The sequence below is a fragment of the Marmota flaviventris genome, chromosome 5 (assembly GCF_047511675.1).
Source record: "Marmota flaviventris isolate mMarFla1 chromosome 5, mMarFla1.hap1, whole genome shotgun sequence".
Lineage (NCBI taxonomy): Eukaryota > Metazoa > Chordata > Mammalia > Rodentia > Sciuridae > Marmota > Marmota flaviventris.
Genome location: NC_092502.1, coordinates 122,496,218 through 122,565,343, shown reverse-complemented (window position 1 = coordinate 122,565,343; position 69,126 = coordinate 122,496,218). Strand labels below are relative to the sequence as shown.

At 39.9% G+C, this 69,126-nt stretch overlaps 1 long non-coding RNA gene across 1 annotated transcript; it reads left to right on the top strand.

Moving 5' to 3' along the window:
* The first annotated feature begins 21,453 nt into the window (after nt 1-21,453).
* Nucleotides 21,454-32,636, top strand: LOC139705793 (uncharacterized). Its single transcript, XR_011707626.1, has 3 exons — nt 21,454-22,187; nt 26,153-26,298; nt 30,536-32,636. It is a non-coding gene; the product is annotated as an uncharacterized lncRNA (long non-coding RNA).
* The last annotated feature ends 36,490 nt before the right edge of the window (nt 32,637-69,126 follow it).

Here is a 69,126-nt window from a genome sequence, read left to right as displayed (position 1 = left end):
TGAGGCTGGCTTTGACCTTATTATCCTCCTGCCTCAGCCTCAAGCATGTGCCACCACGCCCGACTATAGGAGATCTTTATATGTATGGATATTAAACCTTTATCAGATATATGATTTACAAGTATTTTCTTCCATTCTGTGATGTCTTTTCACATTGTTGATGTTATCTTTTGGTGAACAAAATTTTACATTTTCATAGAGTTCAGTTTGACTATTTTTTCTTTTGATAACCATGATTTTAGTGCCGTATCCAAGAAATAATTGCTAAATCCAGGGTCAACAAAGCTTTCCACCTATTCTTCCTTCTTCTTCTCCTCCTCCTCCTCCTTCTCCTCCTCTTCTTCCTCCTCCTCCTCCTACTTCTTCTTCTTTTATTTTTTGGTACTGAGGATTAAACCCAGAGTTGCTTTACCATTGGGCCACATCTCCAGCCTTTTTTATTTTTATTTTTATTTTGAGACAGAGTCTCACCAAGTTGCTTAGGGCCTCAGTTGCTGAGGCTGGTGTTGAACTTATCCTCCTGCCTTAGCCTCCCTAATTGCTCCCCTCTACTTCCTTCTAAGAATTCTAAGTCTTATGTTTCAGTCTTCCATCCATTTTTAGTTAATTTTTAAATATGGTATGAGGTAAGAGCCCAAGTACGTTATTTTCCATGTGACTATCTAGTTGCTCAAGCACTATATGTTGAAAAGACTATTCTTTCCCTACTGAGTGGTCTTGGTGCCTTTGTTGAAAAGCAGTTAACCATAGATATATGGGATTCTTTCTGAGGTCGCAGTTCTGTTGCATTGATCTGTATGCCTGTGCTTATGCCAGTATCACTCATTTTGATTAGTTTAGCTTTGCAGTAAGTTTTGAAAACAGGAAGTGTAAGTACTCCAACTTTTTTTTTTTTAAATTGTTTTAGCTATTTGAGCTCTTTTGAGATTTTATATGAATTTTGGGGTGGACTTTTTTTACTTCTTTAAATGCATGACGGGCATTGTGAATTGTATTGGATGTACAGATTGCTTTGGGTAGTATTGACATCTTAACAATATTAAGTCTAAAATCATGCTATGTGCATATATAAATATACCACAGGGAATTTCATCTTTATGAATATGTAGAAAGAACCAATTAGAAATAAATAGATGAGTGAAAGAACATCAGTAAAAGAAGGAGGATGGAGGAAGGAGGAGAGGAAGGAAAAGAGGGCCAATGGGAACTTAAATTCCATGCATGTATGATTTTGTTGGGATGAACCCAACTACTATGTACAACTATAATGCTTTAATAAAAACTATATTAAGTCTTCTCATTCAGGAAACATAGGGTTCTTTTCATTCATTGGTAACTTCTTTAATTTCTTTCAGGATTTTTTTTTTTTTTTTTAATTTTCAGTGTATGTCTTTTGCCTCCTTGGTTGATATTTCAAAGTATTTTATTCTTTTTGATGCTATTGTAAATAGGATTGTTTTTCAAAGGACTTTTATGCAATCAGCTTTGTGGTTAAGTTGTTCTGTGAAACTTCAGCAGTTAGAAATAGCAGTGGGTGAGTAACAGAAAGGTATTTTAATTGTTACAGCTTTGTAAAAAATGTTCCAGGTCACTGCAAGAGGTAATAAACTTCTTGTCATTGAAAATGGCCGGTCATGGCTAGATGACCACCGAGGAAGCATGCATAGTAGGAACTCAGAGCCAAGCACAGGGGAGGGAGAAGGAAGACCTGAGAGGCAGAACAGAATGTACTTCAGAGCTACTTTTATCCCTGGATATGATTCTAAACCACAGAGTGATTAGGAAATAGGAAATGAGGGAGCTTCCCTAGAAGTTGTGTAGAAACAGCTGGTATAAACTGTGGTCAATGCAAATAACCAGGCCTAACCTTGACAATGGTACAAAGAATCTCTGCAGAAATGAGAATGGGTGGTGTAGAAACAACAGGTTCAAAGAGAAGGTCAATTGATGGTTCTTATGGAATCTAAAAAGAGGGGGCAGGAAAAATCTTTTCCACTGAAGGTCACAGAAGCACTTAAGATATCCAAGTGATCTATGTGATTAAACAATGACTGTCTACCCATTTGTCACCTATTCATCATATGGCTATCTTTGTTTCCATGGAGCATGTTTTGGATGGCTCTCGCCTCTTCGGGTGAAAGCTAAACAGACATTGAGGGGCATAAAGAGAGATTTCAGGGCTGGTGTGTTGAAACATGCTTGCAGTCCCAACTACTTGGGAAGCCGAGGTGGGAGGATCACTTGAGCCTATGTGTTAGAGTCCAGCCTGGACAACATGTCAAGACCAGAGAGAGAGAGAGAGAGAGAGAGAGAGAGAGAGAGAGAGAGGGAGGTGGGGAGGAAAAGGAGGGGGAGAAGAGAGATGAAGAGAGGGATTCCAGAACGTACACAGAGGAAGAGAGACTGACAATGGAGAGAATGGGAGAGACATGAAGAAATAAGAAGAAAGTCACATGTGAAAAAATGTAGATTATATTTTGTAAGCAATTATATATATATGACCTATAAAAGACTGAAAGAACATGCACCAAAAATTAGACTATCCTGGATATTCTTTTAAACTTTCTATACTTTCTAAATTCTTTATGATGAATTTGCATTTGTTAATATTCATCAAAGTTAACCAAGTATTTTTTTTTCTTAAATGTTGAATGAGGAGTGTGGCTTCTTAGCTTTATAGTAATATGCTACTATTTAAAGAAGAGACAGAGCCTAGGATGTACATACCTAACAAGTCCTTGATATTTCACAAAGTTCTCAAACCGGGAAGAAATCTGTTTTTCTAATTTTGACCCTTAAAAGTACCCTAGTAGTGTTTTTTTAAAAAAATTGGTTAAATGTTTTAAATTGTTATAAAATTTTACCAACAGGAGGATAGATGTTCTTGAAATCATGATAAAAAAAAAAAACAACTCACTGGTTTCTGTGTATCATAAATTCTACCTAATTCCAAGGGCCTAGTGTTAATGCTGGGTTTTCAGATGTATGACAGGCTGTTAGCAATGCTTTGGGTCTTCAGAGTGTCTCAGATTTTACACCAATGTGGGCCCCTCTTTTAGAGCTTCATAAAGTGGCTCTGCCCTGAGGTTCTGTTGAGTTCCTTGGGAAAGCCCTCAACTGCATCAGTTACTAGGCCCATTTTTTCCAAGTTATCTAGAGGTCAGCTTGATACTTGTTCTGCTTAAGTTGTGACCCTTTTGTGGAAAGGCCAGGTTGATGTAAGGGCAGGTTGGGTAATGCAATTTTAAGAGTCCAATCCAGATGATTTGAGAGGCTTTCTTTTGTTTATTCTATTCTGTGGTTCCTTGGTGACTGAACCTACCCTAGAGTTATCCATGAAGTCTGGATTTATTTGGGGCAACTATAGAGGATACACGACTTTCTTGGATTATTCCTTGGAATAGAGCTGAGTGCCTCCAAAGAAGGTACATTTTTTCATTCATCCATTTACTCAGCTTCTACCATAGACTAGTAAAAGTGTGAGAACAAAAGTGGTAGAATCTCTGTCCCTAAAAGCAATATGACATGCCCTAGTGGGAAGAAAAATGTCTAATTTATCATTAAAACACTGGGAACATTATGGCAGGATAGGGAGGAATCACTTAAATAATGGCTTCCTGTGCATTTTCCTAATTTAAATTTCTCTTTTCTCCTGCAGAATTATCCTGGATGCTGTGGGACAATGGAGAAATGGTATTCTCAGGGCCACCCAGAGTGGTCTATTCATGAGAAGGTGAGGCCTTTCCACCTTGAGGGCGGGTGCGTGCTTTCACTGCACCCTGATGCCTCCGTGTGACAACATTGCCACCCACTGGTGATGGAAAGCCTCTGTGGGGCCTTGACCTGGGCTTTGAGCCAGGATGGTGCCTGTGCTGCTAGGTAGGATTAAGAGCCAGTCTGGAACTCTCTGTCCAGGCAGGAACAAGTTGAAGGTTGTTGATAAAGTTGGCCACCACTGAATCACAATTAGCCTTATGTGACTCTTATCACATCACGCAACATGCAGCACACACACATGGGGCAATAGAAAAATGCTAGGGGGGCTGGGGATGTGGCTCAAGCAGTAGCGCGCTTGCCTGGCATGCGTGCAGCCCGGGTTCAATCCTCAGCACCATATACAAAGATGTTGTGTCCGCCGAAAAACTAAAAAATAAATTTTAAAAATTCTCTCTCTCTCTTAAAAAAAAAATAAATAAAATAAAAATGCTAGGGACACAGACTCTGGGATTTGACTGCCAGGGGTAGAATCCTGGCACTGCCACTTACCCACTAGCTGTGAGATCTCAGTTAAATTGCTTAACCTTTCTATGCCTGTTCTTCTCTTGTCAAATGGGAGAAGAATATTGTCTACCTCACAGAGCCGTCCAGACGGCTAAGTGAGTTCATTCACACCAAGTGTTGAGAGCAATGCCTGGCACTGAGTATGTGTTCCAAGTGTGTTAATTAATTTGCTTATCCACATTTCTACTTTGATATAGATGGGCACCTGTCTCTTTTTTGTCACTAAAGAGATGCTCTCAGCAGGCTGTCGTGACTTGGTGAACTGAAGCAGTTTGCTATTTCACATTTTCTTCTCCATTCCCTCAGTGTGCATTCTCTTATAAATTGTCAGTCATGGGGGAAGAAGAGAAAGAGTTTTTTGTTTCAACATTTTAAAGGAAAATAACTCCAAACTTCCTGCAGTTACCAACTGAGAGAAGAAAGAGGCAAAACAACTTTGGTGACGTGGCGTGGGAAAGAAGGGATTTCAATCCGAGTGGAGGAGAGTCTTGCAACATTATTATCTCAGGAGTAATATCTGGCCAACACAGGCCTTTCTCTGTAACCAGATTTATCATGCGATACTTGTTGTGTGTTTCTTTGAATCTCTGCATCCCTGTGTTCCTGGGGGTGCTCTTCTGACCTGTGGATGTTTTACCATTTTTAGTCTATCTCCTGCACAGATAGGGGCCTTGAAAATGGACTTTTCTGTTTTAGGAAGTTTGTCTGTGTTGTCCTTCAGTAATGATGCCTCAATATTAGTGTCTCTTTGAGAACTTTCTGGATTTTCTGACTTCTGGAATGCCTTTGTATAGAATGCACTTTAACTGTAATAACACCAATTCTTAAAAAGACTATCTTTAATTTACAGAACATTCCGAGTCGGGTAACTGTATTGGTTGCTCAACTTAGTCTGTATGTTCTACTCAAATGAGTTTTCTCAACCACTAAAATTTTGTCGAAATATTTTTGATGTTGAAGCATTGTGTCAGAATGTTCTTTGGCAATTAGGAGGTATACATCTTAAATTGATTGTGCTAGCCTAGCTGGCTTTTGGATACTGAAAAGTAAACTAAGTGGTGTTATGTCAACCGTCCTTTCTCCAATCTCCCTTTCTAACTTCTGAGTAGACTATATGACTCCACCTACCTCTTTTGCTTTTTAGAAGGGGCAAGAGTTGGAGTCACATATTTGCTATTTTAACTGGAGACTGTGGGGTTGGGGTGGTAGTGACAGGTGGGTACAGAAGCAGGGTTCATGTAGTTTGGAGCCAAGCAGACTCAGTGGAACATGACAGGTGCATATTGAAAACCTGGGAAGGAGATTTTAGGATTATTTTCTACAGATCCAAAACTAGTTCTGGTGAGTACAAACTGGAATAAATGAGACTTCTGAATAACCAGAGATGTTTAGAAACAGAAGGATATCTTGTGATCTAGTGTGTTCCTCTCCACTACCCCGGTTAACAGGTTCTGGCCAAATGTATCTTGGGAAAGTTCTCAAAGAGACACTAATATTGAGTAGCAAGTGGACCCTTAAGTTTCCATGCATGATTAATGAGAACATCAATGTACCTAATGAACATGGGTGGAGAGCCAAATGGTGAATCACCTATCATTGCAGGAACAATGACTGTTGGGCTGGGAAAGAATTGGAGAAAGAGGTCTTCCTTGGATGTAGTAAAGGGCATCCTCCTGGGCCCTCCCCTGTGCTGCTTATAAAACTGTCCCTAGTGCCTTGGTCTTCTGGAAATAATTTTACAAAACCAAGTATAAGTTAGGTGGCTGGCCCAACTGCCCAAATTTGAACAAGTCTATATCATTCTATGATTCTTGAGCTTTGCCTTGTCCATGAAGCTCTATTATAGCTGTGTTCTGTCAGAGGGACTTCTATGGTGTTCTCACTATGTGAATTCTCTTTTCTCCCTCTCATCAGTGAAGCATTTTCAGATTGGACAGGATTTCTTCCTTCTTTAAATTTTCTTTAAAATTTCACTGATCTCCTAAAGTGTGCTTTCTGTCTACAGTCACAGACTGACAGTAGTTCCTTGAAGACTGTATTATGGGTTCCTAAAGATGCTTACAAGCAACTGAAATGGAATTTCTTCTCATGACATTGGGATAATTTCTGGGTACCCAACTTGGTTTCATTGTTGCTTGATAAAAGGCATAGAATAAAATCCAACCTGCCCTTCATGCGACCTCACTAGGATTCACACTAGAGTTTATACTCACTGTAGAAAAATGAGTTTGACACATAACCCAGAGATGGGAGCACAGTTGTGGAGAGTTGGCTATACAAATGGAGGGGAAGAGCTAAAGTTTCCGACAATGATAGAAAGGTTCTACAGTGGGGAAGAGTGAATTCTTTTAACATGTTAAGAAAAATGTCAAATGACTGAGGAAGAAATAATTCTCAGACTGAAACACAGAAGAAGAATGAAAATTTTCTACTTTATTTTCTGCGGTTAGCCTAACTGGTAAAGACAACACACACACACACACACACACACACACACACACACACACACACAAAGGCACCTATTGGCCAATTCAATCTGAAAACACAAAATTCTAAGTTGTAAATTAACTTGTACTGGATCAAATTCATTTGGGTTAAAAGAACAATATAACATGGCCAAATGGAGCTTATTCCAGAACTAAAGATACTTTGATTTTAGGGTATCCATTAATAAAATATATCATACCAGAGGGACAAAGCACGATGAGATGAGCAAAGACCGTAAAAGCATTTTATACTATTTGGTATCTGTTCCTAAAAAGCTGTTTTTGGCAATAGATTATATTCTTTAATATGATTAAGTATATTTATTTCAAACTAATTGCAAACATCATACCTAATAGTGAAACAATGTAGAAAGAAAGGTATATGACACATTTGAACTGATATTATAAGATAAGCAAAGAAGAAGTGGGATATGATAATCACGAAGCAAGATCAAAGCAATCATAACTTAGTAATCGCTAATTTTTATAGGTGACTTATGTTCCAGTCACTTTCCTAACGATTTCATCTTAGGCCATTTATTTGTCTGAACAACTTTATGAAGTTGGTAAATGAAGAAATTGAAGCAAAGAAGGATTTAATGACTTTTTTTTGGAAGTTTCACAGTTATTAAGTGGTAGAGTGGGGCTAGAAACCAGTTCATCTGACCTGCAGCCAGGATTCTCACCCACTATGTAGCACTTCCCCTCCTCATTTGAACAATTTACAGTAGTTCACCCTTATCCAGTTTTAGCTCCCCACAGTACACAGCAGTCTGAAAATATCAAATAAAAAATTCCAGAAATACATAATTTTTAGGTTTTAAATTATACCCCATTTCCAGTAGTATTACAATTTTTTTTATAGTTCCATTCTGTCCCACATGGGTAATGGATCGTCCCTTGGGCCAGTGTCTCCATGCTCTATATTCTACCTACTTATCTGTCACTTAGAAGCCAGTTTGCTTATGAGGTTGACTGTCACTGTATTTCAGTGCTTGTTTTCAAATAATGGTTTTTTTTAACTTAATAATGTAAATTTTATATTATTAAGTGTTATTTTACCTAATAGTGGCCCCAAAGGGCAAGAGTACTGGTGCTGCCACTTCAGATATGCCAAAGAGGAGCCATCAAGTGCTACATTTAAGTGAAAAGGTGAAAGTATTCTAAGATATTTGAGAGAGAGAGAGGGAGAAAGAGATAGTGTGTTCATGTGAGAAGGATAGACCACATTCATGTAACTTTAATTAAAGTATATGGCCATAATTGTTCCATGTTATTATCATTTACCGTTGGTAATCTCTTGCTGTGTCTAATCCTTCAAATGAAACTTTACTCTAGATATCTATGTACAGGAAGAAACAGTACAGGTAGGGTTTGGTATTGTCTGTGGTTTCAGCAACCCGTTGGGGTCTTAGAATGAATCCCCTAAGGATCAGGAGATTCATGGTAATTACCCATCAGGCAGCACAAGGGAGTCAACAAAAGAATTAATACAATATGATTAAAACAATTAACAAAGTTGGAATTTAAAAGTAAGTATAAAAGTACACAGTCTACATTAAATAATATAAGGATAAAAATAACCCATTGCAATGAAAATACAAAATACATAGGAATATACCCCTCTAAAATATTCATAATTCAAGTGAAGAAAAATATGTGACTTTATTGCAAGATATATAAGAATAGAATTTATGAAAATATATACTATTTTCCTAGTTAGGAAGGCTAAATAGTATAAGAAAAAATTAATTATTACCATATCCATTTATGTTTAATATTTTAACTTCAATCAAATTTCCTATAATTTGGGAAGAAGTTGAGGTCAGGAAGATATTAGCTTTTATTTGTAGCAATATGTGGACAAGGGTATGTTTCAAAGAAGAAAAAAGAATATAGTCAAGTATTTGATTATCAGTACTCAAAAAAAAAAAAAATCTCTGGAAGGATACCAAAAACTGGTTACATTGGTTTTCTTCCAGATAGGGGAGCTGGGTGGCTAGAAAGAGGGGAGTGGGTGAAGTTTTAGATCTTGAAAGTGTGAGATTACATTACCATTTCAAAAGCACAAAGAAACAGAGAAAGGAGATTCAAAACATAGGTAAGAATATCCAACGTAATTGAAAAAAACAATATTGAAGAAGATTTCTTCTAGTAAACAGTACATTATAAAACTGTAATAATTAAAATAAGGGGGTTCAGCCTAAAAACTAGAGAGGTTACGAGAGCAGCATGAAGCTCAGAAAAGTGTGTGGCAGTCACGTGGAAGGTGGAAGCTGGCAGCTGGGCTGGCTTTTGAGCCAAGGGCAGAGGGCAGAGTTTGACTTAAAAGGCATCTTAGAGTACAGAAGAATGGAGGCTGAGAGGGAAAGTGATGATACTCTGAAGTCAATGAGCTTCCCAGCAGAATTAACTTTTTTTTTTTTTTAGATGTTGACCGACCCTTATTTACTTACATAGCGGTGCTAAGAATAGAACCCAGTGCCTTATACAGCTAGGCAAGCACGCTGCCACTGAGCCACAACCCCAGCCCAGATTAGTTACCTTCTGATGAGATTTTTCCTTCTCAGGCTAATTTTTCCCCTTCCAAGTAAAAGTGGGTGCTCTGCCATTAATTCATTGTGGAGGAGGAGGCAGCTTGAAGGGTGGGCTATTCTCCTGTCCATACGACCTTAGGTGAGTCACTTATAATAATCCCTAGCACTTACTCGGTGATTACTCTGGGCTAGGCACAGTTCCAAGGACCTTGTATGCATTACTTCATCAATCCTCAGAGGATTGTTAGAACCCTCTTTATAACCACCCTATATCCTTATAACTGGGCAATTACTGCGCACTGGGTGCAGATCCAGGTGCTTTGTATTTATCAATTAATTTAGTCTATTGCAATCCTCTGTAGTGTCGTCATCTTAACTTACAAGGGGAGGAAAGCAAAGAGCAGAGATGTTAAACAGCTGGCTCCCCCAGTAAGTGACAGTTCCAAGGCCATACAGTTCAGGGCACTGTAAATCCCCCTTTGTAAAGAGTGAGGGAGTTGGATTATATTCTCACTACCTTCCAATTTTAAAAGTACTACTATTCTAAGGCAAAGCACCTCCAGGAGCCATCCTAAGATTGGTTTCTGCTGTGGCTACCTGAAACCAAATACCTATGCACCCATCCCAACTCTTCTTTTATTCAGTGGTCCCTGCAAGACAGTCTACTTATAGCCCAAACTCTAGGGTAACATTGTGTAACCAGAAGGATGCAAGTGCCATTTTGGGTGAATTTCAGGTGCCCCTCTCACAGTTTTTTTAAAAAATGAGATTAAAAAATAAATTTAAAAAGCAGACTGTGTCCTGTTCACCATGGTGAACAAAAGATCAAAGATGCAGTCTGGTAAAGTTGGTGAAACCATGACCAAAGTATAGAATGCCAAGGTTGGAAGAATTCTTTTTACTTTTTTCTTTTTTTAAACCAACTGCTGTTTTCATGTGACCTTGTTTACTTGGAGAAACATCATCTTGTCGCTGTGCAGAACAGACTAAGTAGGAGAATGATAAAGAGCCCACCCACGGAAGCTTCTGTGCTGGCAAGCCAAGTCCTCACCTTGCAGGTCCCTGTTCTCATCACCTTACATCCACTGGTCATATTCCAGTGTCACCTTAACTCTCATCCTCAAATGCTGAGGCTATTCATTGCTCCAAAGGCAGGCTGTGATAGTGAGCCCAGGCCTGTTGGTAGAGCTCCCAGCAGAGGGAAGCCCAGACCATGGGGGCCACAGCTGGCCCAGCTTGAGCAAATGATAGAGGGAATTGGGCTCTCAGCTGAGAACTCTAGCAGCCTCACCTTTTTTCCCTTCTCATTCTAAATGTCAAGAAGAGACCGATGTGGTAGGCTGGTAGAATCCAGAGGTATAGCTTGGTATGAAGGGGAGTATGAGGGGGATTGAGGGTCAGAAGCCCAAGTTAGCATGGCAGCTTTGCCCCTTGTTCTTTGTGGTTTGGGCAAGTCATGTAACATCAGATGGACCAAAAATGGAACCTATCTTTGAGGCTATGGTAAGGATTAAATGAGGCAATAGTAATGAAGAATTCAGCACAGTATATGGGAGCCCAGCACATGGGAGCTGCTTAATAAACCAGAGTAGTTGTTCTTCTAATTATGAGTCCTGGTTAATACTCTTGGCCTGATCTGTTTCTCTTTGGGAATTACTCCCCAGCCCTAGTATGAAGCATGAGTTGCCATGGATCCATCTTACTGGTGAGAAGCAGGGAAGAATACAGTCCTTTGTTAGTTGAGGGAATACAAGGCTTTATATACTATATTCATTCTTGTAGTGCTAGACAGTTATGTCAACCTCACAATTAGAAAAAAAAATTTAACTCTGCTAGAAACAGTTGACACCTAATACTGCAACATCTCTATCCCCAGATGATGATTATAAAGGATTTAAACAATTCTGTGATAAATTGAGACAAACACAACATTACCCATGCAATATTCTGGCTGGGAATGCAAACTCCAATTTGAATAACAAGGAAGTCTCAGATAAACTCAAAAAGAAGAACTTGATATTTAACAGAAGAGAGAGACTATAATTTTTAAAAATGTCGATATCATAAAACACAAAGAAAGTCTGTAGAAATGTTCCACATTGAAAGAGACTAAAGAGGCATGATAACTAATGTAAAATCTAATCCTAGACTGGATTCCTTACCGGAAAAAATTCTATAGGAAAGGGAGAGGGTACACAGACATAGATAGAACAAATGTTAAAGCAAATGGAGTAAAATGTTATCATTAAGTGAATCTATGTAGAAGAGATCCAAGTATTCTCTATACTGTTCTTAATCTTACATTTCTATAAGTTTGAAATCATTTTCAAACAAAAAGTTTTAAAAGAATTAGAACACTATTACAGGTTATATTCTGAGGGCACATTTAGAAATGGAAATACTTCTTCTGCAGAATGGAACATCCTCTCTTCTCTTCCTCCCCCATTAATCTCAATAAAGTAAGAAAAGTCTCACCCATGAGCAAGTGCCCTTCTCATTTTTCACAAAGATAAACTGAACAAAGGGCTGTTATTTATCATGTAAACCTATTTATTAGTTGAGAGTTAATTCTAGGGCAAAGCCATCAGGACTGTATAAAATGAATCAAAAAAAATCTGGGATGCAGATCATTCATGTTATATTGTAGTGGTGGTATCAAAGGGAAAATCTATGGATATTCCTAAGCAAAGAGTTGCCTAGCTCTGGAGATGTTGTAGAGTTAATGAGTAAACATGGTAAAAAAAAAAAAAAAAGCTCTGTGTGGTGATTCCTCTGACTTCAGGGGCTGGGATGAGGGTAGGCCTTCAGAAGTTGGTTGGGTAAAGTTGTATGGCTGGGCAGTGGGTCCTTCTTCTTTTCTGGAGATCATTCCTAGAGACTCCTTCTTGGGATGCATTCTTCAGTAAGAGACCCCTCCCTTGGGACAGTGGGGGTCATCCTATGGGGGAGAATGACCCTACCCTTCTGGTCTCTGATATTAAATCACTTTCAGTTTCATGGCTCTTTCAGGCTGTGACTGAAAGAGTTTGGAAAAGTTCAGCCAGGGGTTCTTTCTATGTCCCTAAAAGGATCTGGGAAGGGTGGAAGGAGAGGAGCACTCAGGTTATTGGAGGCCGAGCCTGTCCCAGCTGCTAACCGGGGAGAGATTCCAGAATGGACTGATCTGCCACAGTCTTTCCCAGGTACTGGTTGATGGGAAAAGAGAAGGCACTCTACAAAGGAAGAGGCAGAGAAAGGAGCAGGAGACCGCCACCTAACAGGCTTGCCCAGGTTTCATCTTGAGTGGGCGGAAACGTTGGAAACAAAGATTCTTCTTCGACCCTTCTTTTCTGTGCTCCTTGTTCTTAGCTAAAAGAGGGAGAAGGCTGGACATCTACTCAGAGGGAATAGATCATCTGACTATAAACCAGCTAGTCTTTCTGAATCTGAACTGTCAATCACAGTTCTGAAAAAACCAATCCCAAAATTCTCCTCCTTGTGGCTAGGTTTCATTCCAGGCTCCCATTCAAGGTCTCTGAATCTGAAATCAACTGGAAACAAATCATGCTCTTCTCCTTCCTGTTTCCTATGGTATTCCTGTGTAATCTCTGTTCTTTTCCCAAAACTATAAAAATTTGCTTATTCTTCCTTTCAAGGCATCTGGTTTTCATGCTGTGATTTTTAACTTTTGCTTTTTCAGCAAAGTACAAATCTTTTTGTTTACCATTCCATTTTTTAAATGAGAGTCTAGAATTTAAAACCAGCACATCTGTGTGTCTGAGCTTTAAAAATCTAAAACACAAAGGGATACCAGCTTGATTGTGAAAATAAATGTGTCATTAACTCAACTTTTTGTTGATGTCTTTTTGTTTAAATTAAACTTTATAGTTGGCCAAGGAAGAAACATACTGTGCTGGGAAGAACATGGCCCTTGAAGTCAAACAGGTTTAAGCTGGAATCCTGGCTTTGCTGTTTTTCTGTGGTAATGTTGGGTAGGACAAACTTTTTGAACTGCCTCATGGGTAAAAGGTGGTAAAAACAATGGGGGTAATACGAGGATTATCTGAGCTAGCTTAGTCCTCAGGACAGAAGCCTGGCTCTGCTCAATGCTCAATAAACATCTCTTAGCATTTAATTATCCATGAAAGTGCCTGCACAGAGTCTTCACCAATAGATTACCCCTCCCACCTCTTATATGATGGCTTTCCTTCTTAAAGGAGAATGGATTTTACCTAAAATCAAGATATGAGAATTATGTGCTTTTGTTGTTGTTGTTTTCTAAGAGTTAACTTCTTACTTCACATGGTGGGTCAAATATTGGCTGTAAAGATATGTCTGTGTCCTAATTCCTCAGACCTTTGTCTTACTTTTTATGGCAAAAGAATGAAAATTACATTAGGTGTGAGAGCAAATGCAGTTAACTCAAAGATCTTGAGGAATTTATCCTGGATCATTTGGGGCAGAAGGAATCTGAGACATGCACATGGAGAGACAGACAGATACACAGAATAAGCCACATGAAGATGGGGACAGAGATTGTAGTGATGAGGCCACAGTAGACTGAAGCAAGGAAAGATTCTTTCCTAATGTTCTAGAAGGAGTATGGACCCTATTGATATCTCGATTTCAGAGTTGTAGTCTCCAGAACCATAGGAAAGTAAATTTATGTTGTTTTAAGTATCCCAGCTGGTAGTAATTTGTTATAGCAGCCTGTGACATAAAGCACTGTATCAACCTGGGCTGAGAGACAGACCTTTCCTCTCATTTGAAACAACTGGGTGCCAGAGTCCCCCAGGTGTCTGCAAACACTTCATGATGCCTCATCAAACAAGTTTCCTTATAGAACCAATGCAGGGCCCGGCCTTCCTCATTCAGCCACATGGAGGGCTAGCCTTTGGGATCACCCTTGTTTCTCTGAGGCCTGGGATGCCTTCAGGCACAGCAGAGCTTTTCTTTCTACAAGTAGTGGCAAAGCTTAAAATGGAAAAATCTTCAGTTATATAATATGTTGACTTCAGCAGGAACCTCTGTGTTCTATAGTAAATGATTTTACTACAGGTCCTTTCCTGCATGTGGGCTTTGAGAGGGAAGACAGCCAGGAAGAGCACATGAGAACAGGGAGCTGTTGCTATGGTGAAAGCAGAAAACACAAGACAGGGGTGGGGGCATTGAAGACCCAGGTTTCATTCCCTCAAGTTCATAAAGCAGGCCAGAGGCATGGCCCTGACCCCCTGGCCTGTCAGATAACCTGATCTTTGAGCTTCCAGCAACTCTGTGGATGCATAATATCATCCATATTCTACAGAAGACTGAAGCAGAGGAGATCAGTTTGTCCAAGTTCTTGCAAATGGAAGAGGGCTAAGAAAAAACTTGGCAAATGTCAATCTGCCACCAAGACCCTGACATGAGGATGTCTTGATGCTTCTAGCTAAATGGAGATACAGAAAAGTGCAGCAGGCAGGATTCCAATTTACCAAACCCACCTTGTTAGGGCCCTGCAGGTCGTTCTGCATCACATCGCTCCAGCATCCTCTGGACAACCATGAACCAAGTCCAGGCCTACACCCATCCCAGAGCAGTTTTGGGGGTCAGAGATTGCCTATGAATAGGAAGTATCCTCTTGGTCTGTTGTCTGGGTGGAGAATGTCAAAGTCTTGGTCCCCTCTGTTAGTAATAGTGGGGTATGATTATTCTTACTTCAAAGGGCCTACCCAGAACCTCTTGCTTCAGTTCTCCCATCTGAAATGTCAGGGAGTGAAGCAGATGACTGGTCCTCAATCTTTGCTGCATCTCAGAACATCCTGTGGGGCATCTGTCAGGCCATACCTTACACCAGTTACATTGGAATCTCCATGGTGGGACCTGGTATCCACATTTTCCAAACGTCCCCAGATGATTCCTATGTGCAGCCAGGTTTGAAAACCAGTGGATCCCATGCCTTTCTAAGGTTCTTCCAGATGTCTTCTGCATGTGAGCCCAGGGCCACCAAAGTTTCAAGTCTTCAGAAATTAAGAATTCATGAAAAATTCTCCACTAAAGCTCCACACTCAACTTTTCCAGAGAAAGTCACTTCACTGTGGTTTGCCAATGATATAATATTTGAAATCTATTCAGTGGTCCGAACCTATGGAATATGAGTTTTCAAGCTTTTATGAATGAGAAAGGATTAGCCGAGGTGCCCATCAATGGCTGAATGTTTGGGGCTGCTACGTAGGAGCTGAGCATGTATCCTTAGCCTTGAGTAATGAAGGTGTGGAACTGGCTTCTGCTCAGTGTGAAAGCAGGTGGACTTCAGGTGGACCTCACCGTCGCTTGGCAGGGGAGTGTAGCGCTGGGAGTGGGCTGCCCTCCTGTTCTCTTGTAACACTACGCTTTACCTTATTTGAATGGAATGTTCTATTGAAAGGCTCTCCCCAATAAAAACCAGGGTTCCAGGCATGCTCGCTGTCTCTTGCCTGCCTCTCTTGTTTTACTCTTGCTCCCCTCGTGGGAGCTTACAGCTGAGGCAGAGGAGCCATCCTGGAAAACCCTGAAAATGGTATTTTCAGTGTCTGTGTGGTTTGTCATGCCAGCCCAATTCACCCTAGTGACCCTGGTTCCGTAACCCATGCGGGACATGGGCTAGAGCTCAATATCAAAAACGTAATAATATGCATAATGGAGTTTTACTAAGCTATAAAGAAGAATTAAATTATGTCCTTTGCTGGTCAATGGATGGGCTGGGAAAACACCATGTTATGTGAAATAAGCCAGACTCAGAAAGTCAAGAGTCAATTGTCTTCTATTGTATGCAGAAGCTAGAGAGAGGGAAGGTACAGGATTATGAAAAAAGAAAGAAAAAAGAAAAGAAGAGTGGTGGTGGGGGTGAAATTTCAGGAAAATAGAAAGGAATTTTCAATAGAGGAAGGGAATTGAGAGGAAGAGAGGAGGGAAGGGCATGGGGAATTATTAGGGAATGAAATCTACCAAATTAGGCAATGCTTATTACAAATATACCACAATGAATAATACATATATATGTATTATTTATTGTGTAATATTCTTATATTATTCATTGCATGTATATATGTATTGTATGCATATATTTATATAATATATATATACACGTATGTATCCGAAATTATAATGCACTAGTTAAAATAACAGTAACAACAATAGAAGGGAGATCAGTAGAGTAGAGCAAGTGGATGGGGAAGGGAAGAGGGGAGGAAAAGGAAAGGCACTCAAAACTCATAACTTGAGATTGGTCAAATTATGTTATGTGCATGTATAAATATGGCAAAAGGGATCCAGTATTATGTATAATTTTCAAAATAAATAAGACAGAGGAAGGATTAATGAAATAATGAAACTATTCATTTATCATTTTGTTGATTATTATTCTAGAGCTTGCTCTAAATGGTACCCTGGGGTTCTGAAAAAAATAATGAATGTAACCTAGCCACCTAGCACTGACTTAGGGCTGAGGACTGCTAAATGGAAGCAGGAGGTGTACAGTGTTTTGCATTTGAGAGACTCCCAGTCTGAGGTGATAATGTAACAACAGCAGCAGCATGAATTGGAAATACTAACTGCACATCAGACAATGTGACAGGGGCTTCTTATGTATTATTCGAGAACCTCACAGCAATCCTGATACTTAGGAATCATTTCTTTCATTTGATTGTTGAGGAAACTAAGGGCCAGAGAGGCTAGGTAACTTGCCAAGATTACACAGCTAAGAAGTAGTAGCTATCTGCCATTCTGACCTATGTCTGTAGGATTTAGAAGTCCCTGCTATTTTCACCCTATCTTTAGAAAGAAAGGATTAAGAAATAGAAATAGAGATAGCAAGGAAAGGGTTAACTTTCGTGGGAGACAATCAGGCCTAAGGTGGAGGAATTGCTGTGAACTGCTCATATGAGAAGTTACAAAAAAATAAATATTCCAAATTAATATTTTAGCTGTGTTTTGAGCTCATTGCTGTTAGAAGGTACTGCACTAGAACACATGAATTCATAATAAAGGGCTAGCTCTTCTGCAGTCAGTCCCAGTTTCCTCAAATTAGTTTTCAAAAATAAACCTATTGTGTTACTTTGGATTACATGGCTCAACAACGTCATTTTTTTAGCCAGTGTGAGTGTTTTGGTTCTAAGGAGATTTTCACTTTTGCTGATTGCCATCAGTGGTACAAAATGTACAAAGGAGAAAGGGTGGTGTTGGGCAGAGCCGTAATAATCCCTTTTTCTATGGTGCTTATATCCAAACGCAATGGGAACTAGCACACTTTGAATGTAGACACACACACACACACACACACATACACACACTATTCAAATGAGTTGGGAATACACTATATGCAGATATACATTTGTTAACCCTGAAATCCAAATATAAATTATTTGAGATACTCACTGAGTTCAAATAATTCACCCCTGAAGCCAGCTATAGATTGAGGGGTAGTAGACACTATAGCCTGGGCAGCTAATGGGGAAAAGAAGCAATGACTTTTCTTAATGAGGCTTTCACAAACCACCATTTCCTGTTGTAGCAAAAACAGTGAAATCACCAAAGGAATTTAGGACCTTGAAGAATACTCAGGGATTATAGAAAGGGATTTAGATATCAGATACTTAAAAAAGATTCTAAACTATATTTATTAAATTTAAAGAAGGGAAATTTCCTACACATACATAGAACAGATATATAATTACACATAACATATATAAATGCATACTATGTATACAAAATGGACATCTACAGACCATATGGCTACATACATGCTTATCATAAGGGGGAGTTAATTTCATAGCAACCTTTTCATGTAGAAAATTATCTCCAATCTGGAAATTATGAGTAAGGAAGTTACACTCTGTCATTGCAAGTGATGACATAGTGATAAGTCAGGGTGTAATCTCAGAGGAGATATTGTATCAACCCAAAGTATGTGTGGGTGACCTCTGTTCCTGAAGGGAATCAAGAGGTGCTTATGAAGATATAGCAATAAGACATGAGGTTAACAGATAGGAAAGAGAGATGCGATGTATTCTCCTTATATTACTTTCTCTAACATATTTTTTAAGGATAAAAAAAAAAAAAACAGAACGAAGATGACACTATCTGAAACAGTATGCTTGAAACCCAATTTTTAAAATTTGTGGTAGGAATACTTCAATAAGACAGACGATAAGGTTCTTTTTCTCTTCCAAATGCTTCAAATTAGAAGTGACCATTCAGAGCAGGTTTGTTTTCTTGGCAAAATGCTACACACACACGCACACACACACACACACACACACACACACACACACACACCTCCCTCCTTGCAACCACAAACTAAAGATGCTAAGAACCAAAGAATGTATTAAAGCAGCATTTTACCTTTTTGCTGATCGAACACAGAAGAGGTGCTGAAATCCATGGTAGCCTGTCTCATCATCTATCATCAGAGTGGCAAAAAACATCCAGGTCTCTAGAGAGTAGAAAACACCATCTCGCACGTTGCAGTCAACACAACAGTGAGATGTGGTATCGCTGGCCAAGACCCCTATTGGAGAATTGAGTATACATTAGAGCTGCAGGTTGTTATCAAGGCAAAATAATGAAAATAGGTACATATTCCTCCTGCCAGGAAAAGAGTTACTCTTACAGCCTCATTCACTGGATATACTTGTGTGTAAGTATTATGCACCCTCTACCCCAAACAGATCAATAAAACAGCCCAAATCTTTAAAAAACAGTATCTGTGGAGGCCACCTGCCTTGGATCCAGGCCAGGAAACCGAAGCAGGTCACAGAGCTTCAGCAGCTGGAATGTAGCTTTAAACCATCAGAAATCTCAATGGGTGAGTGAGGATTCACAGGGCCAGACAGAGCATGTGCAAAGCTGCCGATGCAGACTGCATTCGGCAGTGTTCCTGGTGGAGTGAGAACTGCATTTGGGTCATGTGAGCAGAGAGTGCCATCTCAATGGAATAGGACGTAAATATTGTAGCAGGCGTCTGCTGGCCATGTGCTGTGCGGAATAATTACCCACTTTAGCACCTGACTTCAGGCTCCCTTCAGCACTGGTCTCTGATTGACAGGGAGGTTGGGCTTTAGAAGAAGCATTGGAAATGTTATGTTTCTAGGCTCAAGAATTTGTGATGACAAAATTAAAACAGTCTGCAGTTACAAGGGTGTATATTGCAGCATTGCGTGGTAAAACCTGAAAAATCACTCAAATATATATCACTTGAGGAGCAGCTGAGTAAATGGCAGTACATTTATACTTTAGATTGAAAGTGGAAGGTAAGTAAATCTACATACATTCAGCTGCTTGTGATGTAACTAATCTATTGTTAAATGAAGCAAACAAATTACATATTTTATTTGGTTGTGTTTTTATAAAACCAGTGACCACTCATTGCATTATAAGTGTTTATATACATTTAGAGAAACACTGAGAAAGACACATACTAAACTGTTGATACTGATTACCTCAGGAGACTGCAATTACCTGTTCTTTATCAATCTCTGTATTTTTTGGCTTATTATAATAAGTATGTTTTTTATATTTGCAACAAAAATCTAATCTAATCTATGTATCTCTCTCTCTCTCTCTCTCTCTCTCTCTCTCTATATATATATATATATATATATATATATATATATATATATATACACATACCTATTTTGTACTGGGAATTAAACTCAAGGGTATTCAACCACTGAGCCACATCCCCAGCCCTATTTTGTATTTTGTTTAGCGACAGTGTCTCACTGAGTTGCTTAGTGCCTCACTAAGTTGCTGAGACTGGCTTTGAACTCCCAATCCTTCTGTCTCAGCTTCCGGAGCCTCTGGGATTACAGGCATGTACCACTGCGCCCAGCCTAATATAATAAATTTAAATGAACCAGGCTCTACATTCTAGACACAATCATATTTTTGGATGTGTCAAACAGCCATATGGTAGCTGTTCTCATAAATGCTACTGATAATGTTAAAGAGCTGTTTTCTTTTTAACTAATTAGTGCATGAATTTGGAAATAAAATCAGAAAGCATTTTCTCTGCATATATATACTTTTATTTATACACTTTTATTTATTTATTGTTTTTCTGATCCTGGGGATGGATCCCCCATGCTAGTCAAGCACATTACTTCCAAACTACATCCCTAACCCTCACCTCAATTGTTTTGACCTGGGCTGATGTGATTTCTCATTTGTGTTCTTTGATAGGTAGGTTCCTTTTGTATGTCTTACCTCATGGTTTGTGGAATGGTCCACAAAAAGTTACGTTCAGGTTAAAAACCTCAGAACTGGTGAATGTGACTTTATTTGGCAAAAGGGTTTTCTCACATGTAAGTTAAGGAGTTTTTTTTTTTTTTTAATTTTTTATTGTGGGTTGTTCAAAACATTACAAATTTCTTGACATATCATATTCCACACTTTGATTCAAGTGGGTTATGAACTCCCACCTTTACCCCATACCCAGATTGCAGAATCACATCAGTTACACATCCATTGATTTACAAATTGCCATACTAGTGTCTGTTGTGCTCTGCTGCCTTTCCCGTCCTCCACCCTCCCCCCTCCCCACCTCTCCCCTCCCCTCCCCTCCTCTCTCTCTACCTCCTCCACTGTATAACCCTGAGGGTCTCCTTCCATTACCATGCAATTTCCCTTCTCTCTCCCTTTCCCTCCCACCTCTCATCCCTGTTAAATGTTAATCTTCTTCTCCTGCTCTTCGTCCCTACTCTGTTCTTAGTTACTCTCCTTATATCAAAGAAGACATTTGGCATTTATTTTTTAGGAATTGGCTAGCTTCACTTAGCATAATCTGCTCTAATGCCATCCATTTCCCTGTAAATTCTATGATTTTGTCATTTTTTAATGCAGAGTAATACTCCATTGTGTATAAATGCCACATTTTTTTAATCCATTCGTCTATTGAAGGGCATCTAGGTTGGTTCCACAGTCTTGCTATTGTGAACTGTGCTGCTATGAACATCGATGTAGCAGTGTCCCTGTAGCATGCCCTTTTTAGGTCTTTAGGGAATAGACCAAGAAGGGGAATAGCTGGGTCAAATGGTGGCTCCATTCCCAACTTTCCAAGAAATCTCCATACTGCTTTCCAAATTGGCTGCACCGATCTGCAGTCCCACCAGCAATGTACAAGTGTACCCTTTTCCCCACATCCTCGCCAGCACTTGTTGTTGTTTGACTTCTTAATGGCTGCCAATCTTACTGGAGTGAGATGGTATCTTAGGGTAGTTTTGATTTGCATTTCTCTGACAGCTAGAGATGTTGAATATTTTTTCATGTACTTGTTGATTGACTGTATGTCCTCCTCTGAGAAGTTTTTATTATGGTTTGGATATGTGGTATCCCCCAAAAGTTCATGTGTGAGACAATGCAAGAATATTCAGAGGAGAAATAACTAGACTAACAAAGATGTAACCTAATCTGTGGATTAAACCAGTTGAGTGAGTGGCATAACTGAGTGGTTACTGTAGGCAGGTAGGACGTGACTGGACTAAAAAGTCACTGACATTGTGACTTTGGGGTTTATATTTTTGTCCCTGGCTCCTTGCTTTCTCTGCTTCCTGGTTGCAATGTCCTGAACTGCTTACCTCTGCCATATCCTTCTACCATGATGTCGTGCTTGTCTCCCTTCCAGAGCTATAGGGGCGGCTGACCATGGACTGAATCTCTTCTCTAAATTGTTCCTGTCGGGTATTTTGATCACAGTGATGCAAAACCTGCATAAAACAGAGCTCAAGTTAAAACTTTCCTGAGTTCTCTGGGTGGACCCTGCATCCAATGACAAGTGTCCCTGCAAGAGACACACATAGAGAAGAGAGGAGGCCATGGGAACACAGAGGCAGAGATTGGATCCAGCCATGAACCAAGGAATACTGGTAGCCATCAGAAGCAGGAAGAGGTAAGGAAAGGACTGTCCTTGAGAACCTTTGGTGGGAGTGAGACTCTGCCAATACCTTGGCTTTGAGTTTTTGGTCTCCTGAACTGTGAGAGAAAAACTTTTCTGTTTTCTGAATTCACCAAGTTTGTGATAATTTGTTACAGTGGCTTCGGGAAATTGAAACTGAGGCAGAACCCAACTCTTATATGCAAAAATCTCCCAAACTATTACATTTCTATTAGCATTTATCATTACCCAAACCAAATTAAAATGTAGAGACATGTCCATGTTTGTAAAAGGACTGCTTTGGGGTCAAAGATAGTCAAATTGAATGGAAAAGACATGAGCTTGAGTTTGTCTTTTGTTAGTGTGATTTGGGCAAGCTACATAATTGTTTAAGACTCAGTGTCTTAATCAGTGGTATAAGAACTCCATCCCTAACTTCTTGTGAATTGACTGTGGTAATTGTTCAGTCCACTTCCTGGGCTCAAACCTAGAGATCTTTCTTTCCAACCAAAGCCCAATGTAAGATAATATTTAGTTGTATCTTGCAGTGCATTTTGAATGCAGGGTGTGTACCCAGCACCACATTCAAAATGTAGAATACTTCTATCACTCCAGAAGGTCTCTGGAGTCCCTTGCATGCTGTCCCCTTGCATGTGGAGCATGAATTCTTGGGGAAATTCTTGGTCTCCAGAGACCTAAGGGGAAATCTCCAAATAACCATCTTCTATAAATTATACCGGTCTTGCAGATTAGGATGGGGTCCTCATTCCCAAGTATTGAAGATTAAACACCTGAGAAATGCCAAGGCAAGAAAACAAATTTTATTTAAATAGAACAGAAACAGACTTCTCCAAGAAGGGAAGGGGACCCATAGTTAGTATCCCTGGGATTGGTGGTGTCTTCCATTTTTATGGACCCCCACAGCCTATCTTTCTGTCCATATGCCCAAAAGGCAGGAAAGAGTAACCCCAGGGGGTAATTATTTGTGTTAGAAAGTGGGATCCTTCCCCTCCCCTGGAGATGTTAGCAACTGGTTGATGGGCAAGTGCTATTTATTTTCTTTTCTTTGATAATCAGCTATCTGTCCTTTGCACCTGTCTCATAAGAATACAGAAACCCTTCCCTTACCAGAGCAGCAAGATGAACCTCTTCATATCCTTCTACTCTGTTGATAATTGGTGCTGTTGCTGCATGTTTGCTAGGCTTCCTTGCCCGGATGAAATACAGAAAGGATTTCTCCCCCTGTTCCCATACTTGGATATATTCAGGCTCATATTTTTGCTAGGCTTTGCTTTTGTCAAAACTCAGAATAATTTGACCTTCATTTAAAAATCCCAAACAGATATCTTTGCAAACTTTTTTGTTTCTCTGAAATGCATTTGTTTCATTACTACATTCCCATCTCAGCTGGAAACCTTGGGGATTTGCATTCAATTGCATCTGGATGGTGGCCACTTCCTCAGCAAACCAATGGATTGGGGAAAATACAAAAAGCAGAACAACAAAAGCAACCCACCATGCTTTTAAATATCTGCCTGGATGGAGAATTTGCCAACATCTCAGAAGTGTTTTTAAGAAGTTCAGACTTTGACCACATATTGGCTACTTCTATTTTTAACTTGTGAATGATCAGCTCAAATGAAGTTCTGCGGTTTGAATTAAGTTATCACTTCATAGAGATCTGGTTCCAGCGATCTCACTCCTCCCCTCTGTTCCTTCCTGGCAGCCTCTGGAGTGTTTAGGAGAATGTTTCTTTGCATTAATTTTTTGAGAGGAAGTCCTTGAGAGGAGTGTAATTGAACTTGGCTCCTCAAAGTTCCTTGTAGAGTTAGAGAAGAAAAGTATGAAGTTGCCAAGAAGGTTAATGGAAGAGAAGCCTGTGGCTGTTTGACTGCTTAAATTAGTTGCTAAGGAGGCAAAAGTTTCACTCTGAAGAGTTGCTTTCTTTGGTGACCATAGACTATACCACTTCCTGCCACAAAGGGAACATAACATTGAATGTTTTGTTGTTTCAGTGCCAATCCCTGCCAACTGCAAGAACAACTTACAATGTGAGACATTCTTGGTATTCAAGAGCCCCAGTTTGATCATTGTAGGTTAAAGCAATGCTTCTGAAAATTTTAAAATATATTTTTAGCTGTTGATGGACCTCTTTATTTTATTCATTTATTTATATGCACTGAAAATGAACCCAGAGCCTCACATATGTTAGGCAACTGCTCTACCCCTGAGCTACAACCCCAGTCCCACTTCTGAAATTTTAATGGGTGCACATATTAGCTGGGGACCAACTTATGGTGCATATTTTGATTTAATAGATCTGGGTAGGGTGCTAGAGATTCTAAATTTCCATCAAATGCCCAGACTATGCAGGTAGTTGTTTCATTCTGGATGTTGTAAAAAGCTAGAATGTTTTTCAAAGGTAAAAACTACGCCCATTTTTATAAAGAGGCTTACTACTGTCTTGTCACAACCCAGTTGTGTCAGCACAGTGGAGTAGGTAGTGGGAAAGCCAAATAAAGTGTCCAGAGATAGCATGGAAAACATGGTTTATTAGGAAAAGCTTGTAAGAAATGGAAGACTGCCCAAAGAAGTCTGTCAGTGGCAACAGGCTGACAGATAGCACCTCCATCCTTCAAGGTACTTTGCCAAGCAGTGTCCCCTCTCCCTAAGGTCTAATGTCCATTGATGGCTGGCTAGATGAGTGACATGCATCCTTTCCGTAGTGTCTTCAGTTCTGCTTCCATCCCCAGTAAGAGAGGGGCTTATATGTTATGCTGCAGAAGCAGTGACATCATTAGCATTAGCTTGCTTAATTTGACAAGCATCCCAAGGAGCAACCAGCCTGGTATATATGTAAAAAAGTGGCTTTCTACAGATAATACTAACTTGCTCTAGTTCCCAGTGTGCATGAGAGAAATCCTGTGTTATGTATCTGAATTTTTTTTTTTTTATCTAGGCCTGCACTCTTGTTCCCCAAACTTGGCTAGGTTTTGGGAACAGAGAGGGGGCATTCACGATATGGTATTTTACTACCCCTTCCCCTCCTCTGCTTTAGGGACAATTTAACTACGGAATAGTAAAAACACAGAAATATAAACTAAGCCCCCAAAGGGCCTCAAGAAACAAATCTGTATCAGAAGTTAGCCAGAGATGGAGATTGGCTAATGACTGGGAAATATTACTGCCCTGAACTTCTGCAGCTATTTTTTTAAAGAATTTTTAATATTTATTTTTTAGTTTTCAGCAGACACAACATCTTTGTTTGTATGTGGTGCTGAGGATAAAACCCGGGCCGCACACATGCCAGGCGAGCGCACTACCCCTTGAGCCACACCCCCAGCCCTTCTGCAGCTATTTTAATGAGTAAAAATGGAGTTGTCTTGGGGCTAGATGTTATCTGAGCTGTATATATTGAAGCTTCCCTTAGAATTTTGCCCCATTCTAGCTCCACACACGTGGCCAAATTATAAATCTCTCTAAATACTTCTCTGAATATACAGGCTGAAGATAATAATGGCACCCCCAAAGGTGGTTGTGAAGATGAAATGGGATGACAAATGGTGATGTGCCCCTGCTTGGGTTTAGTCTTGGTAGCTTAGAATCAGCTCAGTGGAAGATTTACATCACAGAAAGTACTGCAAGTCAGGACATGTCTTTTTCTGTTCTGTTCTTTTCTTTATCCCTCCCTCCCTTCCTTTCTTCTTTGAGATTGGATTTACCACCACACTGCCACATATAAAGTACCTGGTACCTAAAAGAGCTCGGTAGGTTATTAATTGCTACTTCCCTAACTATTGCTATAGTTTGGAACTTCAGTGTTCCCAAAGGTCTGTGTGTTCAAGACTTGGACCCCAGTGCCTTGAACCCCTCTTAAGAGGGGTGGACTAGTGGGAGGTCCTCAGGTCACTGAGGATATGTCCTTGAAGGGGATTGTGAGTCTCTGAACCTCTTCTCTGTCTCTCTTTTTTGCTTCTCAGCCATGACTGCATGGTTTATGCCATGATGGTCTACTACCAGAATGTGCTTCCTTGATACAGACCTAAAAGTAAAAGGGCCAAACAGTCCTGGACTGGAACCTCCAAAACTTGTGAGCCAAAATAAGCCTCTTCCTTCTGGACCTCAGGTATGCCTGGTTTAAAGGGCTTTTTTGTTTTTGGTGCAATACTAGGAATTGAACTCATGTCCTTGTGCATGCTATGCAAGCATTCTATCAATAAGCTACATCCCCAGTCCTATCAACTTAAAAAAAAAAATTGTGAATTATCTCAGGTATTTGTTAGTTACAAAAAAGCCAACTAACGTAACTACCTTTTCTGAAATCTTCCAGTACCTATAGTTTGAAGTGCATAATTTACTGATACCAATGTTCTTCACAATAAATTCTGTAATTGGCTTCTTTTCAAGAAATGGTACATTTGAGTCTCCAAACTGGATGCAGAATGAAGTGTTACCATAATCTGCCATTTTCCTTGCTTTGCTTTTTCACCTCTCTAAGGAAAACACTAAGCATAGTTTCAGAATTTGGGGAGATCATTGTTATAATAGGTTTGATCCCCTCTATAGGAAGCATCAGAGTCCCCGCTGTACAATCTCAGGGGAGAGCTCAGAGTGTTAATGTGTCTCCAAAGCTTGCATTATGACAAGAATCAGCACCGGGAGGGGTAGAATATTCTTACTATTTAATAGGTCTAGGTCCAGTCACAAGCTTTTACATATTTGCCTAAATAATCATAGGTGGTGGATTAATTGGAAGATGACACCTGCCATAATATGTAGCTAGGTGATTTCCTAGTGTGCATTTGAACTGAAAACACACTTGACTATCCTGAACATAAGAATCAGCCTAGCAAGCCAAGAGGAATACCCTCTACTATTCTTTCCTGTTGCTCTAAATTTCTCTGTTCCTTTTCTTGGCCTTTCCTCAATGCCCTCTGGTGGAACGAATTTCGAGGCCACAATTAGTGTCCCTCCTCCTACCCAAAAGCTTTCCCTAGAGAGGCAGATTTAAATTACCACCATTAAGACCAGGAGCTCTGGACTAGCCAGGTTCCAATCCCTCTCTCGGGACTTGAGACGATAAACATGCCTTATTTTCCTCATCTGTAAAATCAAAGTGTGTTCTTTAGAATGTTTTTGAATGAAGTAAATAGACTTAAATACATTGAGTTCTTGGATAAATGCCTTGCATAATATTTTCTCTATATAATTATTATTATGATTTCTCCAATTATTCCATCTTTTTTCCAGTTTCATCCTTTTCCCTCCTCAAGAAACTTTTTCTTAGCCTACACATATGCTCACATCTTTCTGCCTTAAAAACAAATAAAAACAAAGCTGGGATGTTTCTTTAAATAGATCTACTCTTTCTTTTCCACATGCTTTTGGAAAAACAAAAAAGTCTACATTCACTCTTCTCCTTCCTGCCCACTCTCTCTCCCATCTTTTGCAATGTGGCCTTACCTTTGTAGCTGTGACAGCAAGCAATACTGTGCAGATACTCAAAATAGACAGCTGCTCTGATGGATCCAGTTGGCTGGGGTCACACTTAGGTGTTTAGGGGGAGTGGTTGGCAGCACGTGCTATGGAAAACACACAGGTTCAAATCTCAGGACTTTTTCCATGTAAAACACACTATTGTTTTGGAGTTAAAAGTGGAACATTGGAAGTTTAGCCAAAACAGTGTGACATGGTGGAACGAATTGTGAAGTTAGAGTCACAAGACCTGGGCTCAAGTTCTCATTTTGCTTTGTACCTGGTAGATGCTCATCCAAGACTTATTTAAACAACATGAATTATTTGTCCAGAAAATCAGGACTCTTCTCTTCTTAATTTTATAAAAATATACAAGCTATCTAGGTTAAGTCGGACACTGACAGAACCTAAGCAGCAGTTAAGTGTCTGGCCTTAAACCAGGTGTTTTTGTGCAGAAATAGGAAGGGGTCAGAGGGATTTTTCTCTCTGAAGGAAGATTAAGGGAGGAATATGAAGGGTTAATGAAGTTACTGCTGGACCCAGAACTGCCCTTGTAGTTAGAGAAATGGGCCTCAGAGGAAACCCTCCCCAAGGGAAGCCAGTTTGGCATTTCTTGGTATCATTTATCTGTCTCTTCTTTCTGTAGCTATGCCTCCAGGCTGTTTTTTTTCTCTCAGGAGAATCTTAACCCCTAAATTCTTCTTGTCATTTGTCTTGAAAAGATTCCCAATATTAAGAGAATTATAAACTATATTGAGCAAAAAGCTATCTTGACCATCCTCATTTTATAAACAGATTGTTACGGCTTAGATTTTAGGTGTCCCCAAATACTCATGTGTGAAACAGTGCAAGAAAGTTTAGGGGTGAAATGATTGGGTTACAAAAGCCTTAACCCAATCAGTGCATTAATCCATTTAAATAGATTAACTGGGTGGTAGTTGTAGGCCGGTAGGGTGTACCTGGAGGAGGTAGTCACTGGGGGCGTCTTTGGGGTATGTATTTTGTCCCTGGTAAGGAGAGCTTTCTCTCGCTGGCTGCTTCCTGTTTGCCATATCTGGAGCTGATTTCCTCCTCCACATCCTTCTGCCATAATGTGATGCCCCATCTCCAGCCCAGGGCAATGGAGTTGGTTATCCATGGACTGAGACCTCTGAAACCGTGAGCCCCAAATAAACGTTTCCTCCTCTATGTTGTTCTTGTCAGATCTTTTGGTCACAGCAATAAAAAAGCTGACTAAAACACAGACCCAAAGGGTTGACAGTTAAAACACTAATTATCAGAGAATTTTCTTTATTTGTAGGAAGAAGAAAGTTCTAATAGTTTCTGGCTGGTTAAGGTGACACTCCCATTGCACAATTGCAGTATCAACAATTTAATAATGTCAAGGGATTGAAAGTTTCCTTTACATGGTGGCTAAAAGTATGCTTTCACATGTGGTTGTGGCAGATAAGTTTTGAAATGCTGAATGATAAGAGCAATCTCTTTCCTATTTGATTTCACAATCTTTTTTTTTTCTCAAAGATACATCTTTAAAAAAGCCATTTTCTTCCCTCTGGAAATAGAGCAAACAGATTTATGTTAAGCTTACAGAACGGAAAATTAAAATTTTAATTAAAACATAGAGTATATCACTTGGTTTCCATTATGCTGAACAACTCATTTGATTGACTTTGGTTTCTAAAAGTGACCAACTTTTTGGTATCACATCTGTACAACCTACAGGTTCCTTTATTAAATGCTGACTGAATCTTTTTTTGACCTAATATGTCTTATTTGTTTGTGAGAAATTCAGTGTCTGAGTTTCACATGCAGCACATTTTCAGCCCTGAAGCAAGTTTAACTTGATAGAATATGTTACCTATCTGCAGACTTTGAGTTTCCAGAAGGTTTATATTCTCACATTTCTCCCCTTCTTTTCTTCAGGGAAAGAGTCTATTGAAATTCAAATTGAGAAATGGAAAAAAAATGAGATCTCAATTTGTAGCACAAAATTTGGGGCATGACTAGTCTCAGGGAGACAAAGATAAATATTTCAAGACTTTCATGGGGAAATCAGCTTGTTTAAGTACTTGAACAGATGTTCATGTAATCAGAAACCTTTCCTGCCTCCTTTGCAATTATATTCACCCTTCAAAGCCTGTGTCTGTGAGTAGAGTAACAATGATAAGCTATTCCCAGACCTAACTCTGTACATATAACATAATAATCCTCTCAAATAAGCAGTCTTTCAGAGCATCACAGAGATTCACAGTCCAACACCCTGCTTTTGCAAAGGAAAAAAACCAAGATCCCCAGAGGTGTGGAACTAGTACTGCTCTCTGCAGTCTCTTGCTCTATGGTTGAAAATTAACACTGGTTTATTATCACAGATGCCTTCTGGTGATGATTCCTTAACTGAGGATCTGCAGCTTTGAGTTGGGTAATAGAAGGAGTCACAAATCATTAATGCACCTTTTAACACATAGATATGTCTCCACTAGGATAGCATCAGCCCTGTGGACTTGATTATGCAGATCAGCCCCTACATCTGAATATTCTCTGATGGGGTTAACCTACCCTCTTGCTTGACTCCTTTTCCATGAATCTCTTTAATTTCTGTGTCCCACATGCTATCTTGCCATCAACATATTACTCAAAACTTTCATGCACATGTTCATAGTTAACATATGACATGTATTAAGAATTTACTTTGCAAATACTATGATATGCTCTCTCACTTTTTAAACTGGTAAGTTCTTTATTATTTTTTTTTCATTTAATTCTAACAGCTCCTTGAGATAGATGCTATACATAGCTCCATTTGCAGGAGTCTTGGTTTATTTTGTGCTGGTACAACACAATATCTGGTATTGGATAATTTATAAATTATTAAATTTTATTTCTCACAGTTCTGGAGGCTGGAAGTCCAAAATCAAGGTGCCATGCTCTTCTGTCATACGAAGACACAGCAAGAAGACCTAAAAGGACCCTAAAATGCTCCACCTTCCAACACTGTAGCATTGGATTTTTTTTTTTTTTTTTTTTTTTTTTTTAGTTTTGATTCTTTTGATACTGGGGATTGAACTCAAGAGCCCTCCACTACTGAGCCACATTCCCAGCCCTATTTTGTATTTTATTTAGAGACAGGGTCTCACTGAGTTGCTTAGCACCTTGCTTTTGCTGAGGCTGGCTTTGATACTCCTGCCTCATCCTTCAGAGCCACTGGGATTACAGGCATGTGCCTCCATACCTGGCTGGATTTCAGTTTTTAATACATGGATCTTGGGGGACACCTTCAGACCATAGTAGCAGATAAGGAAGTCAAGACTTGGAGTGGTGAATTGACTTACTCAGGATCCAAGAGCTAGATTTTGCACAAAGGATTTCTCAGTCCAGGTATAAGCACTGAATTGTACTACTCACTAATAAATCAACAAAGCACTTCAAGCATCCTCTACCTGCAAGACACCTAGGCAGGCTTTGTGATGGATGCAACTCCGAGCCAGGATGAGATGTCTGAGCACGTATGTAACACACACTTTACAAACACAACCTGTTATATGATGAATGTGATAAAGCAATAAGTTGGTCTATTACATGAGGTCACTGGACTTTCGGGTGAGAATGTTGGCTTTGTGTGTGTACCAGAGACCCCTTGGGCACTCTGGTGAAGCCTATGAAGTCTTATCAGGGTAAATGCGCAAAATTAAAGCATAGGATTACAAAGGAAAGCAACCTCCTAACAATATAGTAAAATAAAAGTTTTAAAATGTAGTAATATAGTAACACAAAAGCTTCTTGATTAACATATTACAAAGCATGATCTAGTGGTAGGTTTGATAACTATAGCAATTTTGAAGTAGAGCTGGGCATAAACAATATTTGAGATATTTGCAAGAAATAAATAATATGAAAATATCACATCTAATGCCACTTTGATTTGTGATCAAAGGAAATGTTAATTTTCTTAAGAAATTAAACTAAGTTTCTAACTGAAATGTATTGTTCATTGCAGTTAGAATTTCCCTTTCAACTTATTAAATCCCTAAATTCATAAAGCCCTTCGGAGAGGGAGCTATGAACCTCAAATTTAGAATCCCAAAGGGCTTAAAGAAAGAAATAATCACTTGTCATCCCAGGGAGTAGATATTGTTTTTTTAATCATATTTTTCTTTTATTGTGGGTAAGAAAACAATATAAAGTTGATCATCTTAACTATTTTTTAGCACATAGTCCCAAAACATTAAATATATTTATATTATTATACAATGTATCTCCAAAAGCTTTTCATATTGTAAATCTGAAACTCTATACCCATTCAACAGCACTTCTCCTTCCCCTGTCCCCTGGAACCCTCCATTCTGTTTTCTATTTTTGTGAATCTGACAACTTTAGATACCTCATATAAGTGGAATCATGCAGTATTTGTCTTTTTGTGACTAGATGATTACACCTTACACAATGCCCTTCGTGTAGCAGATTGGAGAAGGTATTATTGAGCTATTTTATCATTAGAGCAAGTCCTAAAGGTGCTTCACTAACCTATTCTTTAATATTATATTCAGTTTTTGTTTTTTGGTTGTGCTGGGGATTGAACCCAGGGCCTTGTGCATGGGAGGCAAGCACTCTACCAACTGAGCTATATTCCCCAGCCCACTAGTTTTTCAGTCTCATGTATGTCCATTTCTTATACAGCACAAAGAGGCTTGAAAAGTAACCTTCAATAAGCTAGTAGTGGGGAAAGTCTCTTTTTGAAATAAATAGATTATAAGCAGCATAAAGATCCCTATTGTGAGAATCAATGACAGGGAGGAGAGTAACAGTGGGAACTGAAGGGCAAAGCTATAGGAAACCAGGTGGATTTATACCTGAACTTGTGCTTGTAACTATAGCTTATTCATCCTAATGTTGCATCCTCAGTGAGTGTGGATGTTATATATTTTCAATGTGCTATGCATTTTCATGTATTAATTTTTCTCATTTCTCCCTAATAAAGACTTACTAAATAGACACATTCTTGCAATAGTATCACATCTATTGACTTACCCAGGATCCAAGAGCTAGATTTTGCACAAAGGGATTTCTCAGTCCAGGTATAAGCACGGAAATCCCCACATCTCACATTATTTTAAGAGATCACACAGCCTTATTTTTCCAATGTTTCTTTATTTAAAAAGGGATTGCATGACTTTGTAAAGAAATGAATTCAGAAATATTTCAATAACTCTGAGCAGGCGCTTTATTTTCCAGAGTGAGGTATCTGTCCTAATCTGTTCTTAGCACTAGGATGGCAAGGGTAACTTAGGTAACTCAATAGGAATTAAAATTAATTTCACTGCAAGATGAAAACTCTTAATGGAAACCTCATCTCTGAATTAAGCAAGGGTGTTTATGATTATTCACACCTATTCTAATTCACTTTCTAGTGTTCAGGACTATGGTCTTGCAATTGCTTTTTACAGGGCGAGACACTGGCCTTTCTTAACTAAAAAGCAGTGTATGGCATCCAGATGCAGTTTTCATTGCATTTCTACCATGAAGAGTGCCTTCTTCATTTCCTTATCGACCATTTCCATATTTACATTTGTGAGGTGCTTGTTCAGGAGTACTGTCCAACTTTAAAAGTTGGATGGTATATCTTTTTCTTATCAATTTTTAGAATTTAAATCTATCTATCCATCCATCCACCAATTTATTTATCTATATACAAATATTTGCCAGCTTTGACAAGTATGAGTGTGTGTATGCAGATTTCCACATAACAAATATTTTATATCAGTCTGAGGTTTGCTTTTTTCCTATTCTCTTAATAGTAAAATTTGTTGAAAAAAATTCTTACTTTTAATTAAATTCAATTTACTAGTATTTCCTTCTATTTAAGAAACTGTGACCTATCCCAAGGTCCTGAAAATATTTCCAATGTTTTCTTCTAGAAATTTATTGTTGTACTTTTCATCTTTAGCGAGATGGTCCATCTTGATATTGTTTTCGAATATGGTTTGAGATAAGGGACAAGAATCCCCCCTGTTTCCTGCTCCCTTTTTGAGCTACCACAAAGTTTTTATAAAATAATTTTCTCCCACTGAATTACTGTGGTGTCTTCATCATAAATCAAGTGATTGATCATGTGGGTGTGGGTCTGTTTTAATTTCTCTAGCTTTGAAACCAGACTTTGTTTTTCTTCTTCAGGACTGCCTTACGTTTTTGACATTTTTCATATAAATTTTACAAATAGCTGTTCCTTCCCACATTTAAAAAAAACTGCTGGGATTTTTATTGGAATTGCACTAAATCTACAGAGCGATTTGGAAAAAATGGATGTCCTATCAATGTTACAACTTTAAATTCCAGGATCATGCTATAGCCAATAATTTACATAGGTCTTCTTTTACTTCTCTCAGCAGTTATTTATAGTTTTTAGAGGAGAGATCTTATACATCTTTCCACTAGTCATTCTACATAATTGATATGTTTGGTGCTTGAACGTTTACTAATTGCTTGCTTCTTTTAAAAAATAGATTTTTTCCCTTTGTTAAAGTTCTCTAACTTTTCTTCTATTTTGACTAACATTTCATACTCCTGATCATATTCATTATCTATGTTTTAAACTTCCTCTTATTAATGTCAATATCTGAATCATCAACGGAGCTGTTTTGAGTCTACATATTTTTCATTTGGAGTTGGAAATTTGATCCTTTTGATTTTTTATAATTTTTGGCATGCATTATCATTTTTGATCAAATGCCAGATGTCTTAACTGAAAAATTATAGAAGCTTTAGATGATGTTATCTTTTTCCAAAGATTATGTTAATTTTTTTTTTTCCTTGGCAGACAAATTAGTCAAGATCTTGTGAAAAAGATAGTTTTATGCTATTTGGGGCTAGTCTATTCCAGTTTTCCCCTATGGCTTTGGACTGATTATTATTTAGCTTTAATTATGACCTCTGCCTTCCTAGTACTGCTGACATATCTAGCTAGGTCTTCAGTTACACAGCTGCTATTTTCTGTTTTCTCTCTACCTTTTCTTCCCCTTCCTTCCTTCCTTCCTTCCTTCCTTCCTTCCTTCCTTCCTTCCTTCCTTCCTTCCTTCCTAGTTTTACCCTGTGCATGCTCAGTTTGAGACTACCATTCTTCTCTATTATTCCCCCTTCTCCAAGTCTTTGATCCAAATTCTGGCTTCTACCTTTTCAGCCCAATAATACTGTTGTTTCATATTTGCTTATTCTGCAATTTGTAAAGGTCCTGAGAAAAATATCTAGGGTGACTGTGGAATGCATGTCACAGGCTTCCTTCTCTTTAAGTCTTGCCTCTATTGTTATCTCCAGTGCCTTCAGAAAAATGCTCTATGTGTTTTGTCTAACATTTATAATTTTAAAAATACTTTTTAATTGTCAGTGGACCTTTTTTTAAAATTTTTTTTTATATGTGTTGCTGAGAATTGAACCCAGGGCCTCACACATGTTATGTAAGTGCTCTACCACTGAGCTACAGCCCTAGTCCTATAATTGTTTTTGAAAAAAAGGTCAGTATAATGTAAACTATTCCATCAGGCTGGAATCCTAAATCTTCTAACTATTCAAACTTAAAACATTTTCTGGGCTGAGCTGTCTGTTACTTTTAGACCTTTGGTACATCTCCTAAACTCGATGGCCTCACTTGTATGAATTCTTTGGGAAACTTAAGGGAAAAAAATACTGTTTCATGTTAGGATTAGCATAGGGTGGAGAGAAGAGACCAATCATAGAACAAGAGCTATAAAGAGATAAAAATGCAGTGAAATCAGGAAATGAGAGCAAGCTACCCCTAAGAGACATGCAGGTCACTAGGGGCCAAGACATTGGGAGTGCACAAGGAATGAGAGAAATTCAGTGGGGATTCTTTTTTCCTGTTCACATGTTTCCTTTCTCTGAAGGGAGCCCATTTCACTCTGTCTATAGGGAGTAGAATTACTTCTCTAATTAAGAAATTTAGAAAGAAGAGCTGCTTAGATTAAGCTCAACCCTGTCCTTGTATTGCCCACAGAAAACACGAGCTTTCTCCCTTGTCTGTTCGTCTCATCTGGGCAGGTCCCTTCCATGTGGCAATGTATCCCCCTATTGTAACATTGGGACAGTGTGTAGGCCTTGGCTTCCATGCATAAGTAATTTGTTTTTCTTTTCCTCAAATCATTGAGAGCCTAGATGGAAAGAAGGCTGCCATTTGTTGGGATATTCTCAAAGATCTTCATCGAGACAGTCTTAGCCATGATGTTCCAGAAAGCAAAGCCCATGGGAAAGATTAAAGTGCTGACTCTGGGTTTTGGAGGTGCAAGCCCAGGGTGGTGAGGATGATGAAACAAACTGAAGTGAATTCAGAGAACATAGGAAGCTATATGGTGTGATGCGTTGTGCTGGCACCACGAGGTGCAATGAGCTGCAAGGAGGTGGAGCAACGTGTCTTCATTTGGCACCTGTGAATTTTCTGGAGGGTGTCAAAGAGAAGTCTCGTCATGGAGGGAAGAAGGAGAGACCTGTGGCTGCCTAATCTCTCTCATCTCCCTTTCCCATTGTCCAAGATATACTTCATGGAAGCCTAAGTCTTCTTCCACTTGGGGTGGCTCCTTCCTCAACTGCTCAGGGTGCCAGCTACATACCTTACTGTGTTGCATTTATCTGAAACGTTGGGAATGAAGCATCAAGGATGAGAAGAAAGCAATGAGGGAATTGAAGAAATGCAAGATGCATGTCTGACATAGACTTGAGCCATTTTAACTTTAATGTTATGAGACTTGTTGACAGTATTATCTTGGGAAATGTGGGTCATTCACATGAGTGGTTTTCAGATTACACTAGGATACTCTCTCTTTGCATGAGGAGTCTGACTGTAATGCTGAGAGCTTCTAACCCTGTGGGAAGCCAGTGGTGGCAATACTTTTGGGGCAGGCTCTTCTTTCAGCATTCTTCAGATCCATAGTTATGGAGAGATGGTTTTGGATGTGTGCTTGGGTTGGATTTGGCCTCTATGGAATTTAAACAAAAGATTCCCAGAACTTAAAACATAAAATTATAAGATTACAGAATTTTATATCTGCAAGGAATCTTAATCTTTTTATTCTTTTCTGTCACTTGAAGATCTTCATGAAACTTCTCCATGTTTCCTCCTCCTCCTCCTCTTCTTCCCAAGGCAAAGAGGTAAAGGAGAGACGTCCATGGCTGAAACTCTGTCCCATATCCCAGTAAATACAGATAGAGTTCCCAAAGAAAATAATCTTTCAGAAAACTGTCCCTCCTACTGTCTCTCTTGTTTGTGTGCAAAGTGTAGGGATCACAACATGCTCGCGCGTGCGCGCGCATTCTCTCTCCATATAAGTGCATCTCCATCTCCTGACTGGTGGGACATTAGCATTGACAACTCCTGCAGAGGGGCCTGTGAACATATCTGCCTGCCCCAGATACTCAGTAAAAGCTGTGGGAGGGAGGCCCCCTACTGACCCACTCACTGAATGAATGGATGAAACCCCAGTTTGCACAGCAACTGTGATGAAATGAGTTAGGTTGGTATGTTAGAGTGTAGCAGGGCATAAATGGAGGTGTTCTTTCTCTACTGGAGAACTTGTACCTATTTTGCAGATTATAGAGTTTTTTTTTTTTTTATTTACATGGGGAAGAACTTTAGAATTCTGCAGGCTGTGCTGTTCTAGGGTAAATTCTGGGGTACTGTTATAGTTGGAGACTGGGCTCAAATGTCTCCTTGGGTGAACCCAAGGTATGCTGAAGTTCAATATGGATGAGGATGAAGAGGGTTCAGGCAACAAAATCTGTGGATAAAAGCTTAATTACATCCCCAATTAGAAGAAGTGTGGAAAGGAGCTGAAACTAGGTATGCAATCCTGTTATTCAAGACATAATTCCTAAGTTACACAACATTATCAGACATTAATCTAGAACAGAAATTCTCAAATATTTTGGTCTCAGAACTCCTGTTCAGTCTTCAAAATTATTAAGAACCCAATCTAACTTTTGTATGTGTAGATTATATCATCTGATATTCATCATATGCTATGGTTTGGATGCAGTTGACCCTAAATGTTCATTTATTGAAGATTTGATCCCAGCGTGGTGACGTGAGAGGTGATAGAACCTTTAAGAAGTGAGACCTACTGGGAGGTCTCTAGGTTACTGGGGATGTGCCCTTGGAAGGGACTACAGTCTCTTTGTCTTTGTGTTTCAAGATGTGACCACTTCTCACTCTGTTGCAAGAACTCTCACTGTTGCCATCCACTATGAAGTGATGTAGTCAAAGGGGCCCAAACCAGAACCTGCACCTTGCTATTTGAACTTGTGGCCTCCAAAACTGTGAGCTAAACAAGCTTTTTTTCCTCCAACAAAGTTAACCTGCCTCAGGTTATTTCATTATAGTAAGACAAAACTGACTAATACGTTGTATTGAAATAAAACTGAGAATTGCCAAAATTTATTTAAAACAATAACAAAACCATATATGTACCAAAAATTTATAAAAAATAACTTATTTCTTTTAAAAGTAGTAACAAATGGCACTGTTTGTTATTCCTATAAAATATTTTCAAATCTTTGTGCTAACTAGGAAATCTCTGTCAGTTAGAGAAATGCCTTCTGTTAGAAGACAATTGGATTCTCATATCTAATTTTGCATCCAGTCTCTTGTGATATTACACATCATGTAGCCTCTGGAAAATGATTATGTATACTTGAGAAAATGAGTGTAGGGAACCTATGGTTTGGATATGATTTGATTGCATTCCCCAAAGGTTCATGTGCTGGAAGCTTGGTACCAATATGGTAGGTAGTGTTGAGTTGGATCCTTTAAGACATCGTGCCAGAGGATTGTGGTTAGATCATAGGGCCTCTACCCTCAGAAGGACATAATATTAGTTTCAAGGAGTGAGTGAGATTTTGTAAGAGTAATTTGTTATGAAGTGAGGATGCCCAATGTGCTGGGTCCTTTTGGTCTTCTCTATTGTATTGTGGTGCAGCAGGAGGAAACTTGCCCTATGTTCTCAGACCACCAGAACTTGGAATCCAGAGCTCAATGTGTGTCTTTATAAAGTACTCTGGTTATTTTGTTACAGTAGCATAAAACAGAATGATACAGTGAAAAAGGCAAATAATACTTTAACAATATTATGAAAATATTTTTGACCTCAAAAAGGTCTCAAAAGAAACAGATTTCCCAAACCATACTTTGAGAATGCTTAGTTGAGAATTTTCTGGTGAAAATTAATTTTTTTTTTACTTTTCTTTTTTAAAACAAGGATATTTATTTTAGGGAGGTTCCCATTTCTTTTTTTCCACATTTTTTATTGGTGCATTACAGCTGTACACAATGATGGGATTTGTTGATACATATTCATACATACACACAATATAATTATATATTTTGGCCAATATTACTTCTCAGCACTTCTCCCCTTCTTCCCCTCCTTCCACCCCTTGGTCCTTTTCTTCTGTTCTACTTATCTCCTTTTGATTTTCATGAGACACCCACCCTAACCTTTCTGTTCAAAACAAGGATATTTAATACCCATAAAAATAAAAGGTGACTATGGCTTCTCATTCATCATTAAAGTTAATGATTTGAAGAGTTGGTAGTTTAACATCAGTAGCTCTTGGAAAATCTATTTACTTTGAATTTTTTTCCTTCAAACTTTGACCTTGCTGGTAAGTACACTTCTACTTAAATGCTATTTATTCCTTTTAAAAGAGCAAAAAGAAAAATTGTATTTTTAAAAAAATCCTATTTTTGATTTTTCTTCTTTAATTGAGCCTTTTTCTCAATAGAAACACACTTGGTCCTGTGTATCTGTGGATTCTGCATCTGTGGATTCAACCAATCTCAGCTCAAAGATATTTAAAAAAATACTAAACATCTACAGACGTGTTTCATCAGTTCCTAGACAATACAGTATAGCAACTATTTACATAGCATCTACATTGCATGAGACATCATAAATAATCTAGAGATGATTTGAAGTATTTGGGAGGATGTGTGCAGTTTATGTAAAACTGTAAGGGATTTGAGTTTCTGTTGACTGGGTATCCAAGTAGGGTCCTGGAACCAATCCCCTGTGGATACTAATGAATGGCTGTATATATGAATTGTTCAAAATTCAAAAGACATGAGGGTAAACATTGGAAAATTTTCTTTTCACTCCTCTCCTTTTTAGCTATTTAATTTCCCTTTTTGGCTATCCTTCTAGAGATATATTATCCACATCTATATGTGTATATATATACACACATATGTATACACACACACGTGTGTGTGTGTGTGTGTGTGTGTGTATGGGTGGGGAGAAATTTCTTCATCTTTAACAAAATAAACAACTCAAATAGAAAATTCCAATGGCAGAGGTAACTATTGCTCTCTGGTTCTCTTATTCTGATGGGTTCAGAGAACAGCATACCATATTTAGGGATATTCACATAAGAAATTCCGGGCAATGGTTGTGAGCAGGTGGGATACCTGTTGCCACTGCCAGTCCAAGAGAGTCTGACACAACAACCCAGAAAGTCACATATCCAGATGGCAGTGGCATAAGTGGTTGAAGCCTCCATCAGCTTTGAATTATTAGGGACAGTATGTCCCTCTTCCAACCTGTACTGGATACTAAGCATGAACTAGAAATAAACTTTTGTCCTATGTTAGACCACCAAGATTTTGTGGTTAGTTTGTCACTGCAGCACAAATGGACTTATCCTGACCAATACAAATACTATATCACTGTTCTGCATTTGAATTTTTTTGTGTTCTCAATATTTCTTAAAGAGTACCATTATCAACTTACAAAAAGCTTTCTCTTTTGTTTTCGGACTCCATAGTATTCTACTTTATGAGTACAAAATAATTTATTTAAATAATCGAATCTGCATTGAGCACCCTGTAGGCTGCTCAGCTAATGTATATATAGTATAGAACTATTGTTGGGGGAAAAAAACCCAAACTTGCTCTGAATGGTTTTCTCAAGTGGCACCAACTAAACCAAGATTGGGGAAATCTCAGAATAAAAGGGGGAAAACAAGAACAGACCAATCATTATTCATTCAGGAGGAACTCTTCTGGAAGTTGGAGCCCAGACAATGTATAAATTACTTTCAAACCTTTGAAAACATAGTTTGCATTAATGTTAACTGGGGGAAAAAGATGAAACCACATGTAGCTCTGACATTTTTCACTGAAAGTTGCTAAAAAAAAATAACTTGATGATTAGAGTTGAGCTGACCCATAGTGTTCAATACTGGTCTAAAGAAAAAGCATATGTAACTGTCCTAGAACTTTGAGATAAAATTAATGTAAAACAATGAACTCTTGAGCATTCAGACACATGGCAAGAAAGTGCGTGTGGTCTGTGTGAGGACCATAAGGTGAAGAGAAAAGTTGGGGGATGGGTAGGAGATTCTTAAGGAGGTGGGTTTCTCAGTTCTTTAAGAGCATTGGTAGAGAGTACAAGTGGCTACAGGGGACAGCCCAGGGGTGATCTGCCCAGTGTTCTGTCTCTTCTGCTTCTTTTCAGTGACCCTCTGGAAGCATTCAGGGTCCTGAGGCTGCTCAGGTTTCCCATGCTGTGCTTCCAGGAGACCTGGGCTGGGAGTGGAGGTGAGGTGAGAGGTAGGAGGTTAAGAGCTGGATCTGCGTTTTCCTGGATGTGTGATTTTCACCAAATTTCTTAATTCGCTAAGAAGACTTTGAATGCAAGCAACAACAACAACAACAACAACAACAAAAACCAGCCTCAAAGACTGAAACAAGAAGAATCAGGCTGGGATTGTGGCTCAGTAGCAGAGTGCTTGCCTCTGAGGCACTGGGTTCGAACCTCAGCACCACATAAAGATAAATAAAATAAAGATATTGTGTCCATGTATAACTAAAAATATATTTTAAAAAGAAGAATCGCTGTTCTCTCATTTATTGTGAAATCTAAGGTAGAACTTCTTAGGGTCGCTAACTTAAGAGTTTTAGAACATCAAGAAGACTCCAGGTTCTTTCCGTCTTTCTATTCTGCCGTCTTTAATACGTAAGTATCATTGTTAGCCTTTTGATTCCCTGAGTCACATCCAGATGCAGTGTATAAATGGAAGAAAAGGAAAAAATTTGTTGCCATGTGTCTCTTTTTTATTAGTAAATAATCCTTCTCCAAAGGCCCCTCAGCAGACTTCCTGAATGAATAACTGAACATAACTAGGTCACTTGCTCTTGCCCAAGACAATCTCCAGCAAGAAGAATGGGGTTCCTGGGATGAGCCTCCTTAATCTGTAGGCATAGAGAGCCACTTGAGGAGGGATGGCAGGCACCTGAATAAAACCTAGGCTTGGCCAATGAGGAATGAAGGAGGTATTAGGTACAAGCACTGGTGTCTGATGCACTTATGTTTGCTGAGCCTTAGTTTCTTACCTGCAACATGAGGTAATAATAATGTCTATCCCACATGGTTGCTAAAAAGATTAAACACAATGATATGTGGAAGGCATCTAGCACATGTGATGTTAGCTCTTGCCGCAGTTGTCATTATTGGAGTACTGATAAAAGAAAATACCTCAAAAATTGTTACTAAAATCACTGAAAGCCTCATACATATATGTGAATGGATATCAAATCCCAACAATACAGTCACATGGGTAGAACAACCTTTCTTCTCAATTGATAGTATTCCATAGGTTAGCATTTATCTTTTTATCTTGGATCTTGGATGAGTGGAATTTTGACTGGTTCTATCTTGTATAAATTTGAGAAAAGAGGTTTGGACAAGTTTTATTTTGTTTTTCCCTCTAAAATAGTTCTGTACCACACACATATTTGCTAAGCAGGTTTGAGAATGCTCAATATGGAGAAAGACTGGATTATTTAAATAAAACTACTTATAGTAATTTATTTTTGACTCTATGCCATATACTACAATAAGAGCTTTACATATATGTTTTTTCTAATCCTAACAACAAAATTGTATGCATCCATTCTTCTCGTTCATTCATTGAACATATATTAAATTTCCAGAAATTTCATTTTACAGAAGAGACTGGGTTTTAGAGAGGTTGAGTAACATGCCAAGTGACATAGCTGCTAAAGTGGCCAAGTTGTGACTCGTGCTTAGGTTTGTTTGGCTCTGCTGCAGGAAAATCCTTTGAAACTTCTTTCTCTGAAAGATTCTTCAGTATTCAATTTCACCAGACGTTGCCCATTAAAAATGAGGGTGGCAGAAGCAGTTGCAGGGGCTTCAGCACACACTCTAAGCTCTGGAGGCGGGAACAGTCTCTTAAGGTCCACTCTGGTCATCGCACTTCTCAGGAAACTGAGGTTGGTTCTACTTGTCTCCAGCAGGTGGCAGGCTTGTATCAGCAGCGTTGCCTCCTACTTTTAAAGAAACGCAAGTGGGGAGAATGAATTATTGGCAAACTGCAGAAATCATCACTTACCACTTTTTCTCCAATCTACAGCACCTGTAGCTGGTCCGGCTGCCCGCATCCAAGAAGTGACAGATGGATAACTTCATCTAAACGAACTTTTTAATTTTGAAAAATGCTCGTAGATCTTTTATACACATTCATCCCAATTTTAAACATGGAGTCATTTAGAAAAGGTATTATTGACCTCTATAGTTATTGCCTCTATTTGTCTATGTAAATGCCACAAAGTACATAAAGTAGTGTCTATGAGTTACTATTTTTGTGAACCTAATGCTTGGTGTTTGTGACTGCTCAGTTGGTTTTTGTAGAATGCAATGAAAACCTTGTAGGACGATGATCTGAGTTTGATTTATGACTTGGTCATTTTCTACTTGGGAAGTTTTTAGTAAGTCATTTTTGGGGACTGGGAGTGTAGCTCAGTGGTGGGCAAGTGTTTGGTATGTGATCCTTTGTTCAATCCCAGCACCCCCAACCCCACAGTCATTTGTTCTCTGAACCTCAGTTATTTCCTCTCTAATGTGACGATTCCTGAGCTCACCTGTGAGAATGAAAGACATGAAAAGGACTATGTATAATATTTGTTAGAAATAGTAATAATTTTCAAGTGATTGGGCCAAAGTTGTAAAATGTGTTAGGGTTTTACACTTCTTAATAGGATTTATAATATAAAATTCTGGGTGTTAGAATTTAGCCATCTAATTTAGATGACATCTCATCTCTGCATCTCTGGTTTGTATTTCCTGCCCACAGCTCAAGTATGTACTTGTTACCCTACATGGAGAATCATTGAGGTGGCAAAGTAATCTGCTTATTCTCTGTCCTGGCTCCCATTTTACTTCATTGGACAACAACCTTTACAGAGGTTTTTCAGGGAGGCCTTTCCATAATCTGGCTTTGACCTGCTTTCTCACCTGGCCACCATTGTCTACCTACCCATGTCTGTGCACAGAGTCAGCAGCAGCAGCAGCAGCAGGTTTGTTCTTGGAACCTAGATGCCCTGTGCATTTTTACTTCTCAGCTTGTGTGTGCTCTCTTTCCCCTGAAAGTCTTCTCCTTCGTCTCTTTACCCCTGTGTTAGCCAGCTTTTCATCATTGTGACAGGTACTTGACAAAACAACTTGGAGGAGGAAAGATTTATTTTAGTTCACAGTTTCAGAGATTTCTGCCCATGGTTGGCTGGCTCCATTTCTTTGGGCCTGAGATGAGGCAGAACACCATGGTAAAAGGGTGTGGCTGAGAAAAGATGATAAGTTAATGCCAGCTGGAATGCGGGGGGCACTGTGGATAAGAAATGCCATTCCAGAGCATGTTCCCAGTGCCCTTCTTCCTCTGTGCCTATGGTGCCTACGTGCCCAGGTGCTTACAGTTTCCAGCCCCCTCTTCTGCCCCCAGCAGTCCATTCTGCTGTGAATAGATTAATCCACTGATGAGGTCAGAACCCTCATGAGCCAATCACTTTCCAAAAGCCTGGTCTAAATATTATTGCACAGGGAACCAAGCTTTCAACAATTGAGCCTTTGGGCTACACTTCATATCCGAACCATAACAACTCTGAACCATATCCTTCATCTTCTATGATGGCCTCCGCCAGCCTATGTTGAGTGCCCGCCTTTGACCTCCTTTGCTCTTAGGAGGCCGTACAGGTCACTGGATATTTAAGGGCATGGTCTTTGGTGTCAGACAGACTGAAATCAGATCCTGGTAAGTTATTTAAACTGTAAGTTTTCTTATCCCTAAGGTAAAAAATAATAATAGTCCAGTAAAGCTGTTTTAGGGATTGAATGAAATAATATATATATAAAGGACTTACAACAGTAAATAGATTACTTGATACTTTTTTATTGATTTTTGTGGACTGTGCTTCATCTTTCTAGATATACAGTCAACTTAATATATTCAGGGACTGAACACACACACACACACACACACACACACACACACACACACACATATATATATATATATATATATATATATATATATATATATATATAAAACTGGGATTGAACCCAGGGCCTCATGCTTGTTAGGTAAGGGCTATACCACTCAGCTACATCCCTGGTTCTCAGGGGTCATAGTTTATGTTTCTTTGATTCTTTCTTTTGCCCTCTACACTCCCTGAACATACCATAAATACTTTTATTGCTTGATCATTATTAACTATTATTAAGAAATAAAACTGATCCTTGAGATAATCTTTAGCAAAGCTGCCTAGACACTGATTGAGGATGATATTGGTACGTGCTGAGAAACTACAAAGTTTTCTAACTACTAGACGGTGGGTGCTACATTCAAAATTCAAAGTGATCTGTATCATGCTAATATATATCTTATTATGACAAAACATTTATTTTCTATAATTTGGACATTATCTAAAGGATCAGGAATAAACAAAAAGAAAAACATGATAAGTTTTAAAATAATATTGATGATGAATAGGACCTTTGTACATTTTACCAGCCAAGAGGATATAAAGAGCTTGAGTTGGCCCTGGTCTCCCACACATCTCTTCTCCCTCTACCTAGCTGTGGCATTTTGTGATGGCAATGGTATAGAATGGCCCAGGGCCAGAATTCTGCTGCTTTTCTCCTTTGGTTTTCCTGATTCTCAAAAAGCACTACACTGCTTTCTCTCTCCCTGCCAGAGGTGGATGGGGTTGCACAGCTCTTCCCAGCCCCAAATAAAGATGATTGTACCTGTGGTCACAGGAGTCAGAGATCTGTTTCTCAAGCCTTTTGTGTGTGGACTTGGAACTCGAGGTTTAAATGTCACTTCTCTGGAGAGCCAGGACATTCTTCATCCCAGCAAAGTAGCCCAGCCCCTCACTTTGTCTGAGTGGTATCCTGGGGTCCCCCTGCTGCCCTTGAGAATCAAGAGCAGAAAGCAGTTCTTGAGACCCAGGGACGGACCTTGCATTTGAAAGTGATACATAAAGAGGCAAGAGGATTCCTGTGAAGGGATTCTCATAAAGGGAAGCCACACTAAGGCTATGATATAAAATGGTGAGAGCAGATCAAGCCAGCAGTGGTGAAACACATCTTCCTCCATAAAAATAATTAACAGTTGGACTCAGATCTCAATCCAAAATCTGAATTAATTTAATATAAGGAATTGAAAAAAACTTCTCTTTGGGGGAGTCTCTAAAACATACAACTTTTGTTTTCAGAGCAAGGTTGGAAATTAGTGGTGATTGCTGTACAGGCTAGAGTAACCCACTGGAAAGCGTGCCCCTCACCCCAAATGCTGCTTCCCCCCAGCTTGCTTTAGGCTAGATTAATTCATGATTCAGACCACCCAGGTACCACAGAGACAGATGCCATAGAAATGCCAAAATAAACTGGCATAGCGGTACACACTTGTAATACCAGTTACTCAGGAGGCTGAGGTGGGAGGCTTCCAAGTTCAAAGTCATCCTGGGTAACTTAGTGAGACTCTGTCTCAAAATAAAACAAAAAGGGTCCAGGTGTAGCTCAGGGGCAGAGCATTTGCCTAGAGTGCATGAGGTCCTGGGTTTGATTCCCAGCACTGAGAAAGTGAGTGGGGAGAGAACTACTAAAATAAATGGATGGAATTGGATGCTGAAGCATGTTCAATAGAGAATCCGGATTATAGACAGTGCTCTGTGGCCCGCTGAGGTTGCATTAACTACCCTGGTTACCTGTGGAGAGATTGAGGGACTGGCCCATGCCATTTTGTTGCTGTAGTTGATGCTTTTGCTCTACAGAAGGAACCATGAGAGAGAGGGTGTGCTTCAGGTAACTATCTGGATTAGGTATAAATGAAGAAGTAGGGCCTGGTGTTGTTTGTCACAAAACAGCTCAGAAAAAAAGAGAAATGAAAACCAGCCACACATGCAACAACCTCAAACATCTGGGCTCATTTTCTGATCCAATAAAAACTAAAAATGAACTCCATACACTATATAAGGACAGTAGGAATATCCACTATCCCAGAGGAGAAAGAAAGAGTGAAACAAACTAAAGAAGATGAATGAAAAATGGATGGCACTGGGTAGAACATTCTGACATCACATCAAAAGAGGAAGTGGTCAGGGTTGTAGGGAAAGGGCAGCGTGCTGAAGGGGATTGGCCATGCAGAGATGCAGTGCATGCCACAGCCAGTGGGGGGCAGAGGAGCTCCATGTCCAGGAGAATCAGGCCAAGCCTACTGCTCAGCACATTTAGCCCCAAACCTACAATTCTACAATCCTGCTAACAGGAAACCACCTGGAACTCAACTCCTCTCCTCTCCTCTCCTCTCCTCTGCTCCCCACCCCCCTTTCTCTACAGGCCAAGCAAAATGGTAAAAACAAAGGAGATAGCTGATCTCATGTGCTTTACCACAAAGACCGGTTTTGACTTCAAAGCAGGGTGCTTGTTTCATGTTTTCTTTTGCTTATTATCTTCTCATCCCACTTGTTTCCAGCAAGAACCCCTGTGTGGATCAGGAATACAGGACACTCATCTCCCCCAGTAAAGCACGTGCACACCCAAAATCAAGGACTCTAGCTGATTTCTAGGATTCTTATTTACTAGTGTTCAGAACTTTAATATTATTTTTTTTAAGCCAATGGCAGTTTGAAAATAGAGCTTAAGAGGATGGGTGGGCCTAATTGGTTTATTGGTTTACACAGGCATCCAGGCTGGAGGTGACTCATGAAAGTCAATTATAAACATCTCTTCCTGCCACCTAGTTAAGTTATGTCATGTTGGTAGTTTGGCAGGAGCCATGGTGGGAGTATTATTGTCACAAAAATGGGCAAAGACTGCAAATCAGGGCTTTCCCCCTGTATTAGTTCGCTTTCCATTTCTGTAACAAAATACCTGAGATAATCAAATTAAAAAGAGACAAGTTTGTTTTGGCTCCTGGTGTTGGAGGTTTTAGTCCATGGTTAGTTAGTCCCATTGATTTGGAGCCTGTGGTAAGGCAACCCATCATGGTGGTAACATGTGATAAGGTAAACTGTCACTTTATAGCCAGTATGTGAAAGAAGAAGAACCTGACCAGGGTCCTACTATCCCCTTTCAGGGTATGATCTCAAAGACAGGATCCCACCTTCTAAAGTTTCTACTTCCTCCTGATACCACTAATCTGGGGACTAAGACTTTAACACATGGGCCTGGGGGACATTGCAGATCCAAACTATAGCATTCCATAAAAAGTTGGCTTTAAACACCTGTCAGCGTAGTCATGATCCCATGCTCTAACACCATTCATGCTCAGGCCGGAGTACATCTCAGAAAGAGAGAAGGGAGCCATATCTGACAGCCAAAGGACTTGCCTGTATGAACCTTTCCAGAAACGATCATCAACAATCGTATAAGGATGTCTTTCCTATCAGAGAGAAGCAAGGAATTAAATAAAAATTTCCTACATAATTTTTAACTATTGAATTGCTATGCTAAGTGGTCCATGAAGCCACACGCCCTCTTTTACAACCTAATTTTAGGCCTTGGGAAAAATGTGAGCCTCCTTAGAAAGATCAGTTTCATGGTTTCTACAAAGCAAAAACCCAGAAGAAAACAGTGGCCATCTTTCTCTTTGATGATGTCCGAGGAACTGCTGAACATGTCATATAATTGTACTGCTTATGAATTTAAACTCACAAGTTAGCTCTTAGAAAAAGTACTCTTTTGTAGTCATGGACTAACTTTCACCCTAGTCAGTCCCTCAGAATTGCTGGAAGACACTCATTTAGACCCTACTGGACTGTGTTGGTAGCATTTTCTGCAAAGGAAAAGTATTTAGGCTCTTAGGTAACAATCTATATTTTAGATATTTTGAAGTAGAAAATTGGCCTGCCTGGCAGAGTCCTGCCTACACAAGGAAGATGGCCAAAAAGGTGTAGGTATAACTCTTTGGGCTTTAGAGACAAATTAGAAGTAATGGATGGGAGGATTGGGGACATAATTCAGTGTCATGAGGTGATGTGAGCCAGGTTCCTCACTGTACAAGAAGAAAATAAAACAATATAGAAAAGGAGAAACCTAGAGTGACCCCTTGATGTGGGATTAGAACTAGTTTTGGTGTAAACTTAGAGTTTTTAATATGTAGAATTAGAGACAGAAATAAAATATTGACATGTGTGTGCATACATTGTGTCTTTATATGTGCACATGCGCATACACATGCACATATAGACAAATACATACAATTCCTAGCTCTGTCCCCAAGAGAGCTAGGAAATAGTGAAATAACAAAGGACCAGGTATGATGCACATATTTTTGTTTTTAAATACCATTCCCTGCTGAAGAGAAACAGGAATTCTTGGAGAAAGGCTGATTCTTCAGCTGCAACAGGAAAAATGTAAGACAAGTTTTGAACATCTTGTGGTTCCAGAAGGTAAGCAAGTAATCAAAAAATTATAGGGACTTGTCAAAGGGCACAGAAAGTAGCTCAAAGGGATGCCAGCTGGTACCTGAATAACAGGTAATTCATCATCATATCAGATTATAGACCATTGATTAAAATAGATATCCCTTAGTTTATCCTGCTATAATAAGTAAATTAACACATAAGTGGGAAGAAAAGGTTTTTTCCTGTAGATGAATTCCAGCTAATTAATGTTGAAGGGATTATGGATTTAGAAAATTATTCAAGACCCATAGTAATTATCTTAGGCAAAAATGTATCAATAAATTCTAAACCTAGTGCAAGAAACTGATGTAAATTATGGGATTCTTATATGGTCTTAGAGTATCCCCTGAGAAAACACTTACTGATTTTTAAGAAATCAGCGGTAATTGGGAGGTATGGAGTTTCATGTTGGTGTGATGGAAATGCACTGGGATTAGATCGTGGCGATGGCTGCACAGCATTACTGATACACTCATAACCACTGTATTGTTTATTTTAAAATGGCCAGTTTGGGGCTGGGGTTGTGGCTGAGTGGTAGAGCACTCGCTTAGCATGTGCCAGGCCCTGGGTTCGATCCTCAGCACCACATAAAAAAAAAAAAAAAACAAGTAAAATAAAGATATTAAAAAAATAAAATGGCCAGTTTTATGATAAGTGAACTTATCTTTGGAAAAAATAAAAATTAATTTAACAAAAAGAAGTTGTTGGCGACTCAAGGGCTGGCGAAGCAAAAGCCAACAGATGGAGTCAGCTGAACAAGGTCTCTTGGAGGAGCTCTGTGCACTGAGCTGAGCCCTCTGAAGGTGGCGCCACCTGGCTGTTGCTGGTACCTCTGAGGGGTGGGATGAGGCTGGATCCGGGGCTGGTGAAAGCTGGAGTCAACGTGCTGCTGGAGCAGTGCTGCTCTGGGAGACACAGGAAATGGAGAGAACTGGAAGGAGGGTGCTCTTCCCACCCTCCCATCACGCTCTGCTTCTCGCTCCTACTTCTGTAGGCAGTATTCATGGGGAGCCTGGGAATGCCCTGGGGAGGCTTGGCATATCAAAGGCAGGGGGTAGGAAGGTGGATTTGGAGCCAGAGAGTAGATAAATAACCGACTCACAGGAAAAGCAGGGATAATAAAACAGCTCATATTTGGGAAGGGGTTGATTCTTCTCTCATATAATTTTGTTTTTCTCAAGAGTGCTTTGTTGTCTCTTAAAACGTTGCTTACTTTTGAAGAACTTTTATGAATACTTTTACAAATCAGAAACAAAAATTTTATCATCCCTTTCTGTGTGCTCATTCTACTTTTGAAAAATATCCTCATTCCTTCTACTGCTCCCACCTACTCAGTCTTTAATAGAATGGGGGGATTTCTGCAGCCTAACACATATGCATCCCACCTTGGTGGCTTTGCTCTGACCACTACATCTCAACTGGAGGTTGTTCTTCCCTCCTCTCTAGCTGAGTTCAATTCTTCTTCCATTATGAAGCCCTTCTGCCATATCAATCCATAAGAACCTTTCCTCTCCTGCTTCCTGATTCCTGAGCCATACTTGAACACTTATTTATTGCCTCAAGTTATCAGTTTAATTTTCATACATGTATATCTCACCTCCACATATTATATCTGTTTCTTCACATGCCTGAGACTGTGTGAGGGCTCCACTCTTCTCCTCAATTTCTGTGAGATCAATTTTTTTTAGATTCTGCATTTGAGTGAGATCATGTGGTACTCATCTTTCTATGTCTGGATTATTTCATTTAGCATAACAATCTCCAATGCTATCCATGTTGTTACAGATAACAGGATCTCATCGTTTTTATGGTTGAATATTATTCCATCATGCATATGGGCTACATTTTCTTTATTCAGTTATTTGTTGGTGAACTCTTAGGTTGTTTCCTACCTAGGTGGCTACTGTGAACACTGCTACAGTGAACATAGGGTGCAGATGTCTCTTTGACATATGGATTTCATTTCCTTTGAATATATACCCAAGTGGGATTGCCAGATCATATGGTAGCTCTATTTTTAATTTTTAAAGGGGCCTCTGTTTTTTTTTCCATAAAGGCTATACTAATTTATATTCCCACCAGCAGTGTGCAAGGGTTCTCCTTCTTCACATCATTTTCAGAACATGTTACCTTTGTCAATTTGATCACTGCCATTTTCCCTGGATGATGTGATATCTCATTGTGGATTTGGATTTGCATTTCCCTGGTGATTACTGGTGTTGAACATTTTTTTCCGACACCTGTTTGTCATTGTATGTCTCCTTTTGATAAATGCCTATGAAGGTCTAGTGCCCATTTTTAAAAAATTGGGTTATTTTTGTGCTGCTGAGTTTTTCAGTTCCTATATATTCTGGATATTAACCCCTTGTCAGAAATATAGTTTATCAATGTTTTCTCCCCTGTCCTTTTTTGAAGTCTCTGATGCCATTGACCATGGCATGTTAGTTAGGTGCTATCCCAGCACCTTCATGTTCCTTACCTGGGAGCTCTCTCTTCATTATCATTTCCATCTCTTATTTTGATTTGTATAATTGTTTTCTCTCTGGGACCCTCAAACTGGAAGATTATCAACCTGTATATTTTTAAGAAAGCAAGCAGCTACAACATACAGTGTCTTTTGGGGCTCCACAAAAGACACCGGGGAATGATAGAGACTGAGGCCAACTGAAATGCCTGTACCCTATAAAAAAATCAAATTTTGTGAAAGAACACTGTGTGGGCCAAACAAAAGCCCTCACAGACCAAATGGCCAGTTAAAAACCTTTCAAGTCCAGATTTAAAGACAAGAAAATGTGTTCATTTCTATACTTACAGCAGAAGTTGTTATTGATTTCTCTTTCCAAGGCTCTGACTTTGGATGGCAATAACAAAATTTTTCTAGAATCAAGTAAGTTTGACATTTTCAGCACTTGGTGTAAAGGAACAGCTTAAGGAACAGCCTTAAGTTTTCCCCATGATTTCCTTCGTTTTTCCTAAGAACATATGTTATCATCTTGTGAAAATAGCACCCCACAGAACATTTGTAGAGAGATATTATTCCATGGAAAATGTAGCAGAATTTATCAACAAAGATGATGACTGGTGAAAATATGCACACACATACACGCAGGCACCATCCAAAATCTTAAGTTGTCGAGGACCAAATGTTGCGACAACTTCTGTCATCTTGCTAAGATTGCCTGCCTTTACCTCCATATGTTTCCTCTATCACCATCGCGCCTAGCTTCTCTGTTTAATCTCACCACTCCCTGTCTCCAGTCTAAATTTTTAAAAGTAATCATCAAGTTCTGTATCCCGTGGTAGGGTGTAAAAAACAACCCCCAAGCTTCCTTTTCCCCATAGTTCTCTGGTAATGAACTTTTGTCATTTGTATTGATTTTTCCCCTTCCTTTCTGAATTTGAAATATTGCTCATTTTTTTGGAAAGATTTCTTCCATACTTAAGTTTAAGATTCATTCATTACTTATGCAACAAATTATTACTGAGCGCCTAACATGAGCTGAGTATGATCAATGCACTGGGGATACAGCTAGGAAAGGAAGAGATGAGGATCCTGCTCCTGTGGGAGGAACACTTTAGTGATGAGGAGAGAAGGAGATTGAGCAGAAAAGTAGTAAAACATGCAGGTGTCAGCTCTTGATGCCTGTCAAGGAGAAACATGAAACAGGGAAATAGGTCAGGAATTGTGTGTGGGACAGAACAGCTGTGATGGCTAGTTTTCTGTGTCATCTTGGCCAGGCTAGTGATTTAATCACACAGTACCTAGGTGTTGTAGTAAAGGTATTTTGTAGATGTGATGAACATCTATAATTAGGCTTTAAGTAAAGCAGGCGACCCCTCATCTAGTCAGCTAAAGGCTTTAAGAGCAAAGACAGAAGTTTCACAAAGAAGAAATTCTGCCCTAAGACTGAAGCAACTCTCATCTGATTCAATGTTTGAGGCTGCCCTACAGATTTCAGACTTGCCAACTTCCACAATCCCATGAACAGATTCCTCCAAAACCAATCATATTATATATATGTATATGCAAATATATGCGCGCGCACACACACACACACACACACACACACACACACATACACCCTGTTTGTTCTGTTTCTCTGGAGAGCCCTGAGTGACTCAGTGACAATTTTGGATTCATAGACTTTTGGACATTCAGCTTGTTAATTTCAACTGTGCTCAAATGTCACATTCTCTTCGAGGCCTGTTCTGATCCTACTCTATCAAAAATGAAAATTCATCATCTCCCATTCCATATCCCTGATCCCCTGACCCCACTCTGGTTTTCCCATAGCAATGTCACTTTTCACATACTGTGTTACTATTTATTTGATTTTAGTTTTTATCTCCCTCCTCTACAAAATAAACTTCATGATGGCAGGTGTCACAGGACAAGTTCCTGGGAACAAAACTCTGAACTAAGATTTGTGTGCAGAAAGCTTATGGTGTCTGTGAGGGAGGGGGATGTTCTCAGGGACAGCAGCCACTAGAGAGTGAGGACAGTATGCTGGGCAAGAAAGGAGTGGACCTGTGATGTGGATGCAATGGGGAGTCTCAGCTTATTCCCAGGAGAGCTTGGAAGCTAAGTCACTGCTTCAAGGATGCCCTGAGGTTAGTGAGACACAGGGAGCTGGGCCTTGTATTCTGGTCCTTGGATGCAGTCTGTCTATAGGAAGCGCATTTCCTTGGGGACAAGCTCCTTTTGGTGTAGACAAGTCCCAGGGAAGACACTCAGCAATGAGTCATCAGCCAGAGACACTCCTGCCAGCTGGGGAAGAGCAGCTTGGTCCTGCACCGGGCAATAGTTATCTTTATTTGATGACTGCGGTGTATGGCCAGTTCCCAGAGCAAGGCCAGGAAGGTTGAATGGATGGGTGTAAAAATGAACAAATGAATAAATGAATGAATGAATTCTCTTTACACAGGTCAGCATGCACAAAGAGGATGTGGCCACTGTTCTCAGTGGATGTCAGGGAGACAAAAGTGTAGAAATAGAAAACAGACCAATGTGATCGCAAAAGCAAGTCTTTAAGGTTTAAAGACAAAAGGGGATACTTGGGAGAATGGGCTGTTCCAGGGAGTGGCAAGATTGGATACAGCCCTGAATAAATGGATATTTCTGCAAGTTTCCAAGTCTTACACATAGATCTTGGGCCATTGTAAAGCCAAGGAGCACTATTACAGGCCTGATGGGGGCCCAGGGTTAAAGAAAGCATCCTCCTAAACAAGGAACAACTGGCTTTCGTGACAGAACTTTTAACAAGCCTTTTCTCATATTTGTTGACTCAACGCAGGCCAGAGAATTCTTTGAGAGGCAACATGGCTATAAATCAGCAAGTCCTGTGAACGTGCATTCCAGGGTCTTGGAGGAAAAGCCTGCACACAAAAGCACCTCTTCTGAGTCTTCAGGAATGCTGTGGTGAGTGGCCTTGGAGGTCTCGGGGTTAGACTCTGGGGCTGGGAATGGAAAGCATCCAGAAGAGGGGCGTAGGGAAGCTGTAGCAAGAGCAGTGCAGTCTGTTTCTAGTAACAACGTTGGGCATTCAGCCCCCAGGACAGTGCCTAGCAGATACTAAGCACTCAATGAATATCTAGTGAATGACAACTGAATTGTTGTCAGGTCTAGTTTTATCATGCACTGACTGTGTGACCTTGAGAAAGTCTCTGTGCTTCTCTGAGCCTTGACCATGCTGTCGTCTGTGTAAAAATGTTGAGTTTAAACACAAAAATAGAAGCTTGGGAATGAATGACTGGCGAGACCCCGAATTTAAAAAAAAAAAATTCAAAGCCATGTCTGAAGCAGTGAAGAGAGAAATGCAGAAAGCCTGCATGGCAGAGAGAGCTCTCTGGCTTCCTGCACCAGTTTGAGCTCTGGCTATACACCAGGCCTGCTAAGGGAGGTGAGCTATTCCTGCATGGCTGCTATTCCCCATGGAATTTGCAGGGGAGTAGCAGGATGCTGTGGTACAGGGGAAATGCCTCTCCCACAGCTGCCTTGATACCAACAGTTCTCCCTCTGGGAAAGCCTGACACTTAATTGAGAAACCAGAGAAATGGAAGCTGCAGCTTGCATTCCACTTAGGGCAGAGCATCCAGACCTGGGGCAGGCAGAATGGCAGTCAGCTTCAGCCAATTGCCTGTTTAATTCCAGGGCTTGCTGTGGTGCAAAGAATAACGGGCTCCCACTCAGGGTAGGACAGTCAAGTTCTAGCTTGTCTTAACATCTGCAAGTTTGGCAAGGGACTGAGTTTCTCTGACTCTGTACAATGGGAGTGACCACATGGACATCACAGGTATGATCAAAGAAGAGATTTATATTCAACCAGTATGGTGTTTCCCTCTCTCCTGCTCTCCTTTCCTCCTTCACCCCTTCCCTTCCCTCCTGGGCCAGTCAGCCTAGCTAGTTGGAACAGATCACAAGCAAAGCCTATAGTCACATGAGCTTGCCCAGTAGGACCTGAGTCCTGGCAGATTGGTAAGTTGTGCACCCAGACCTTCTTGTCACAGAGCAAAGGTGGTTTGCCACTGACCAGTGTCTCTGTGGAGAGATACTATTTATTCAGCAAAAAAATGCCGAGCATTTTTAATCCCTGACTCATCTGGAAGAAGAATTTGGCAAAATGGGGAAGAATTGGTTGGGGATTAATAGAAATAAAACAGAGAGGCAGGAATGTAATTATGAGGGTGAGATTCTGCTGGGAGTGCAGAGAAAGGGGAGGGGAGGTAGTTTTTTCCCTTGGAAGATCTGACATGAGGACCCCAATTTCCCCTGAAGAAGAGAGGAGCTAGGTGGACTGTGGGGTCTAGGTCTCTCTCTTGGAGTTTCACCATATGCTGAAGGAGGGGTTCCAGATTCCTCGGCTGTGAGTCCCTGCAGAGTACTGACATCAGGGACAGGGGCCTGATGTAGGAAGCATTTCTTTCTTTCTTTCTTTCCTTTCTTTCTCTATTTCTTTCTTTCTTTCCTCCCTTCCTTCCGTCTTCTTTCTTTTTTTTTTTACTTAAATTTAAGTGCTTACATTCAAATCGGTTGAAATTGAGACCCACATGATGGCCAGGCCCAAGAGCGGGACTCCCCATTTCTCCAGGTGTTGCCTTTTGGCCATCCGTCCATTAGCAGCTTCACCGCAGCTCTTTCTTCTTGGCCTGAGACCTAGGATGGATGACAAGGGCTACCTGGTTCTTCCCTGCAGCATCAGCCCTCTGTGAGCTAAGCTGGCTCAGGGGACACTTGACTTTTCCTGGGAGTAGGAGATGGTGTCCTCTGTGGTCCATTTGCTCTCTGCTTAGACTTGTTGTCTCCTAGCTCTTCATCTTTCTTTTCCTCCCGCCCTTCCTTCCCCCATCACAGTGTCTTGCCATTGTTTCCTCTCTCCCTCTCCATAAAGCTGTTGTCCATCTCACCTCCCTGCCTCCTTCCCTTTCTGAGATCCTTGCCTCCTCCTCCAAGTCTCTTACTGTTTACCATGGGAATTTCCTCCCCTGCAGTGCCATGAGATGCTGTTAATACCAGCTCATACTCCAGTAGGCCCAGCAAGTGGCCCTGGGAAAGTGGACAAGGCTATAGTCCTGAAAACTGAATAGGTCTAGAGGGGCAAAAGGGGCACTAACTGCCCTACCTGTGTATCAAGGAATTTATATGCAATAGGTATTAAAACATCTTCTCAGATACTGCTTCCATTTTATGGAAGAGCAAATCAAAGCTCAAAGAAGTCAAGTGCCCAAGCTGAGGTGTCAGTTGGCAAACGGCGGCATACTGTACCCCAGGTCTGCCTGACCACAGCCCATGCTCATCACTACACTCTGCTTCTTGCTGACCCTGCAGTCATCTTTGCATCCACCCCTGGCTAATAATTCCATCTTCATTCTCAGGAAAATCTGATGTGTTGGGTTGAAATTTAATCATGGCTTTTTATACATTATAGTTGGAGACGCAGAAATAAATGGGTCAAGATGATTTGTAGGATGACCATGAGAGACAAGCTCTGATAATGTGACCTGAGTTGAAAGATGCTAAGTCTGTGTATGTGTGTGTGTGTGTGTGTGTGTGTGTGTGTGTGTGTTGTGTTTGGGGAGGGCTGGGGGAGGAGAGAGAGAGAAGGAGGGAGAGATATTGAGAGAGAAAGAGAAGGTCCTGAATATTGACTGGGACAAGATAAGAAAGCAATTCAGAAAATTATTTCACTGAACAGAAAGACCCTGATCTGGGAGGGATCCTGTTGCCCAGGATCAGGAAAATATTAAACTATTCTCAGCTGGTGTTTTTTTTTTTTTTAAATAAAGAAATACTGCATATAATCAATCACTTGTAAGACATGTGTATAAATAAGTTGTCTTTAAACAGAAACATATAGAACAAGGTCATGTGCTGAATGGTTGATGACAATGTTATGATCGGAGAACTGCTGGAACCTGTCCCTGTCTTCCCCTAGAAGGAATGGTCTCCTATTTGTTAACTCAGTGTTCGCAGTGACTTTACAGGACAATGCTGCCTGAATAATGAGAATTGGCCACATGTTGGTATTCTGACTTCTTCACTGTTGCCTCTGCTGTTAGGCAGTACAGTTGGTAGGGACAGGAATTGAGTCTGCTCTCCTCATCTCCAGACGCCTGCAATTCTTGATACATATCAGGTACCAATAAATGAATTAAAGTTAGGAAAAGAATCAGACATCAACCACAGGACTCAGAGGAGTTTTGAGTAGGAGCAAGTCATCATCAATGTGGATAAAGCAGAGGGAGTTGGTAAGATAAGACGGGTGAAGTGTATGTCAGGTTGGCAGATGGAGATAATTCAAAGAAGGAAGGCAAAGCCATATTGCTGTGAGTGGAGGCAAGGGCCATGGGAAGAAGGAGTGATGAGTGCAGGCTATGTTTTTGATGGTCTGGGTAAGAAGGAGAGGAAAGGGATTTGATAGAAGCTGAGGAGCATTTGGCCAAGGGGTGGGTGTTTCAGGCCTAGAGAAGCTAGAGAAGTTCTCTGATAATCACCAGCCTTTGGAAACAGCCTAGAGGGAGGGAGAGGCTAAGAGTGTAGCAGAGAGAAGTGGAAAGAAGTGTGGTTTAGCGCAAAGGTTCATTCCAAACAAGAGCAAGGAGACTTCAGCCTTACAGACTAGGGAAAAGGGGGAAAAAAAAAGATCAGTGAGGGTTGAATATGTTACTATTGAAGGGGGCAGGAAGTTGAAGCAGATCCTTCCTGACTAACTTGATTTTTCTTGGTGCATTAGGACGCCAGAAGCCATGCAAGAGAAGGAGCGAAAGGGCCTATGAGGACTGAGCCGGGGCTGGAAAAGAGTAAAGTTCATGCTAGACAAATCAAAGGACTGGTGGGCAGACTACACTGGACACCATGGTGTTGTGGTGGTCTTAGTGGCCAGGGTAAGAGCAGGCAAGGCAGGTGACAGTGTTGCTGATCAGTCTTGAGGTTTTGCTGGGCAGGTACTATGGAAGGACTGTGGGATAAAGAAATTGAGGAATCTGAGAGAAGGGAACTTGGGATCAACTGTGAAGTTCAGACAGGAGCAGGCCAATGATTAGGAAAGGACTGGGGATTGGGGACTTGTGTTCTCCATGAGGTGGAAGAGCAGACATGGTACGATAAGAATGTAGGACAGGGGAAGTCAGAGTTACATGGGAGGAAGCTCCGGGTGATGACAAAACCCAGAGGGTCACCGTGTACGTGGGTGGGTGGGAAATGTTATTAGATTCCTGGGGTTAAGGAAATCCAGGGATTGCAGGGCTGATTGACCAGTTGGTCTTGCATTGAATTAACTTGTCTGGAATTGATTTAGTGTGATAATTTTTGCACTGATTGTATATTGCATTGAAAAAATTTCTTACCTGCCTTAGGCAGGTAATAATGAAACAAAACACGTTTGTTTTAGTGCGGTTGTTAAGCAGTATTAATCACACATGTGTAAGACAACCATCTTTTCTTCTATACACCTTACAAATGTATTATTATTAATTATTAATAACTATTAATTTTCCTTAGTTATTTGAGGGAAACTTGAGAAGGTTTTGCACATATAGAAGTACTATGATATGAAGGAAAAAATTCTGGCTTCAGAGTTAATGTGTCTAGACTAGTAAGTGGCTCTCTCGTTGACTCGTCTTGGACTCCATGTAAGTTTAGCACCCTGGGCTGCACTTTTAACTGCAAAATCAGGAATTTTGATATTTAAAATTACTTCTAATTCTGAAAACCAGAGCATGTTATTGCTCTTGATAAAGACCAGAAACAAAGTCTAATGGGTCACAGGCTTCAGGAGGACAACCTGAGGAGGGATGATTCAAGATGATTGAAGGCTGATGTTTACGGGAGCTTGCACCCTGAACTCTGGTCTCCTCAATAAACTATAGGACTTCACCCTCTCAATTATTCCCTCCTCCCTGTGCTTAATCCTTGTGCTCAACATTGTGCTCAATAAACGATGTATTATCATCAAAGATTCCAGTTATCTGTTTGTCTGAGATTCAGGAATGTCAAAAATGTTAATTTATATGAAACATATAGTCATCACACAGACAAGAAAGCTTCCTTTTGCCTGTTCCGGAAGATTTTCTCCCTATCAAAGATTCCACTCCTCATCTTTCCATATGGGAAACTAAGGACTAGATAGATGAAGTGACAAGAGTGGGGACTAGAAACCAGCCTGACTTAAGCCCTGTGTGTCTTCCTAGATCTTTAAGGCATTTTCTACATAAGCTAAGGGAGACCGAACAGGAATGGTAGTAAAAATGTCTTTGGAGTAGTTTATTTTTAGGTTGTGAGTTGGGTGGGAGGAGAGGGACCACATCTCTAACTTCCTGCCAAGTCTTAATTACTTATGCTAATTGAGACTAAAAAACCTTGTTTAATGAAAAGTAACATAATCTCCAAATGTCATTTAAATAACTTCAACTTTCCCCTCGATTATCATTTAACAGTCCGTTATAAGTACTACATTCAATGTGGAAACAATGTGAAATGTGCTTAAATCATAGATTTCTAAGCAGGTTTCAAAACGGCACAAATAGTTCACCTTAAATGCACATCTTAAAGAGAATTTTGAAAAACAGACATGGAATAAGGATGTTGTGATATTTAAAAATAGACAAATGAAATTCCATGTTTTTTTTTTTATCAATATGTGATAAAGCTCCCATGTTCGGGAGGAATTTGGTTCCTTCTTCCTAATGCTGTTTTTCATATTTACTTATCTTGTTAACTTCATTAAATCTAACAGGAAATAATTTCAGCATCACAGCTAATTTGTTTTGACGTGTCTCAAGAGTGCTTTTTCTTTCTTTCTTTTTTTTTTTTAAATTGTGTCTGCTGCTTTCTATCAAACCATGCCCCAATTGAAGGGGCATCTGTTATTGGAATGTCTTTTCAAAAATAACAGTGGAGTCTGAATGGCTGGAAGGTTTACAGTAAAGTCTTCTATTTGGAGCCAACATTTGCGATGGGATGTTTGGGTTTATTTTACTTTATTTTTTAAGTCTTTCCAGACTTCAGAAAGTCCTCATGTGTGATCCTGTTTCTTCAGCTACACGTCATCAATTAAATCTGGCTCCCGGAGGGATTGAAGGGGACTCCCCACAAGAATTGTGACCTAGACAACATGTTTTGGCTGTGTCTGAAACCCACCGAGCAGGGTTGCAAGCTGAGTTCCATGCTTTTTAAAGGAAACACCTTCATCTATAATCAGTCGATTTCCAGTGGCCTCTGTTTTGAAAGGACATAAGTCATCTGGCCAAGGGTTAATTTTCTTTTGCTATCCATGACTAGTATAGGAGCCTCCAGCAGTGGAGATAAGTGTGGACAGACTCCATGTACCATTTTTAACAGCCTCACAACTACACAGTGTGTTGAAATGAAAGTGAGCCTTGGATCAAATTTTGGCAGACCTATGGTTAATATTTGTTCATAAGTGTGCAAAACAAATACAAAGATATTTTGAGGATAGAATGTGCTAACTTTCTGTCCCACTTTGAAGATTCAAGAACCACAGGACTGAGACCTGATGATGGTCATGCCTTACTGGGCACGCCAGATTCTTCAGGCAAGGGCTGTGGGGATTGCAATATTCCTAAATCACTACCTCTCCCTAGTGTCGACTCACAAACCCTCTGGGACAGATTTAGACAAACCATTTGACATGCTAAGTAACTACTTCTGAAGGTTATTGATTTCTCATTGGAGTTTCCAGTTGCTAATTAACTATCTCTGAGGAGTAGATTTATAATTAGGAGTTTTTGAATGTTAACTAACTGCTGCTAGATTCTAGATTGAAGTTACTTTGAATACATACTATGTCATATTGTTCATGGCCAAAGACAGCATCATTATTCTCCCAGTTAACATTTGAGAGTCATGCTTGTTATGGCCAAATGCCTTGCACATCAACAGTCTGACAGGTCTGAGTTATCATCTCTTATCTCCAGAGTCACTGGTTTAGTTTCATTCTTTATCAGGAACTTCTCCTGAATTACTGTAACAGACTCCTAACTGTTCATTTTAGCCTGCTCTTCCAATAATTCATTCCTTCTTGAGAGTTTCCTCAAAAGAAGTCTGAGCCTGTCAACTCCCTGTGAAAAATCTTCTGAGGGATCCCCATGGCCCAGGAATGATATCCAACCACCTTGGTTGATCATATGCCACTTACCCACGTGGCACCCTATGCGCCAGCATTTATAATGCTATTCACAACTTCCCAGGTATTCTGACCGGGCTTCTTTTTCAGGTCACTGGAAGATTACATTCTTTGCTGTTTTATTGTTATTTTTTTTAAATTTATTTTTTAGTTGTAGATGGGCACAATACCTTTATTTAATTTTTATGTGGTGCTAAGGTTTGAACCCAGTGCCTCATGCATGCTAGGTGAGTGCGCCACCTCTGAGCCACAACCCCAGCCCCTCTCTGCTGTTTTCAATACCCGGCACACATTGCTCCTGTGTGGAGGCCTCCTTTGTCTTGCCTGCTTTCTGTTCGGGCCTTTGTGCTCCTGTAGCCCTTTGTATACTCACTGATGGTAGCTATCATGTAGTATAAGTTGGGGTGATCAGATACAATTCAGGATGCCCAGTGACATTTGAATTTCAGATGAAAATGAATGGTTTTTCTTATATGTGGGTCTCATGCAATATCTGGAACTTATTCATACTAAACAATCACTTATCTCAATTTCATATAGAGCCGAGCATCCTGATTTTTATTTGCTAAACCTGGCAAGGCTTGCCATGCTATAATTCAGCTGATTACACATTTCTTATACTTCATTATGAAAGCCTTGAAGACACTGATATCCAAGCGAGTAACGAGACTCCAGGTCTAGCCTCAAGTTCCTATTAAGTAAATGTTCCTTGAATAGAAGAAAAAAGAAAAAAAGATATATAAAGTAAATGAATGCTACTGCTTGTCTTTTCCCACCGACTTGGGAAAATTAAAATATAAAAAAACAAAGGGCTACTTGACAGGTACAGGGATAGCTCTCCCTATGCCTAACGATATTTTGGAAGTCAAAAATTTCCAAACTGAAGAAGAAGGGGATATTTTCTAGTGTAGAACCCCAAAGTATGTCTAACACACAGAAGTAGTGATAGTAGTGACAGTGAAATAATGTCCATGCTTGTGTTCTCCTATCAATACACCTCAGGTGCACCCTCATGAGGGCATCATATGGCCTCGAGAGGAAGGTGCCCATTACAAAGTGGCCGTACAATTTCACTTCCCAGTTTTGGGCCTTGTTAGCTCTGGTTCCAAATGCTATTCCACTTCCTTCCCGAAGACCCACAGGGAAGTTGATCAGACAAGAGAATTGTTCAAAAACCTACCTTCGAACCAGAAAATAATGCACAAAGTTGCCAGGTTCCTGTGTGGGATTTGGACTCAGTCCTGTTTCCTCTTGGGAAGCTTTCTTTGACCATAAGGAATTCTTAGACTTTCGCTTTTGTCTCAGTATTGTGGCCATAAAACTGCCTTCACCAAAAGTTTGTTTTAAGGGCTTATGACTCTGGGACATAAAGAAATGTTTGAAGAGGGAAAACAGAATAAAAGCATGCAAGGTTCTGTATGGGGTGGAGTGTTTGGTACAGATACCCTCCCCCCTTTCCTTTAGCTGAGCACATGGTGGGAGACCATTCAAAAAGCCAACAATTTGGATAACAGCCCTTAAATTGACATTGTTTGGGTATGAATGGACCCAATTGGCTTTAAATGTTTTGTTCCCCACCTAATTCCTATTTTAGGCAGATTGGTTACTATAGAGACTAGAGCTGCCTACATTCTGGATGGTCAAGAGAGGACATGTTCACTCACGGTTAGAGCAGAGGTCTAAGGTCCAAGGTCCCCATCTGAGCCCAACCCAGATTCACTGTGAACCCGTCCATAATTCATCTCTATGCTGCAATTATTCCGTTACCAGATAGGAGTAAAAATAACTGTGCTGGAATCCTTTGGGGAGTGATATTTGTTTTATTATTGGTGGTGAGTGAGAAGGAAGAGCTGGAGATGAGGGAGAGAGAATTTAAAAAATATATATTGAACTCGGAAGGCTTGTCGATGACTTGTTCAGCAATCAGCCAGCAGATAGGAAGTGACTGCTTGTCACTGCATCACCTCTGGGCAATAGTGGCTTGGAGTATTGTTTTTAAAGTGTGTGAGTGTGTGTGTGTGTGTGCATGTGTACCACGTCTTAAACTCCTAAAAGTAAGATATAAAGACTGTGATTTATAAATGAGTATGAGTGATTAATTTAAAAATTATTTATCTCTACCTTTCAGAAAGAATCATTTTATTCTCTGCAGCACCCTTCTGCATATATTTTTCATTTTTAAGCACCTTTTTATGATGGAGATTTTCAGACAAAAAGTAAGGATGCTCGTAGTATAAAGAAGACCCATAAATCAACTATGCAGCTTCAACCATTATCAACACTATCATTCTTGCTCCATATTCTTCACCTTTATTTTAATTTTTCTTTTCCTTTCTTGCTTATGTAATAGCAAATCCCAAAAGACATATTGTTTTACTTGTACATATTTCAGTAAGTCTCTAACTGACAAAAAGTTTTTTCTATAACCACAAGTACTATTATCACATCCACAATCCCTTATTATTTTTTAATACCTAATATATGCTAAATTTTCAGATGGTCTTAAAAACATCCTTTTTATAGTTGGTTCATTCCAACCAGGATTCCAATATGGCTCACACATTACATTTGTTTGATATATCTGTTTAATATATTTTAATCTATAACAATTCCCATTTTTTCTTCCTCCCATTTTGTTTGGAAACATTTCAAATGTTTTTTTCAAACTTTTAAGAAAAGTTGCAAGACAAATTCAATGAACACCCACTTACATTCTTGTTTAACACATTTGCTTAACTCTGTGTAAATGTGGGGGAGGTGCTTATTATCATTATCATCATTATCATTTTTCATAATCATCTGAGAGTTTGCAAGTTTATTGCAGTCATCATGACATTATATCTTTAAATATTTCAATATTTCCCCTAAGAACAAGTCCTTCAACTACAAAGTCACATTATAAATATTACACAAGGAAATTCAACACTATTTAACAAGAGTATTACCTACTATTCATTCTATATTTGTATACTGTCAATTGCCTTAATAATGCCCTTTTTAACTTTTGAAAAAAAATTCAGGCACAAATACAGAGTCAAATATTGCATTTAGTTCTCATATCTACTTAGTTTTTAATCTAGAGTATTTCCCTAAAGATAATTCTTTTTTCTTTCATGACATTTGAGATTTTTTTGAAGCATTGAGGCCAGTTCTTGGGCAGAATGAGCGTCAGTTGTATTTACCTGGTTGTTTTTATTTTTAATTCTTAAAATAACTAATGAAACAAATATAAGGCTACACATTTTGTTATGATTTAGAGCAAAGTTGCCACATGTTAAGGTTTTTTTTCTTTTTCCTCCAATTTTGCAATCCCTACTGGGTTTTGTTTGTTTGTTTGCTTTAGAGGGGTTTGTCCCTAGCCTGGCATTTGTCTTTATATTTTTATATCCCCATGTAGAATAAGCCTGAAGTTTATTTATGGTCTTGAAGATGCTTCTGAAGCACTTATTTTATTTATGGGTATGGTTATTGTTGAGATTCTCCATTATTGCTATTTAGAAAACAGCAGAACTTGTTGCAACCCTCAGTTGTGGTAAAGGAAGGAACTGGGCTTCTGGTGTTACTGTCTCTCTTTGACAATAGCCTTGCCTTTCCCACCTGGAACCCTGGAGCTTCCCATATTGCGGGGACAGAAGGCACATGGGTCCTGTGTGGCCTTGCAGCCAGCAGCACTGTTGTTTCTGCACGTGCTCTCTGGCGCCTAATGTACACCCACCTGGCCAAGGAAACTGGCTTGTGTTGGTCCCTGGTAGCTACATATGGTTGTGTGGATGAACCATGGAGAAGCTTATTTTGCATTTTCCAGTCAGATATCATGCAGCTACTTAGGAGACATTGAATTAATATGCCTTGAAAGGCCATGCATGGAGGTTGGCAGCAGGGCACACCCTGGCAAGGCCTCCCTCTCCGTGAGGGTCTTTGTGCCCATGCCAGGAGTCTCTTTCAATGCCATGGGCATAGATGTTATGGGACCTTCTCTCCTCACATCAAGGAGACTATTTGGGCCTGATAAAAGGAGTGCAGATGGTTCCTCAATCCCCTTTCCTGATGAGAATATGTTTGGTTCTGCCCCACAGAGCTGCACCTCACCTAACAGGCCATTTAGTGGGAGAATATGGAAAGAAAGATGATGGGGATAGGGGAAAAAATACTTCCTGCTGCTAACAAAAACAGTGTGAATGGGGTGGAGACACCAGAGACTCCCACCTTCTCATCTACTCTGTCTCAAGTATCATCACATTCTAGACTCCGACAAATAATTTTGTAGGCAGAGTGAGTTTGGCTCCCTAAAGGAAAGCTGGGAGTTTGTCATGGGACCTAAGTAGAACTATGTTTATGCTTTTCAGGGTTTTATAAGAGAGGTGGAAGAAAATCATAGGTGCAGGATTGTAGTGATCTGCTTCCCCATGTGACCTGGTATGAAGTAAGCCCTATTATAATGATGATCACAGCTCTCATACAATGATTACCCTATTTAATGATCCCAACACAGTCTACCATAGAGATTACAGTTCCCGTTTAAAAGGTGAGAGTTCTAAAGCTCAGAGGGGTTAAGGTTCTGTTCAACAACCATTCTGATGGCCAGTGTTGGGATATGATTCAAACCTGGCTCTCTTCAACTTAAAAGTACATGCTTCTACCCTTACTCCCCATTGCTTCTTGAGGAGCTTTGTCCTGCTTACTTGATGAGCATCGCAGCATGGATTTTCTTTCATTTCTGTCCCTGATCCTTCCATCGCCTCAAACCTTATTATATCCTAGGATACTTCATAGCCAAAGGGTTTCCTCACAGTGCTGAGCACTCACTTGGCCTAGGGGTGTTGGTACAGGTAAAATGCAAGGAAATATATATTTCCATATAAAACCGGATAATGTGTGTATGTGTATGTGTATTTGAATCCAGAATAGTGCCTGACATATGGTAAAGGTTCAGTAAATGGTAAGAACCTATGAATATAGGACATGTTCCTAGGTATGTAATATAGGTGCATATCTAGTAGATATGAGTCTAGATAACAAGATGGAGGAGGAGAAAGGTGGAAGACAGCAATAATGAGTTTTAGCATTAGTGCTCATGTTTTAGCACCAAATAAGATTATTTTTAGAGCTGGATTTGCTGAAGATCTTCAATTGCGGGTAACTTGAAGGTAGTAGCCACATGGTGTCAGGAAATGGAATTGAAAAGAGGGTCACAGAAACAGACAGAGGATGCTTCCAAGCATGTGGGGGCAGCCAGAAAGGCCAGGGCTGCCTTGGTTCCCAGCTTGGCCCCATGACTCATAGGCCGGCAAAGCTCCAGTTCTTGGCTTGTACTTGGGGGAGGGAGCCAGAAGCTGGGCCAGAGGTTGGCCTGTCAGACGCTAAACTGCTTAATGCTAAGGGACAGAGATTCCTAGAGCTTGGAGCCTGGGAAGTTTGCTTAGATTTACTTTATTATCGATTAGGGAAGGGATCACCAGCCTCTCTTCATTCATCTTGGGCCTGTGTCATTCATCTATGCTCTGATCTTTTCAGTCTTGGCTTTCCTTAGCACCTGGGGGCAGTTGTTTCCCACCCGTGAGCATCATTTGCATGTTCCTGCTGGAAACACTGAGGTAATTTAAAATCTGTAGCAAATGTAGCAGAGTGCAGTCTCTCTACTTTCTATAGTCTTTTCCAAATACAGCCTCACGGCTGCCAAAACATGAACTTGCTGTGGAAAAAGGCTCTGGACTCAGAGACTATTAGAAAAGAGATTTTACATTTACAAGTGTGTGATCTTGGTCAAATTTCTCAACCTCTTTGAGCCTTAAGAATCTCATCCATAGAATGTAAAAGTATTATCACCTGCCAGAGTTGTGAGGATGAGATGACCTCACAAAGGTCAAAATAGGCCCATTCTAGCCCGTTCTGTGGACCCACTCATACTCATCCACTCATACTCGTCATTCCTCTTTTCTCTTCTGCAACAGCTCATACTAACACATTAGAAAAGACTTGATCTGCTTTTTAGTTCTTGTGAAAATCTAGCATCTCTAGAATCTAAATAATTATCCAGAGTCTTGATAATGGTGTTTATAAGACCAGTGCCAGGGAATGGAACATTCCCATCCTATCCAGATACTTACAGCAGCTCAGAAAAGGGCCAGCCCAGGCCAGGTAGATACAGGCAAGAAAGACCAACAGAAGCCAACAGAAGCCAAACGAAGCCACACAATCTCCCCACCAGGCAGAAACAAGGGGCCCAAAGTTAAAAGAACAGGACAGGTTTCCCAGACACCTGTTTCTCTTGGGGACTCATGGTACTGACACTTGACTCAAGGATCTGAATACTTGATTGCTCAAGGCAACTCAAAAGAAATTTAATCAATGGAGGCAGAGCAAGTCAGTAGAAAAATTGGCCCATATGGATGCTCTCCACCAGAGTTCTATAATTCTCTGGATTGGATTCTCATCAAACAAGATTCCCAACAAGAACTGTAAGCCTTTTATATTTGGAGGGAATAGGGAACCAGTGTAGAAAAATTATTAGAAAACAAAGGAAGGGAAATACAATGCTGTAATTGTTAATGTAGCCCTTGAGTTAATTTTTGTTTTTATTCCAACCTTCTGTATTTCCCTCATGAATCTATGCTTTTTTTGCAAGAAGAGGATGATAGTGGCTGGGTAGAGCAAAGATAGGGGTAGAGAGGAGAAGTTAAGATTGTTCTGTCTTGGAGATGGATGCTTGATGATGAAGATTTGGAGCCTCATGTTTTCAGAAATGACTGCCATAAGACTGCACAACTGTTTTTTTCCACCTGTTCCGTGTGTGTGTCTAGTTAAGTGAGCTTAAAGGAATTCCAAAGGAGGGGGTGTAAAGACTTTTTCAGCAAAGTAGAGCCTTGAATAAGTACATAGCACTCACGAGGAGCTGAGTGAGACCCTCATCTGAATGTATAGTGTTGGTTGAAGGCACAGAAGTTTGCAATCAGTGAGCCCACTGAAATCCCAAAGCTTCTAGCTACAAACTATGTGTCTTGGGCAAAATTCTTAGTCTCTCTGAATTCTGATCTGTAAAATGTGGGAAATAATCTCTATTTCATAGGGTTGTTTGGAGGTT